The sequence below is a fragment of the Oryx dammah genome, unplaced genomic scaffold (assembly GCF_014754425.2).
Source record: "Oryx dammah isolate SB20612 unplaced genomic scaffold, SCBI_Odam_1.1 HiC_scaffold_5, whole genome shotgun sequence".
Taxonomy (NCBI): Eukaryota; Metazoa; Chordata; class Mammalia; order Artiodactyla; family Bovidae; genus Oryx; species Oryx dammah.
Genome location: NW_024070189.1, coordinates 65,486,793 through 65,557,819, shown reverse-complemented (window position 1 = coordinate 65,557,819; position 71,027 = coordinate 65,486,793). Strand labels below are relative to the sequence as shown.

At 46.3% G+C, this 71,027-nt stretch overlaps 3 protein-coding genes across 4 annotated transcripts; 2 read left to right on the top strand and 1 right to left on the bottom strand.

Annotated features, from left to right (window-relative positions):
* The first annotated feature begins 4,292 nt into the window (after window positions 1–4,292).
* On the top strand, window positions 4,293–4,562 carry LOC120863676 (cytochrome b-c1 complex subunit 10-like). The gene has a single exon (XM_040240127.1). The coding sequence runs from the start codon at window positions 4,312–4,314 to the stop codon at window positions 4,480–4,482; it is 171 nt and encodes a 56-aa protein (XP_040096061.1). The 5' UTR covers window positions 4,293–4,311; the 3' UTR covers window positions 4,483–4,562.
* A 30,996-nt stretch (window positions 4,563–35,558) lies between these two features.
* SOWAHA (sosondowah ankyrin repeat domain family member A) lies at window positions 35,559–38,738 on the top strand. The gene has a single exon (XM_040240126.1). The coding sequence runs from the start codon at window positions 35,559–35,561 to the stop codon at window positions 37,248–37,250; it is 1,692 nt and encodes a 563-aa protein (XP_040096060.1). The 3' UTR covers window positions 37,251–38,738.
* A 6,477-nt stretch (window positions 38,739–45,215) lies between these two features.
* On the bottom strand, window positions 45,216–53,173 carry SHROOM1 (shroom family member 1). 2 transcript variants are annotated; one of them, XM_040240125.1, is made up of 9 exons: window positions 53,138–53,173; window positions 52,529–52,686; window positions 47,952–48,935; window positions 47,805–47,860; window positions 47,368–47,577; window positions 46,588–47,157; window positions 46,358–46,499; window positions 45,978–46,250; window positions 45,216–45,891 (listed from the first exon to the last, which is right to left on the bottom strand). In XM_040240125.1, the coding sequence occupies exons 3-9, from the start codon at window positions 48,891–48,893 to the stop codon at window positions 45,559–45,561; spliced, it is 2,526 nt and encodes an 841-aa protein (XP_040096059.1). In that variant the 5' UTR covers window positions 48,894–48,935; window positions 52,529–52,686; window positions 53,138–53,173; the 3' UTR covers window positions 45,216–45,558. The 2 variants fall into 2 exon arrangements, with proteins under 2 accessions (XP_040096059.1, XP_040096058.1); XM_040240124.1 differs by lacking the exons at window positions 52,529–52,686; window positions 53,138–53,173 and having other exon boundaries at window positions 47,952–50,207.
* Between the last annotated feature and the right edge of the window lie 17,854 nt (window positions 53,174–71,027).

Genomic DNA, 71,027 nt, shown 5'->3' with positions numbered 1-71,027 from the left:
GCTAGATTTGGCTACAGACACCATCCAGGCACCAGAGTCGCTCTTTCCATCACGTCAGGAGGAGCCTTCTTGTCACTGGGGCAAGGAGAGAACCCAGGTCTGTGCCTCCAGGCACCTCTTCTGCCAGGCTCCAAGCAGAAGGCTCAGTCTGAGTTGTTTCCTTTATCTTCTCCTGCAGGTTAATGGTAGGAGAGTGAGGTGAAGGAAACACCTAGAACTTAGGCAGCTTCTCTTTCTGCAGTTGTTTTATTCTCTTCTCCTTCTGTAAGTGACTTTTTTGAATCAAAAGAGAAAGGGCATGTTTCCACAGTTCTCCTCACTGGGATTTTGGGCTTAAAAGGTACTCTGTCATAGGGTAATTATTGAGCTCTTATCACTCCTGGCTTCTCCTCATCCTCATCTTCTTGGGTGCGTTTTGGGTTCTCTTCCTCCGAACAAAGGCAGGAGTCCTGGGACAGTGAGTGGAATTTCTTTCTTTTTAGGAACACCCACAACACCTAACAAGATAGATAAGGGCAAGGCTTCGCATAAATTTAAAGTGTTTATCTTCTAAAGCCCTCTTTGCTTTTCTCTGTTTGGTTCTGTTCTCCATTTCAAAACCAAAGCCAATAGGCACAGTGGGTGGCTTCTCCGGCAGCTTATTAGGGAAAATGTGCCCACTGTAAGGAATTCTGGAATCCCGTTCTCGTGCTTTAAATTTGTAGAGCACTGCTTCTACAGGATTACATTTCTTGGATTTTACATTAGTTTCCCTGGTGGCTCAGGGCGACTTCCCTGGTGGCTCAGATGGTAAAAGCGTCTGCCTACAATGCGGGAGACCCAGGTTTGATCCCTGGGTCAGGAAGATTCCGTGGAGAAGGAAATGGCAACCCACTCCAGTATTCCTGCCTGGAAAATCCCATGGACAGAGGACCCTGGTAGGCTGCAGTCCATGGGGCCCCGAAGAGTCGGACACGACTGAGCGACTTCACTTTTGCTTTTCCACCACCTCTTGCTGCATTTTTATTCTCTTCTCTGATTCTAGCTTCTCGGTACTTTTTAGGATCTTCTGCATATAGGGAAAAGAACTTGAAAAAAATATGTATGCATTTATGCATAACTTAATTAAGCTCCTGTACACTACATTGGAAAGGAACTCTATTCCAATATAAGATCAAAATGAAATTGCACAGAAAGAAAAAGAAAAAAAGGGGCATGAAGAAATGCTGCCTCCTTGTGGCCGTTTTCCATAACAGCAACATTGAAAGCTGTGCTGATGGACACTTAGAAGGCGATGGCACCCCACTCCAGCACTCTTGCCTGGAGAATCCCATGGACAGAGGAGCCTGGTAGGCTGCAGTCCATGGGGTCGCGAAGAGTCAGACCCAACTAAGCGACTTCCCTTTCACTTTTCACTTTCCTGCATTGGAGAAGGAAATGGCAACCCACTCCAGTGTTCTTGCCTGGAGAATCCCAGGGATGGGGGAGCCTGGTGGGCTGCTGTCTATGGGGTCACACAGTCGGACACGACTGAAGCGACTTAGCAGCAGCAGCAGCATGGAGTTGTGAGTAAACAACACCTGCCTTCAAAGAATGTTCTAGCAGTGTTCATCAAAACATAGGGCAGAAGTTCAAGATTCAATTGCAAGATGTTTCACTCATACTCTTTAAAAAAAATCACAGGAAATGCGATAAACTTTGCTAAATATTAGAGAAATCCAAATCAAAACTACAGTGAGGTATCACCTCACACCGGTCAGAATGGCCATTGTCAAGCACTCTAAAAAGAATCAAGGCTGGAGCGGTTGTGGAAAAATGAGAACCCTCCTCCATCAATGCTGGAACGTCAATTGGGAACAGCCACTATGGAGACAGTATGTCTGTGTGCTAAGTCACTTCAGTTACGTTCGACTCTTTTCAACCCTGTGGAGTGTAGCCTGCCAGGCTCCTCTGTCCATGGGATTCTCCAGGCAAGAATGGTGGAGTGGGTTGCCATGCCCTCCTGCAGGGAATCTTGGCCACCCTGGGATCAAACCTGCATCTCATGTTTCCTGCTTTGGCAGGTGAGTTCTTTACCACTAGCGCCACCTGGGAAGCCCATGGAGACAGTGTGGAGGTTCCTTAAACAATGAAAATGAGAATGAAATTACAATATTCCTGTCGACCTAAAAAATATTCACAACCTAAAATTTGAGACTTATGTTTTACTCGGTGGGAATTTTTAGGTCTTCAAGCCCAGGAGACACCATCTCAGCTAACCCTGAAAGAACTGCTCTCAGGAGGTGAGGGAAGGAGCCAGGTTACCCAGAACTTTGTAACAAAGGGTAGGTACTCTGAATAGCAAGAGATTATTGTTAAAGAAAACCAGATATTCTGAGTCAGGGAATTTAGTGTTTTCCTGTGCATTGAAGATGCAAGAGTTAGGCTCACTGAAATCATTTCTTTTATATGCACCTCACCTATCTGGGGCCAGCATCATTTTTTCCCATCCTGAGCTTCCTTTCCTCAGGGCTCACCTTAGGGAGTGTCTGCAGTCTGATGGCTGCCAGAAAGCAGATATTCTTCTCCTTCCTGAGTTCCCTGAGGGCTCACCAGCTCACACTGGAGGGCTGCAATTGCTGATGACTATGATATCGGTTGGCATTTGCCTAAAAGATGATGCTGTGAAAGTGCTGCACTCAGTGTGCCAGCAAATTTGGAAAACTCAGCGGTGGCAACAGGACTGGAAAAGGTCAGTTTTCACTCCAATTCCAATGAAAGGCAATGCCAAAGAATGTTCAAACTACCACACAATTGCACTCATCTCTCACGCTAGCAAAGTAATGCTCAAAATTTTCCAAGCAAGGCTTCAATAGTTGTGAACCGAGAACTTTCAGATGTTCAAACTGTATTTAGAAAAGGCAGAGGAACCAGAGATCAAATTGCCAACATCCATTTGTATCATAGAAAAAAGCAAAAGAGTTCCAGAAAAACATCTACTTCTGCTTCATTGACTACACCAAAGCCTTTGACTGTGGATCACAACAAGCTGTGGAAAATTCTTAAAGGGATGGGAATACCAGACCACCTGGTCTGCCTCTTGAGAAATCTGTATGCAGGTCAAGAAACAATGGTTAGAATAGTTCAGTGGAACCATGGAATAATGGCGTGGTTCCAAATTGGGAAAGGAGTACGTCAAGGCTGTGTATTGTCACCCTGCTTGTTTAACTTTATGCAGAGTACATCATGCGAAATGCCAGGCTGGATGAAGCAGAAGCTGGGAGAAATATCGATAACCTTACATATGCAGATGATATCACCCTTATGGCAGAAAGAGAAGAACTAAAGAGCCTCGTGGTGAAAGTAAAAGAGGAAAGTGAAAAAGCTGGCTTAAAACTCAACATTCAAAAACCTAAGATCACGGCATCTGGTCCCATCACTTCATGGCAAATAGATGGGAAACGATGGAAACATGACAAACGTTATTTTCTTGGGCTCCAAAATCACTGTGGACGGTGACTGCAGCCATGAAATCAAAAGACACTTGCTCCTCGGAAGAAAAGCTATGACCAACCTAGACAACATATTAAAAAGCAGAGACTTTACTTTGCCAACAAAGGTCTGTCTAGTCAAAGCTATGGTTTTTCCAATAGTCATGTATGGATGTGAGAGTTGGACCATAAAGAAAGCTGAACACCGAAGAATTGATGCTTTTAAACTGTGAAGTTGGAGAAGACTCTTGAGAGCCCCTTGGACTGCAAGGAGATCAAACCAGTCCATCCTAAAGGAAATCAGTCCTGAATATTCATTGGAAAGACTGATGCTGAAGCTGAAGCTCCAATACTTTGGCCACCTGATGGGAAGAACTGACTCACTTGAAAAGACCCTAATGCTGGGAAAGATTGAACGCATCTTTCAATCAAGGGGCCAATAGAGGATGAGACGGGTGGATGGCATCACCAACTCAATGGACATGAGTCTGAGCAAACTCTGGGAGCTGGTGATGGACAAGGTGTGCTGCAGTCCATTGGGCTGCACATCGGACACACGTTGAGCGACAGAACTGTTGATGTGCTGAGTCAGACACGACTGAGCGACTGAACTGAACTGTTGACATCCTTGTTTACTGATATAACAGGAAATAGTCCATTTCTCACTCCCTAACACCATATAAACTCTAAATAATTTACAGATCTTAGTATGAGGACGGACACTCTAAAACCCTTGAGGCAAATATAGGCAGAAAACGCTGTTGTAAACCGCAGCAAGTTCATTTTGGATCCACATCTTGGAGTAACAAAAAATAAAACAAAAATAAGCCAAACGGACACCCTGAGCTGGGATGGCACCGTGATGCTGACCAGGTTCTTGGGCCTTCACTATCACTGGCTGGCCAGAAACTGGGTCCCCCCAGCGAGCATGAGGGGCGCCATGGGCACCGTGGGGCTGGTGTGGGCCACTGACTGGCGGCTGATTTTGGACTGGGTGCCCTACGTCAACGGCAAGTTCAAGAAGGATGACTAATTAAATTCACCCCTTCAGGCCCTGTGGTGTCTGCTGGTGCTGCCTCCTGCCGTCTGCATCTGGAATAGCTCAGGCTTTCTGGATGGACTCTAGGAAGTATCTGGCACGAGTTCATTTCTTCTGTTGGTGGAAATAGCTTTGGTGTGTGGACATGAGAGAGTCAATTCCTAGGCAGGTTGATAAGAAGTCCAGGGGTCCCCAAGGAGAGAGGGGTCTGGAATTCTCAAGGAGGAGGAAAGGACAAATGTTTGTTTTTTTTTTCCTGTACATTCCTTAGGATTATATAATAATAATGTATCCTGCTTGAGGACAGATTCTGGAAAAAATCTTCTGGCTAATCCTGTTATCTTAAAATGTAAATTATGGGAGTGGGTCTAGTAAGTTCTTTACAACCTCCAGACACTCTTTCCATTCACTGTAATAACTAATTAAAAGTATATAACTCCATTGCTAGAACTGTACAAAAAAGATCTTCACAACCAAGATAATCATGATGGTATGATCACTCACCTAGAGCCAGACATCCTGGAATGTGAAGTCAAGTGGGCCTTAGAAAGCATCACTACGAACAAAGCTAGTGGAGGTGATGGAATTCCAGTTGAGCTATTTCAAATCCTGAAAGATAATGCTCTGAAAGTGCTGCACTCAATATGCCAGCAAATTTGGAAAACTCAGCAGTGGCCACAGGACTGGGAAAGGTCAGTTTTCATTCCAATCTTGAAGAAAGGCAATGCCAATGAATGCTCAAACTACCGCACAATTTCACTCATCTCACACGCTAGTAAAGTAATGCTCAAAATTCTCCAAGCCAGGCTTCAGCGATACGTGAACCGTGAACTCCCTGACGTTCAAGCTGGTTTTAGAAAAGGCAGAGGAACCAGAGATCAAATTGCCAACATCCGCTGGATCATGGAAAAAGCAAGAGAGTTCCAGAAAAACATCTATTTCTGCTTTATTGACTATGCCAAAGCCATTGACTGTGTGGATCACAATAAACTGTGGAAAATTCTGAAAGAGATGGGAATACCAGGCCACCTGACCTGCCTCTTGAGAAACCTGTATGCAGGTCAGGAAGCAACAGTTAGAACTGGGCATGGAACAACAGACTGGTTCCAAATAGAAAAAGGAGTACGTCAAGGCTGTATATTGTCACCCTGCTTATTTAACTTATATGCAGAGCACATCATGAGAAATGCTGGGCTAGAAGAAGCACAAGCTGGAATCAAGATTGCCGGGAGAAATATCAATAACCTCAGATATGCAGATGACAGCACCCTTATGGCAGAAAATGAAGAAGAACTTAAAAGCCTCTTGATGAAAGTGAAAGAGGAGAGTGAAAAAGTTGGCTTAAAGCTCAACATTCAGAAAACGAAGATCATGGCATCTGGTCCCATCACTTCATGGGAAATAGATGGGGAAACAGTGGAAACAGTGTCAGACTTTATTTTGGGGGGGCTCCAAAATCACTGCAGATGATGACTGCAGCCATGAAATTAAAAGACACTTACTCCTTGGAAGGAAAGTTATGACCAACCTAGACAGCATATTCAAAAGCAGAGACATTACTTTACCAACAAAGTTCCGTCTAGTCAAGGCTATGGTTTTTCCAGTGGTCATGTATGGATGTGTGAGTTGGACTGTGAAGAAAGCTGACTGCCAAAGAATTGATGCTTTTGAACTGTGGTGTTGGAGAAGACTCTTGAGAGTTCTTTGGACTGCAAGGAGATCCAACCGGTCCATTCTAAAGGAGATCAGGCCTGAGTGTTCTTTGGAAGGAATGATGCTAAAGCTGAAACTCCAGTACTTTGGCCACCTCATGCGAAGAGTTGACTCATTGGAAAAGACTCTGATGCTGGGAGAGATTGGGGGCAGGAGGAAAAGGAGACGACAGAGGATGAGATGGCTGGATGGCATCACCGACTAGATGGACATGAGTTTGAGTGAACTCCAGGAGCTGGTGATGGACAGGGAGGCCTGGTGTGCTGCGATTCATGGGGTTGCAAAGAGTCAGACACGATTGAGTGACTGAACTGAATACTAGTGAGGGGGCACTCTTTCTGCCCCCTTGTGATGTCTATCTCAGAAGCTTTCTCTATCTCTTTTATACTTTAATAAAATTTAATTACACAAAAGCTCTGAGCAATCAAGCCTCATCTCTGGCCCTGGATTGAATTCTTCTCTTCTGGAGGCCAAGAATCCCAGTGTCTTTCATGGTTCAGCAGCAACCTTTCAGACACACATGGCATTAAACCTCACTCTGAAACCTGCCCGCCTGCACGTGCTCATGCTGGGGTGCAGTGACCTGGGGATCCCTTCAGTGCCAGAACTGCACAGGTCTGGGGTTCCCAGGGGCTGGCAGACATGGTTTGATCATTTCAGATGTGTGGTGGGTGATACTTGCATGGTGTTTTTATCTCTTGCTCTCTAAACATTACTTCTGACTTGGTGGCTTAGGACAAACATTACCTCACAGTTGCGAGTTTGAGAGTGATCTGTCAGGGGTGCTGGCTGAGGGGCCCTCACGAAGTTGCAACAGAGGCATCAGCTTCATGGTCAGGGTAGGGGTGGGCTGGTGTTGGGGCTTCCGTGAGGCCCCCTCACATGGCTGCTCCCCACGTGGGCCTCTCAGGTGTGACTTGAGCCTCCTTACTACATGGCGCGTGAGGTTGGGGGAGTTGCCTTTTACAAGCCACTCAGAAGTCTCAGGCCATCCCCTCCACATCTCATTCAGGGGAGACTCTGTGTCTTGAAGGGAGGCACCTGAGAACCTATCTGTACAGGCATAGATACTAACATGAGCAGGTGCAGGAGGATGGACTGTGTAACACCTGCCAAGGCCCGGAGGAGGCTAGAAACATCCTCTCTGTGTAAACAGCCATCTCATGACTCTGTCTGCGCTGCCACCACAGAACAGAGGCCCAGCCACCGAGGCTGTAGTGAACCTCTCCTGGTTCTGGAGGCTGCAGCCTGAGCTCACTTCTGAAGGCTTGGTTCAGCCACCTCCTCACCACGTCCTCATGTGGCCTTTCCTTGATCTGAGAGCAGGGGAGCTCTCTGGGGACTCTTCGGACACGCTTCTTCTAGGGGATCAGGTCCCTTTTGACCTTATTTAACCTTGATGGCGTTCTTGGGGGCCCGTCTTCAGATGCAGCCACACTGCGGGGCTGGGGTGTCAATATACACACACATTTCAGGGAGACATACTGACACATACTTTGAGTCCACAGCAGCTTCACACATTTTAACACAAGGAGTGGTGTGTGCTACGTACTTTTGTGCACCAGCCTTTTTCACCTACTGTTTATTTCCTGGAGGCCAGGACTGCTGGGAGCCAGCATGGGAGATCTCACCCATGACAAGGTCATGTGGAAGAGACCTGATAAGCAAGGCTTCAGGCCTCAAGGGACCTCCCCAGACCTGCTCGAGCATCTACCCCCAAACCAGAATCTGTCTCTTACTATTTTATGTCTTTCACCAACTCTTCTGACATTAACAGGGGGCTATCCCCGACCACCTTTCTCTGGAGAAAATCAAACTTAGGGCTCTAGCTAATACGTCTCTTGGGCATGAAAGGAATATTTCAATTCAAACCCCTCTGTTTGCATTCTAGCTTGCTTGGCAGGTTTATCCAGACTCTTGCAGCTATGCTTGTGATTGTTCACAGCCTCCCAACTGTGAGAGGCACAGAAAGCCTAAAACATTCTAAAAATATAGTCTTTCAAAGAGTTAAAAGCTGTTAGAATAGTGCTAGTGTAGGATTTCATTGTTGAGCCAATGCTTGCTGCTAAGTTCCCATATCTCTTATCCACTGTGCACCTGGGAGTGCATTAGTTAACATAGTTGGAATTTAAGAAAAACAAGCAATAACCTTGGAATTAACCATATCAGACCTTTGAGCTAATTGGTTCTTTCTTTGTTGTAAATCACTGCACCTTTGCTCTGTGAGAAATGTAACTCTGTTTAATACTTTCTGAGGGTGACATAGATTAGAAATATAAAGAAAAAACACTTCAAGGGAAAATAAGTTTTCTGGTTGAGCAGCCTTTATCAAAAGAGGGTCATAAAATGTTCACAGGCCTCCAAGGCCAGAAGATAATGTACACAACATTGTTTATGGGAAAGGTATGCAGAAAAAAATCCTGGTTTCGATAAAGACAAAACAGATGTAATGTTTGGGCTGACTGTATGACTTTGCATCTTTCTTTTCCCTCTATGTACAAGTCAAGGTATAAAAGTTTCTTTTGAAAATAAAGTCATGGGCCTTGCTCACTGAAGAAGCTTGGTCTCCCCGTGTCTTTCCTTTTCTTTCTTTCTTTCTCTCTCTTACTCTCTTTTTCAGGCTGATCCCTTGGACCATAGAAGCTCTCTGCATTCACTTTCCTGCCTGGGCTTCTAAGACCTGAACGGGAGGGCGCTCTGTGTCTTCACTCCCTCAGGAGACTGGGAGGGCGCCTGTGGCCTCCGTGAACAGAGCAAGTCCCTTGTCTGGGACTTTATTGGCTTTCTGTGTAAACCAAGGAATATCAGCCTCTTTCTCTCCTCTATATTCTTATCTGCAACATTCTTTCTTTATGTCTCTTTAAATTGTTCATTCGCCAACGCTGTCACACTTCGGATACCCTGGATCCAACCGGGGCATGACCCTGGCACAGGATGCTTCAGGAGGAACCCAGCTTCACCATTAAAAAGTCTACAGATAATAACTGCTAGAGGGGTGTGGAGAAAAGGCAACCCTCCCACACTGACGGGAATGTGAACTGGTTCAGCCATGGAGCAGAATGGTTACGGAGGCTCCTTAAGAAACCAAAAGTGGAACTACCATGGGATCCTGCAGTCACACTCCTGGGCATATATCTGGAAAAGATGAAAACACTCATTTGAAAAGATACATGGATCCCAACATTCATAGCAGCACTATTCACAATAGCCAAGACACGAAAGCAACCTGCTGCTGCTGCTGCTAAGTCGCTTCTTGGGGGCCCGTGTGACCCCATAGACGGCAGCCCACCAGGCTCCCCCATCCCTGGGATTCTCCAGGCAAGAACACTGGAGTGGGTTGCCATTTCCTTCTCCAATTGAAAGCAACCTACATGTCCATCAACAGATGAAGGGGTAATGTGGTATATATACCCAGTGGAATATTACTCAGCCATATAAAGGATGAAATATTGCCATTTGCAGCAACATGGATGGGCCTAGAGATTTTCATACTAAGTAAAATAAAAAAGACAGAGAAATACAAATATCATATGGTATTTCTTATGTGTGGAGTCTTTAAGAGATGATACAAATGAACTTATTGCAGAAATAGGCTCACAGGCATGGAGAACAAACTTTGCGGTTACCAAAAGGGAAAGGGGGGGAGGAATACATTAAGAGTTTGGGATTGACACACACACACAACTATATATGAAATGGATAAACAAGGACCTACTGTATAGCACAGGGAACTATACTCAATACCTTATAATAAGCCATAATGAGAAAGTTTGAAAAAGAAAATAATAAGCCAAAAGGACATAATTAACCTTAGCAGCATTTTCACAGCAAAGGAAACCCTAGATGAAAGAAAAACACACTCAGAATAGGGAAAAAATATATTTCAAAACAAAGATCCCTGTAAAGAATTCATCTCCAAAACATACAAACAGCTCAAGCAGCTCAATATCAAAAATAAAATGAACCAAAACTAGGAAATGAACCAAAGATCTCAATGGACATTTCATGAAGAAGGCATATGCATGATCATTAAGCACTTAAAAAGATGCTCAGCATCACTAATTATTAGAGGAAGGCAAATCAAAAGTCCAATGAGCTATCACCTCACACCTGTCAGAATGGCCATCTCAGAGAATCTCCAACAAACATGTTGCAGAGGATGCGAAGAGAAGAGAACTTCCCCGCACTCTTGGCGGGGATATAAATCGGTACATCCATTAGGCAAAGAGTATGAAAGTCAAAGTGAAAGTCATTCAGTCGTGTCTGACTCTTTTCAACTTCATGGACTATACAGTCCATGGAATTCTCCAGGCCAGAATACTAGAGTGGGTAGCCTTTCCCTTCTCCAGGGGATCTTCCCAACCAACGGATTGAACCCAGGCCTCCCACATTGCAGGCGGATTCTTTACCAGCTGAGCCACAAAGGAAGCCCAAAGAGTATGAAGTTTCTTTAAAAAAAAAAAAAAACCTAAACATAGAAGTACCATAGGATCCAACAGTCCCACACCTGGGTGTACATATGGAGAAAACCAAAATTTGAAGACATCTGCAGCCTTATGATCACAGCTGCACTAGGTACCACAAACAAGACAGGGAAGCAAAGCAAGTGCAGAACACAGATGAGCAGATAAGAGGATGTGGTACCTAGACACAACACAATATTACGCAGTCATTAAAAAGGATCAAATAATGACATTTCCATCCACAAGGAGGAAAGTAGAGGTGGTCATTCTAAGTGGAGCAGGGGAGACGGGGAAAGACAAGAATCATCTGGTATCACTTCTAGGTGCAATCTAAAAATGGAGACAGACGAGTTTCTTTACCAAAGAGAGATGGCCTCACAGACTTACAGTTCTCAAGAAGAAACTTGTGGTTCCCAAGGAGGAAAAGAGGATGGCAGTGAGAAATGAGCTGGTTCAGATTAACACACTCAGCTCAGTCGCTCAGTCGTGTCTGACTCTTTGCGACCCTATGAATCGCAGCACGCCAGGGCTCCCTGACTGTCACCAACTTCCAGAGTTCACACAAACTCACGTCCATCGAGTAGGTGATACCATCCAGCCATCTCATCCTCTGTCATCCCCTTCTCCTCCTGCCCCCAATCCCTCCCAGCATCACAGTCTTTTCCAATGAGTCAGCTCTTCTCATGAGGTGGCCAAAGTACTGGAGTTTCAGCTTTAGCATCATTCCTTCCAAAGAACACCCAGGAATGATTTCCTTTAGAATGGACTGGTTGGATCTCCTTGCAGTGCAAGGGACTCTCAGGAGTCTTCTCCAACACCACAGTTCAAAAGCATCAATTCTTTGGCAGTCAGCTTTCTTCACAGTCCAACTCACACATCCATACATGACCACTGGTAAAACCATAGCCTTGACCAGACGGACCTTTGTTGGCAAAGTAATGTCTCTGCTTTTGAATATGCTGTCTAGGTTGGTCATAACTTTCTTTCCAAGGAGTAAGTGTCTTTTAATTTCAGGGCTGCAATCACCTTCTGCAGTGATTTTGGAGCCCCCCAAAATAAAGTCTGACACTGTTTAATCCCCACAGTAGATTAACACACTGCTGCTGCTGCTACGTCGCTTCAGTCATGTCCGACTCTGTGTGACCCCATAGATGGCAGCCCACCAGGGTCCCCTGCCCCTGGGATTCTCCAGGCAAGAATACTGGAGTGGGTTGCCATTTCCTTCTCCAAGATTAACACACTACTCTTTATAAAATCACCCACAAGAACCCACTGCATAGCACAAGGAACCCTCCTCAACACTCCATAATAATTTATATGGGAAGAGAACCTGAAAAAGAACATGTGTATGTCTAGCTATACACGAGTCAAGCACCTGGAAAGACACCCCCCCTCACTCATTACTGTGGTCAGTTGCTCAGTCATATCCGACTCTTTGCAACCCATGAACCGTAGCCTTCCAGTCTCCTCTATCCTTGGAATTTTCCAGGAAGGATACTGGAGCGGGTTGCCTTTCCTTCTCCAGGGGATCGTCCTGTCTCAGGGATCAAATCTACATCTCTAGCGTCTCTTGCATTGCAGGCAGATTCTTTACTGCTGAGCCACACCAGGGAAGACCCACTCATTATTAAATCAATGCAAATAAAATCTACACTGAGGAATCACCCCCCCTCCCCCGCAACACACACCGGTCAGAACGGCCATCATCAGAAAGATCTCCAAAGAATAAATGCTGCAGAAGACGTAGAGAAAATGGAATCCTCTGTACACTCTGGGGATGCACAAGGGTGCAGCCACATCAGAAAACAGCATGGAGATTCCTGAAAAAAGTATACACAGAGGAGCCATGGGATCCTGCAACCCCACTTCTGGGCTCAGATCTGGAGAACATCAGAATTTGAAATGACACGTGCACCCCTGTTTTCAGGGAAGCATAGAATCCACCGAAATGTCCAGCAACAGGAGCACCAAGACTGAGCAGTCCGTCTATACACGGGACTCCTCCTCAGGCTCTAGGGGTGAAACCAGAATGGGAGGGTGTGGGCCTCTGAGCAGCAGCTGGCTGGAAAAAGGCAGGGGTTCCCTGACATCTGTGGCCCCGTGCCCTGATGGGCTTCATCCCCAGGGGGAATATGGGTGTGGCCCGAGGCCCTTTGATGAAGCCACAGCAGCACTGGGCTCAGAAGTCTCCGGAGGGTGTCTCAAACTCTGACACAGTGTTTTACAAAGGAATAAGAGAATGAAGCTGTGCCTCTGAGGGCCAGTCCTTCCGGCTCTGAGTTGCTTCCAACAGGACCACCATCACCTGCACAGGGTTGGCTGTGACCCACCTGCCCCCCGACCCCGACCCCGGCCTTTCCTCTTCCTTCTGATGATCATTCCAGTGACATTTCCAGCCTGGATCCCTCTCCCAGACCAGATGCATCTGTCTATCCACTGCCTCACCATTTCACCTTGGGGGCTAAGAAGCCCCTCAGAGGACTGTGATCATGCTGCTCCCCACACCCAGGAGGGAGCCCCACCTTCCCCAGCTGCTGAGCCCAGACAGCTGGTGTAATAGAGCAGGAGCCTATAGGGCCTTCCCAGGACAGACTGCATCCTGTATCCTCTGCTGTAGCTCCTCTCTGAAGTACGGAGTTAATGGTATCTGATGCGCACTCCCTGAGTTGTTACACAGATGCTAAAACTCCCACTGAATGGAAGAAGTTAACTACTTGGTGAGCATGAACACATAGTCCTCTGATAAGCGTCTCTGGTGGGTATGGGGTTTGATTCTAAACGCAATTTCGCCCCTCCTGCATCTTGTTGGGGCTTCTCCTTTGCCCTTGGACACGGGGTATCTTTTTTTGGTGGGATCCAACATTCTCCTGTTGATGGTTGTTCAGCAGAGAGTTGCAGTTTTGGAGTTCTCACAGGAGAAGATGAGCGCATGTCCTACCCCACCATCTTGTTCTTGTTTGGCCTACTGTTTGCCAAAGAGACTTGTTCTATTTTTCCAAGATAATAAACTCTTTTTTTTTTTTAATCTTTTGTTTGAAAAAAATCAGTGTTTCTGGTATAGTGAAGGACAGGGAAGGCTGGCATGCTGCAGTCCATGGGGTCCAAAGAGTCAGATGTCACTAAGCTACTAACCACAACAACAAAGGATTATCTGCTTCCTTCCTTCCTTCCTGCCTGCCTGCCTGTCATGTACGTATAGATATCTGTATCTCTGAAAGAGAATCTGCAATGTTTATCTCCTTCCTTCCTCATACTGAAGCTCCAATACTTTGGCCACCTGATGAGAAAAACTGACTCATTGGAAAAGACTCTGATGCTGGGAAAGATTGAAGGCAAGAGGAGAAGCGGATGACAGAGAATGAGATGGTTGGATGGCATCAGTGACCCGATGGACATGAGTTTGAGCAAGCTCTGGGAGTTGGTGATGGACAGGGAAGCCTGGCGTGCTGCAGTCCATGGGGTTGCAAAGAGTCAGACACAACTGAGCAACTGAACTGAACTTCCTCATATACACAGAAAGCTGATGTTCAATACTCTGATAGAAAATCTATGGCAAAAATAAAAAAAGAATTGAGATACTCCATAGATACATAATACCCCTATTAGGCGGCTATATACAGACAGCAACCACTACATTGTATTTTGTCTATGCTGTATGATGTTAAATAAAAGGAAAGAAAATCAATGCCTATTTTATTATCTCTGAAATCTGACTTGGATACTATCCCATGCTGGAAATTGAGCAGGCTTCGGTCCTACTGCTGGGCTGGGGTGGTTAACCCCACCCCACATGATGCCCTTCATTGACTCTTTCTTTTTTTAGTTCTACCAACCCATCTCCCTCCACCCTCATGCTTGCATGCTCAGTCATGTAACCCCGTGGACTGCAGCCCACAAGGTTCCTCCGTCCATGGACTTTTCCAGGCAAGAATACTGGAGTGGGTTGCCATTTCCTTCTCCATTCACTGACCCTTTTTAAACATCCACTGTCTGCTATGTTCTGGTTGTGACGAGAGTCCCATGTGGCATCAAAGCCTGGAGGAATTTGAAGGCAAGAGTCAGCTAGCTACAACCTCTTCTGGTGCTGGGTTTCCCAGCTCAAGCCTTTTACCTGAGAGTGCAGCCTCCTAGCACTTCAGCACACTCAGCAGGGTGCAGTGGACCTGGAAGGGATTAGTCTGGACAGGGTGTTTGTGTGATGCTTTAGGGGGAAAAAGTAGTGAGACTCAAGCCATTAAATGTTTGCTCAGGCACACTCCACTCTATTTCACAGTGGTAGGAAGCATGCTTTCCCTAAGGCTTTGGTTGCCCCAGGAAACAGATTCCTTTTTTTAAGATTTTAAAGTTGCTCAGTCGTGTTATACAGTTCATGGAATTCTCTAGGCCAGAATACTGGAGTGGGTAGCCTTTCCCTTCTCCAGGGGATCTTCCCAACCCAGGGATCGGACCCAGGTCTCCCACATAGCAGGCGGATTCTTTACCAGCTGAGCCATAAGGGAAGCCCCAAGATACTGGAGTGGGTAGCCTATCCCTTTTCCAGCGGATCTTCCGACCCAGGAATCGAACCGGGGTCTCCTGCATTGCAGGTGGATTCTTTACCAACTGAGCTACCAGGGAACAGAGGTGGGCATGAAAAAGTGCTGCCACCTTGTGGACATTCTCTATAACTATAATAGGACCACCAGTACTCACTGCCGCCTCTAATTCACAAGGCCTGGTGGCAACCCACTCCAGTTTTCTTGCCTGGAGAGTCCCAGGGATGGGGGAGCCTGGTGGGCTGCCGTCTGTGGGGTCGCACAGAGTCGGACACGACTGAAGCGACTTAACAGCAACAGCAGTAACAGGGGTTCTGTTAATGACAGGTGCTGCTGCTAAGTCGCGTCAGTCGTGTCCAACTCTATGCGACCCCACAGACGGCAGCCCACCAGGCTCCCCCATCCCCGGGATTCTCCAGGCAAGAACACTGGAGTGGGTTGCCATTTCCTTCTCCAATGCATGAGAGTAAAAAGTGAAAGTGAAGTCGCTCAATCGTGTCTGACTCTTTGTGACCCCATGGACTGCAGCCTACCAGGCTCTTCCGTCCATGGGGTTTTCCAGGCAAGCGTACTGGAGTAGGGTGCCATCACCTTCTCCGTAATGACAGCTACCCTCAGGTAATTAATGTCCTGGGATGGAAATTGCAGAAATATATCCCAAATACAACTGACTTTCAGGAAGCCAATTGCCAAAGATAAATTTCCCTCAAATCCTTTAAGGAAAAAAACCTCATACCTCCACCACAGGACAAGATGCTCAGCATCCCTAATTGCTGTAGGAATGTCAACAAATGACAATGAAATATCAAAACCCACCAGTCACAATAGACATCTTCTAATAGACAAGTTAACAATACAGGCGGGAGAGGGCCTAGAGGCAAAAGAATCTCTTATTCTATCTGTAGCAGCAGCCAGTATAATGGACAGTCTCCAAATGCCTGAAAAACAAACAAACAAACAAACAATCAAGGGGAACAAAGCCTAGGATTTGAATTCCCACACCGGGGCCTATATCCCAAGAAAACCGCTGAGACAAAGGCACATACCCACCAAGGAACACTACTACAGCACCACATCCAATAGCCAAGACACACAACCAGCAGAATCTCCACTGAGATTAATGCTCCAACAAGATGTGGCATATATACGGCGGACCATTTCTCACTCATAAAAAGCAGCCACTGAAATTAGGGAATTATGACACTGGTAGCCACAGGGATGGACCTTGAAGGATCACACACTAAGGGTAGTCAGGCAGGCAGATGAAGACCATAGTATGTGTGGCACCTTCCAGGCAAAGTAAAAATAGACAAATAAGGCAACAAATTTACAATCCAAAAAGAGATTCAGAGAATTCAAAGTCAACAAAGGGTTGGGGGGTGGGGAGTGAAGGGCCCAGAATGAATTAGGATCTCCAGACTAACATAAACATAGAAACCTGTATCTGTAATAGATAACCCACAAGGATTATCCTCTTCCTGTCTTCCTTCCTTCCACATATACACAAAAATCTGTATCACTACCTATACACAGACATCTGTATCTCTAAGAGATAATCTACTGCAATTATTTTGTTCCTTTCTCCGCTGTATATACAGAAAAATGTATCTGAGATAAATGATTCACAAAGACCTGATGCTCAGCACGCTGTTCAACCTTCTATGGCAAAAAAAAAAAAAAGGCTATCCCATGGATAAATAATAGCTGAATTGGGTGGCTGCACACTGAGCACAACACTGCAGATCAGCTATACTCCAACATAACGTTGGCATAATGTTAAGGACAGAAAAGCAGTCCCTATTGCATTATCTCTGGCCTCCCTGACTTGGGCTGCTATCCCATCCCTGGAGTCTGGGCAGGCTTGGGTCCCATGGCTGCACTGGGTTGGTGTCGACATACCAGGCGCACTTAGTTGAGCTCCCTCTTAAACCTGTACTGTCTGGTTACCTCTCTGGGACCAGAGTACCCAATGCACCCAAAGGATGGTGCTGGGGCCTCTGGCCTCAAGGACCTTTGGGAGAAGGTTCCCAGCTCAAGCCTCCTTCCTGCCAGTGAAGAATCTAAGCTACTCCATTTTGTAAGGTTCCGGGAAAAGAGCCTTTGGAAATCCCCTGACCTCACCCACCACCTGCGAACCAATCAGAACCCTTGGCCAGTCGGGGGCGGGGGGGGGGCGGAATTCGAATCAAGCCGGGGAAATGGGAACTAATCAAAACTCAACACCTAACCCTTCACCAGAAGGTGACCAATCAGACCGGGAGACTCCCGGTTTTCGAATTTTTCGCGCGGGAATACCCTATATAAGCAATGTAACCCAGAGCTCAGGGCTCCTCCCTATAGCTGCTGCGTCGGTATCGGTGGGAGCCCCAGCTCGAGCTTGGTAATAAAAACTCTCTTGCTTTTGCATCGGATAACGGCTCCCTGGTGGTCATTGGGAGATTTCGCGACTTGGGCATAACACCAGTGCATCCTTCTAGGCACCTGAGAACCCTCAATTGGGTGCTGTGGCTCCGGTTGGAATGCGCCTGCAAACAAGGTGTGAAACTTTAGGGGGCAGAAATAGTGAGACACAAGCCCAGGCACATTTCTCTCGATTTCGCAGCCAGGAAGCCGACTTTCTCTATGGCTCTGGTTGCCCCAGTAACCAAAGCTGGGTATGAAGAACTGCTGCCGACTTGTGGACATTTCCTGTAACTACAACTTGACCACCACAGCTTACTGCAATTCTGTTTAGTCGCTCAGTCGTCTCTGACTCTTGGCGACCCCATGGACTGCAGCATGCCAGGACATCCTCCACTTTGGTGGCAGTTACTGGGGCACAGTGGGCTGTGGGCCTTTAGAACACACCAAAGAGTAACTCTGGCCAGAGTTCCTCAGTTGTTTCCACAACCACTCGCCTGTTTGCAGAGGGTTTGAGAAGAAATGAGAAAATCGTAGAGGAAGCCTTAGAGTAAGCAGTTAGTACCAGATGTCTGCACATTACCGAAGTAACCAGAATAAACCAAAACCTAGCCAGCCAGAAAGTCACATTAACATGACTTTCCAGTCCCATTAAACCAGTGACCTTTCTCCAAAGTGCCTTATAAACGGAGTTTCCCTTCACAGGGAGAATACGCCTAACTGCAGTCGAAGCCCCCAGACGGAAGCCAAAGCTCCCCAGATTGGACAAGGTCAAAAAAGGCCCCAATGGGACCCTGATGTCAAGCTATTCTGGGGGAAAGGTTATTTGAGCTTTTAATTGACAAAGGAGAGTAGTGTCTATCACAGAGTCAATCAACTTGTTCCCCACTGTCAAAGTTATCTGGGGCTCCTGTAGAGGAAGTTAGAATTGGATGCCTCACATTCAAGGAAGCCTGCGGGCCTGTTCACTATCAGAGTGTTCCTCACCTTTGTACAGCTCTTCTGACTGCCAGATTGTTTTATTGTGAGCAATTGCTCTTCTGATCTTAACATATCTAATATGCAACCCAAAGATCTTTCCTCTGGATACATGAAATATTCCCATTTTTGTCCCATAAAGGAAAAACACAAATTGAGGGGGGGGGGAATGTTCCCAGTGTGCACATTGGAGTGACTTACCTCCAAAATTGAGCCCGCAGGCTCTTAACACGAACAGGCAATCAAAACAAGCAAACTGGCTGAATAGGCTATTGGATTGGGTAGACTTACTCTACAAATGAAATCGAGTCCATCAATGAAGGAAAGTTACAGGGCTCAAAATAGCCTGGAGTTAAAACTCCCCTCCAGGTCCTCCCCACCATTTTATGCAAAACAAAGAACTCTCTCACCAGAAGAAAAAAAAAAAAGACATTAAGGTTGATTACACCCAGCCGGTCCAGCCTTTGGCCTATCTCCAGAATTTCTTGCCCCAGCCTTTTAAGAGAGAACTACTCCGAACAACCTTGGAGAACAGGCCCCCTTAAGACGGTAGCTTTCCATATATATGCCTATATATACTTACTCTTTTCTTGGGTTAGTGCAGCAGTCAGATTAGCAGTCAGATAGCTCACTAATCTGACTGCTGCCCCTTCTCGCCTCATCTGTTCCTGTAAAGAGCCTTCTCTAACTCCCTTACCCTACAGTCTACTCTTGGAAGTTTGTTGGTTCCTGGTCTCAACTGCCAAGCACTGGGGGCAGCCAGTGCCACTAGAGAATCTTAAAGAAAAGACCCTCAGGACAAATGGTCCCAATAGTCCCTGATCAGGGCCAGCTAGCTACCAGCAGCAAGGATCCTGGCTGGTTAAGCCAAAATGTTACTGAGTCCAAGCTCGCTCTGCTTGCCACACAACAGGCCAATAAATCTGAGAGATGAGGGGATGAGGTAAGGAAGAAGCTTTTTTATTCAAAGCCACCTGACCAAAATGATAGCAGGCTAGTGTCTCAAAATAACCGTCTTGTCAAGACCTGGTTGCCAGTTCTTTTATGGATCAGAGATAGGAAGGGGGGAGGTGAGGAAACTAAGTAAAATTATTCAATCCTTGCAAATGTCCCCTAGAATGGGGTAAGCCTTTAAGCAGGGGAATGTGTTAGTTTCACTTCTAACAGTCCTTCACTGGTGGGCTGCTCAGGTTATCTCCCTCAGGCAGGGCATTATGTATGTTTATAATAACAAAAAAGGGTTAAAGTCACAGAAGCAGATGCAGTGTAAATTTCAAATTAACCCTTCTCCATTACAGTCTATCCAGGTTGGTGATAGCCCTTTGAATTATGTCTTTTTCACAATGTATAATTCTCTGGTTGCAGGTCACAAGGCATCTGATCTCTATCCAAAGATAGATTAGTGAGATAAGCTTTAGGAACAAACTTAGGTCTATAATAGCTGAAGTAAACTTTTTAACAATATAACACAACAGCAAGGAACTAACTGGGAAGTGAGCTTTGCCAAACACAAACCTTAATTAACAAGACTGGAATTTAACATTTAGTGAAACAAAAAAAATTTTTTTTTCATTGTGAGGACATTAGTCTCTCAGCCTGAGAAGGCTTTATTCCATGAAATAAAAGTGAGTTTCATCAGGGGGCCAAGAAAAGCCAAGTGTCCCTGACTGTTTGATTTCAACAGTAGTTATGTCAGGCGAGTGTATACTCCTCGGTTCTGTCTCGTCACAACAAAGATTTGGAGTGATGGACATTAAAGCCCTCCGTGTGTCACAGCTCTCAGGTCTTGGACAGACCGTGTTACAGCTCTCAGGTCTCAAATGGACCGTGTTATAGCTCTTAGGCAAATCAGTGTTACAGCTCCGTATTACAGCTCTATTTTATTTAGATAATAGGAAAATCCATCCTCCAGGCGTGAGGGCATGTCGACCCAAAGACACGAAGAGAAGAGCGCCCCAGCACGCGGGAGAGAGCGTGCGGGATAGGGCTCCTCTTTTTGTGTTTTTCCTCCCCCTGGGCCTGCCCTATGCAAATTGGGCTAGCCAGGAGTGCTGTTTGTTCTACCTGAGGTCCTCACTCAGGTCCTCCGACCTTCCTTTGACCTTCTTTTGTTCTATTTTCGCAGGCTTTTCCCTTCCTTATCTTTTAGCCACCGTCATTCTGGACTCCTTTTCCCTATTCTAACTACCTAACAGTTATTATTCGCTTAGCCAAAGTAACTGTTAGAGGAAGTACACTGACGGAAACCACCCACCCTGGCCAGGCACTGTCTAACCATGTAACCATTTGCATGAGCTGTTTTATGACAGGAGGTCTGTAAGGAACATGGAACTAATAAGCCACCACCAACTGGAAGAGATCAGGAAAGGTCTGAAGGTGACACCACGTGTCTAACCAACTCCCAGAATCCTCCCTGACGTCCATCTTGGCTGAGCAATGCGTGTGCCACCAGGAAGGACTCTGAGTCAGAATGATTGGCCAAAGACAACCCAGAAACTAAGCCCATCACCATAAAATCTGAGACTGTGGGCCATGTGGCAGAGCAGTCCTCGTGGGTTCCCTTAGCCTGCTGCTCTCCACCCAGGGGCCCCTTCCCAATAAAGTCTCTTGCTTTGTCAGCACAGGTGTCTCCTTGGACAATTAATTTCTGAATGTTAGACAAGAACCCCATTTGGGCACTGGAAAGGGTCGGTCCCTCTTCCTGCAACATAACCATGGAAGACTTCAAAGGTAGTACAACATCTTAATAAAACTTGTACTATGGACGAAATTCTTTTCGTAGATTCCACTTTCCACAAAACTTTTTACTTTCTGTATCTTTCTCCATTCAGAAACAGTTGCCTGTAAGCCAGACTTACTTCCCCCACCCCTCCCTTCTCCCATTATTGTTACTATTTTTTTTTTTTTTGGCTTTAAATCTAAGGTAATGAGGACTGTATCTCAAAGATATGATTAAGAGTTAACTTCAAGCTTTTTTTTTTTAGGCAAGTTTTTAACATGCTAGAGGGTTTTACTTGCATATGCAAAAATAACTGTTTTTATAATTTCAAAAGAAATTTTCTCTTAGCCAATTTTCTCCAGAGTCTAAAGAATATTGTGGCCACATTGTTGTTGGGACCGCTGGGAGGAGGGCAAGAGGGATTCCATCTTGAAGATTGTCAGCTATTTTAAGGCAGGATGTGAACTGGGCCTGAACCTTGCTGCTGCTGCTAAGTCACTTCAGTCGTGTCCTACTCTGTGCAACCTCAGAGATGGCAGCCCACCAGGCTCCCCCGTCCCTGGGATTCTCCAGGCAAGAACACTGGAGTGGGTTGCCATTTCCTTCTCCAATGCATGAAAGTGAAAAGTGAAAGTGAAGTTGTTCAGTCGTGTCCAACTCTTCGTGACCCCATGGACTGCAGCCTACCATACTCCTCCATCCGTGCGATTTTCCAGGCAAGAGTACTAGAGTAGGGTGCCATTGCCTTCTCCTGAACCTTGCTAACCATCCTTAAAGAAAAACCAGGAAACCCCCTCCCAGATGGCAAATAAAGATTGGAAGTAAAGGTCAGGTAGTCTCAGTTAGATAAACGATAGCGCCTGTACCACCATATTGTAATTGTTAATTCTTCCACACCTGCATGTTGTAAAAATAATTACTAACATAGCCAGTCAGGTAGCAGAGGGCATAGAACCAAGTCCTCCAAAATCATCGGGGTCCTTGTTGCGAACCAATTCCCCTGTCCTCCCAGGTGTGTTTTGTGACTCTGGATTCTTCAACACTGTCTTTTCTCTTTCAGTGTTCTTAATATTGATATTGCCTTTTAGAAGTAGAGGTACTTCATATATAATATGTACACAGATATAAAGAGGCAGACTAGAGTTCTCATTGGTTTGCAGTCACTCAGTCATGTCCAACTCTTTGTGACCCCAGGAACTACAGCACACAGGCTTCCCTGTCCTTCACCATCTCCTGGAGCTTACTCAAACTCATGACCATTAGGTCAGTGATGTCATTCAACCATCTCATCCTCTCTTGTCCCCTTCACTTCTTGCCTTCACTCTTTCCCAGCCTCAGGGTCTTTTTTAATGAGTCTGCTCTTTGCATCAGGTGGCCAAAGTATGAGAGCTTCAGCTTCAGCATCATTCCTTCCAAAGAACACCCAGGGCTGATTTCCTTTAGGATGGACTAGTTGGATCTCCTTGCAGTCCAAGGGACTCTCAAGAGTCTTCTCCAACACCACAGTTCAAAAGCATCAATTCTTCGGTGCTCAGCCTTCTTTATGGTCCAACTCTCACATCCATACATGACTACTGGAAAAACCATAGCCTTGACTAGACAGACTTTTGTTGGCAAAGTAATGTCTCTGCTTTTTTAATATGCTGTCTAGGTTTATCATAGGTTTTCGTCCAAGGAGAATAGTCTTTTAATTTCATAGCTGCAGTCACCACCACCACCTGGAGTGATTTTGGAGCCCAAGAAAATAAAGTCTGTCTCTGCTTCCATTGTTTCTCTATCTATATGTCATGAAGTGATGAGACCAGATGCCATAATCTTCCTTTTTTGAATGTTGAGTTTTAAGCCAGCTTTTTCACTCTCCTTTTTCACTTTCATCAAGGGGTTCTTTTTTATTCCTCTTTGCTTTCTGCCATGAGGGTATTGTCATCTGCATATCTGAGGTTATTGATATTTCTCCCAGCAAATTTAATTCCAGCTTGTGCCTCAACCAGCCCTGCATTTCTCATGATGTACTCTGCGTAAAAGTTAAATAAGTAAGGTGACAATATACACCTATTGTTACCGAGTCAAATCTCACTCTGCTTGCTGCACAATAGGCCAGTGAATCGAGAGACAAACTGTTGAGGCAAGGAAGATACTTTAATCGCGGACTCGAAGACTGAGAAGATGGCAGGCTAGCACCTCAAAATAACCATCTTATTGGGGCCTGGATGCCAGGTTCTTTTATAGGTCAGAGAGAAAGAAGGAACGAGGAGCTAAAGTCAAAAGGCAGAAGAGAGAGGGAGATGCAGTAGGGAAGTACAGTAAAAGAATCGTCAGTCTTGTAAAACATCTCCAAGGGAATGTCCAGCCTTCAGAAGGGATGTATTCACAGGTGGGCAGGGACAAACTCTCTCTCCAAGAGCTGAACAAAGGCACTTTAATTTACGGTCCATAAGAGGGGCAGGATCCTCTAGGCAAGCCATTGAGTATGACTATAATATTAAAAGCAAGTCAAAGAAACAGTTTCCAACATGGAGTCAGAATTGGTTTCTTCTCTGCAGCACCTTGATGCACTCCTTTCCCAGTTTTGAACCAGTCCATTGTTCTAACTGGTTCTAACTGTTGTTTCTTGACCTGCACAAAGGTTTCCCAGGAAGCAGGAAGGGGTCTGGCATTTCACCTTCCCTCCTTCCTTTGAGAGATCTCATGGCTTCATTTAAAAGCTTAGTTATGAATCAGGGATTATCATATAAACTTACTAGTTTATAAGCAGTTAGTATACATTAAGGTTGTGTCAGGCGAGAGTATGCTCCTCAGTTCTGTCTCGTCACAACAAAGATTTGGAGTGACGGACATTAAAGCCCTCCGCGTGTCACAGCTCTCGGGTCTTGGACAGATCGTGTTATAGCTCTCAGGTCTCAAATGGACCGTGTGATAGCTCTTAGACAAATCAGTGTTACATCTCCATGTCACAGCTCTATTTTATTTAGATAATAGCAGGAAAATCCATCCTCGAGGCGTGAGGGCATGTTGACCCAAAGCCGCAAAGAGAAGAATGCCCTAATGCGAGAGACTGCCCTATGCAAATTGGGCTAGCCAGGAGTGCTGTTTGTTCTACCTGAGGTCTTCACTCAGGTCCTCCGATCTTCCTTTGACCTTCCTTTGTTCTATTTTCTCGGGCTTTTCCCTTCCTTGTCTTTTAGCCACCGCCATTCTGGACTCCTGTTTCCTATTCTAACTACCTAACAGTTGCATGTTGAGATGACTGAGGTCAGCTATCTGTAAGCTTGGCTGAGGAACATTTTAGTCTTTTACATTAAAAGTGTCGTTTTTTCCCTTGGTTGCAGGTCCTTGAGTCCTGTATTTATATTCTGGTTTAGACATTTGCAAGACAAAGACACTACTTGCTTTTTCAAAGAACAGTTCTGTTGCCTAAAGTTACTAAAATCAGGGACAAGATTTTTAATCAAACTGATTTAGGAAGTTCTATGTTCTATAACTTCAGAGTTAAATTATTATGCCTTCAATGTTTGTATAAGGTATTCAGCACAGACCTTTCTGAATTTATAAATTGAGCCAAAGCAAAATTTCTATTTTTATATAAGAGGTTCTTGGATCCCCAGAGTCAGGTAGAGCTGAGGAAGTCAGGCCCTTTTTGCCTAACTGTTCCAAAATTATTGCTGGACAGATATCTCAGTGTAAATTTTTCTAGCCTCTTAAATATATAACTTAAAAGTAGGGTAAATAGAACACACTTGTTTGGATTTTACCGTTGGGGAGCCTCAACAGTAAATTTTGTTGGATTTTACCAGTAGGGAGCCTCTCTTGGCTCATTAACTTTAGGTAGTATAATAATGTCAAATTTTGTTTTAATTACATAAATGTCCATTCTATTTATCCCATACCAAATAAACATAAAAAGAATTTTTTTTTTAAATTTGTGGAGAATCTTTTTTCTTTTTTTTTTACTTTAACTCCTTGTAAATAATGGCTAGATTTTCCTTCCAAATTCTTTCTGTTGATATTCTTAATTGTTCTTATTAGCGTCTGTAAGAGACATAGAGGGGAACATCACAATGATACTATCTAAACCAGTTTCTTGGGCTTCCCTGATAGCTCAGTTGGTAAAGAATCCACCTGCAATGCAGGAGACCCCAGTTTGACAGGAGACCCTGGTTCGATTCCTGGGTCAGGAAGATCCCCTGGAGAAGCGATAGGCTACCCACTCCAGTGTTCTTGGGCTTCCTTTGTGGCTCAGCTGGTAAAGAAGATGCCTGCAATGCGGGCAGACCTGGGTTTGATACCTGGGTTGGGAAGATCCCCTGGAGAAGGGAAGGGCTACCCACTCCAGTATTCTGGCCTGGAGAATTCCATGGACTATACATGGGGTCACAAACAGTAGGACACAACTGAGTGACTAGCACTTTCTTTCTTTCACAAACCAGTATCTCTCCTTCTCAAGTTAATTAGACTTTTGCTTTATCAGTCAGTTTGGTTCAGTTGCTCAGTCCTGTCCCACTCTTTGCAACCCCATGAACTGCAGCAAACCAGGCTTCCCTGTCCATAACCAACTCCAGAGCTTGCTCAGACTCATGTCCATCAAGTCAGTCATGTCATCCAACCATCTCATCCTCTGTCGTCCCCTTCTCATCCTGCCTTTAATCTTTCCCAGCATCAGGGTCTTTTCTAGTGAGTCAGACTTTTGAATCAGGTGGCCAAAGTATTACAGCTTCAGCTTCAGCACCACTCCTTCCAATGAATATTCAAGACTGATTTCCTTTAGGATTGACTGGTTTGATCTCCTTTCAGTCTAAAGGATTCTCAAGAGTCTTCTCCAATACCACAATTCAAAAGCATCAATTCTTCTGCACTCAGCTCTTTTTATGGTCCAACTCTCACATCCATACATGACTACTGGAAAAACCATAACTTTGACTGTACAGACCTTTGTCAGTAAAATAATATCTCTGCTTTTTAATATACTGTCTAGGTTTGTCATTGCTTTTTTCCCAAGGAGCAAGCATCTTTTAATTTCATGGTTGCAGTCATCATCTGCAGCAATTTTGGAGACCAAGAAAATAAAGTCTGTCACTGCTTCCATTGTTTCCCCATCTATTTGCCATGAAGTGATGGGACCGGATGCCATAATTTTAGTTTTCTGAATGTTGAGTTTCAAGCCAGCTTTTTTACACTCCTCTTTCACTTTCATCAAGAGGCTCTTTAGTTCCTCTTCACTTTCTGCCATAAGGGTGGTGTCCGCAGGCCAGAAACTCTGTGCCCTATCATGGTCCAGGCATAGGTTAGAAAAGAATTTCCAGACATGAGACAGAATGAGAGGGAAATAAAGTTTATTACAGTGTGAGACGCTGTTAGAATAATGGGCCAGCTCAAGGGAGAACCGGAGTTGAACAGGGGTCCTTAGTTCACTTTTATAGCCAGGGTACAAAGAGTGGGATAGGGGTCTTGCGGGTCACTTGCTGATTGGATGAGGCATGTATACTGGGTGGGGGAGAGTAGGGCAAGTACCTTCTGCCTATAGGGTAGGAGGGGAGACAGGTTATACTGTTCCATTAATAGTTACAACATGAGGGAGAGAAGGATGATAAGGGTCTGGTTTTTCCATTTCTGCATTCCAAGACCCTCCTTGATTTTATCTGCTCTTTTGTCCTTGGGTCACCATATTCCTCCCTCTCTTTATTTTTAGGGTCAATTCTTTGGCCCCTGTTGACACCCTGCTCATGTCTAACTATCTACCTATTTCCCTTTTCAGGCATTTGGGAACCCAGTCTCAAAGGAAAAGGGGCAATGACTGCTCTGACTTCAGGCTTCACAGGGGCGTTGTGGGGCTCTGGGTTCCCTTTGCAGGCTCTCTGTCAGGGTGCATTTACAGAGGGAGATGAGAGTCCATGGAATGACAAGATGACTTGTTTCAGCATTGTCTAGGTGTTGGTCAGGGAATATTCTTGTCATACTACCGCTTTAGATTTGTTGTATTCTAGAAGAAACAAACTTAACAAGAAAGTCAAAGGTACATGGCCCAAAGATTAATAGAAATAGAAAAGCTGCTCAGGGGCTAGCCAGGAGAACCAGGGCCAGACATTGGTTCATGACGTTAGTGTTTCTCTGGGTGCAAGAAGAGGCAAGAATTTGGGCTCATAAAATATTTACCTGAAAACCATCTGACTATCTGAAGGCTGGTTCTTCTGGGTTTTTCCCAGAGCACAGAGTGCCTTATTTCTAATCTCCACCCTGAACTCCTTTCAGGGGGTGTTGAAGGTCAACAGCTTGCAGTGGTCATTATTTAATCTTTGTAGAGGCAGCTGGCCAGTGCCAACTTCCAGTCAGCAGGGTCCCTTCATAGCCCCATATCTGACCATGCTTTGGGGCATTTTGTGGCCATTTGTGTCCCACGGTGTTGGGAAGGTTCATTCCCAGGTCTACCGAAGATTCCATTGACAGTCCACTCAATATGCTGTTACTAGACCAGGCCTTGGCAAGCGACAAAAGTCTCTGGACCATTCCTGTCTTACTAGACTCTTGGTCCAGGGAAATATTCCCTCTTGTTGCTTCTTCCCATATCTAGAGTTGCATTATTACAATCATTGATCTCATATGGAACTGCATATCAGCATTTTATCACAGGCTCAGTCACACATTTAGTAACATAAGAAACAATCTTCTGCAACAAGTGACATAGAAAATAATATAGCTAGCAGTTATTAGTAAGGTCACAAGCAAGAATTTAAGTCAATTACAAAACAAGTTTGGTTACAAAATGGGAAACGTGGTGGGAGGGATAAATCAGGAGCTAGGCTGAACATGCACACACTACTATATTTAAAATAGATAACCAACAAGGACCTACCATACCACACAAGGAACTCTACTCAATATTTTGTAATAACCTATATGAGAAAAGAATCTGAAAAAGAATGAATATATGTATAACTGAATCACTTTGTTGTATACCTGAAACTAACAGAACACTGTAAATCAACCATACTCTGATTAAATTTAAGATTAAAAAAAAGAATTTAAGTCAAGAACTTTTGTTAGCTATAACCCAGTATACCCCAGGTCATCTGACTTAGTTAAATGATTATAGCCAGTTGTTAATCTCCTGGTTGTACATCATGGAGCATCTAATCTTTATCTGAAGGTTGGTTACTGAGATAAGCTTTAGAAACAAACTTAGAGTGTCTTTTAAAATAACTTAATCTTTTAGCTATATAACATAACAACAAGGAACTATCTCAGAAGTGAGTCTTAGTAAACACTAGACCTTAATTAACAAAACTAGAAACTTAGTTTAAAAATTAACAAAACTTAATATTCAGTGAAACATGATTTTTTCATTATGAGGGCATTAACCTTGTAGCCAGGGAAGGCTTTAACCCATCAAATAAAAATGAGGTTTGTCAGGGAGCCAGGAGAATCCAAGTAGCCATCTTGGATTTCCCATAGTCCTGACTCTCTGATTTACAGCTATTGCTCACCCATTTTTAATTCCCTGATTTAGGAGTAGACTGTTGCCATGTTTTAAGAACATCAGAATATCAAAAGTCTAACCGTGAGGGCTTATTTTTTATAGAAGCAGAATGAGCTTTGTCCACATGTACTATAATCTTAAATAATGTTTATTTGCTTTACCGAAGTAACAAAAGATTTTAAAAACAAATATAAATCACTTAAAGGCAAAGAAATTCATAATCTGTTATCAAAAGCTTCACTCTAAGAAAACTTGTTCTCTTAACAGAGAGAGTAGACTAAATTCCAGTCTGTTACCAGTTTACCAGATAACAAACAAACAAAATTTGGTTATTGGTTACTCTTAGAAAAGCCTTTTCCATAAATCTTGAAGGTAGTAGTATTCTTGGAAAGGCATCAGAGTGAAACCATAGAAGGCATGTTTAAAATCTGATTAAATTGCAATCGACAAAGTAACCTGGTCATTGCTGTGACTTGTAACACTTTAACATAATAACTAGAATTATAACTGACAACATTATACAGACATATCAGATTTTCATGAATTCCACATAATTTTAGGATATCTATATTAGTAACATCAATCATAACAGTATAACCTGAGATTTATCACCCCTTCAACAGTACTTCCCATGTAATTTAACATGTCCACTGAACCTAGGTAGTTTAATACCTCTTTGGGATGTCTCAGGGGCCCTCTGAAGCATCCCGAAGTTAGCTAGAAGTCAAGTTATTTAGGAAGTTTTGTTGATAAATATCAAAAGGGTTTGTAACACTCAGTCAGATAGAATCATATAGATCACTGTGAAATATATTCACTTAGCCAAAGTAACAAAGAAGATTTCAAAGGTAAACATAGAACAGATCACTTCAGAGGTAAAGAAACTTAAAATCCATTATCAAAGGCATTTCAATATCTCAAGAAAACTTGTATTTATGCACAAAACTCTTCCCTTGGGGTCCACTTTCTAAAAAACCTTACCACTTTTTATACCTATTACTTTATTCTCCCATCCTGAAACAGCCACCTGTAAGCCAGACCTACTTCTTTTTCCCTTCATAAAATGTAATTTTATTCCTCATACATTCTTTACTGAAAACACACTTCCTACTTTCCTTTAGCAACCAAGAACTGAACTTTATATTAGTATTCTATGGATTGGTAAACATAAACACCAGTGATAATTTCCAAAAAAAAATTTGCATTCTTATAGAGAATATCTAAGGATGGCACCAAACACTATTCATTAATAGTCCAAAATCTTTAAGGGTGTTTGATATGACCAGTGCATTCTCTTGGTAGAACTCTATTAGCCTTTGCCCTGCTTCATTCTGTACTCCAAGACCAAATTTGCCTGTTACTCCAGGTATTTCTTGACTTCCTACTTTTGCATTCCAGTTCCCTATAATGAAAAGGACATCTTTTTTTGGTGTTAATCCTAGAAGGTCTTGTAGGTCTTCATAGAACCATTCAATTTCAGCTTCTTCAGCATTACTGGTTGGGGCATAGACTTGGATTACCTTGATATTGAATGGTTTGCCTTGGAAACGAACAGAGATCATTCTGTCATTTTTAAGACTGCATCCAAGTACTGCATTTTGGATTCTTTTGTTGACTATGATGACTACTCCATTTCTTCTAAGGGATTCTTGCCCACAGTAGTAGATATAATGGTCATCAAGAAAATTAGAGATACCAAGGGAACATTTCATGCAAAGATGGGCTCGATAAAGGACAGAAATGGTATGGACCTAACAGAAGCAGAAGATATTAAGAAGAGGTGGCAAGAATACATGGAAGAACTATTAAAAAAAGGTCTTCATGACCCATATAATCACGATGGTATGATCACTCACCTAGAGCCAGACATCCTTGAATGCAAAGTCAAGTGGGCCTTAGGAAGCATAACTATAAACAAAGCTAGTGGAGGTGACAAAATTCCAGTTGAGCTATTTCAAATCCTGAAAGATGATGCTGTGAAAGTGCTGCACTCAATATGCCAGCAAATTTAGAAAACTCAGCAGTGGCCACAGGACTGGAAAAGGTCAGTTTTCTTTCCAATCCCAATGAAAGACAATGCCAAAGAATGCTCAAACTACTGCACAATTGCACTCACCTCACATGAGTGCAAAGTAATGCTCAGAATTCTCCAAGTCAGGCTTCAACAGTATGTGAACTGTGAACTTCCAGATGTTCAAGCTGGATTTAGAAAAGGCAGAGGAACCAAAGATCAAATTGCCAACATCCATTGTATCATAGAAAAAGCAAGAGAGTTACAGAGAAACATCTACTTCTGCTTCAATGACTATGCCAAAGCCTTTGACTGTGTGGATCACAACAAACTGGAAAATTCTGAAAGAGATGGGAATACCAGACCACCTGACCTGCCTCTTGAGAAATCTGTATGTAGGTCAGGAAGCAACAGTTAGAACTGGACATGGAACAACAGACTGGTTCCAAATGAAAGGAGTACATCAAGGCTGTATATTGTCACCCTGCTTATTTAACTTATATGCAGAGTACATTATGAGAAACGCTGGGCTGAATGAAGAATAAGCTGAAATCAAAACTAAGGGGAGAAATATCAATAACCTCAGATATGCAGATGACACCACCCTTATGGCAGAAAGTGAAGAACTAAAGAACCTCTTGATGAAAGTGAAAGAGGAGAGTAAAAAAGTTGGCTTAAAGCTCAACATTCAGAAAACAAAGATCATGGCATCCGGTCCCATCACTTCACCGCAAATAGATGGGGAAACGGTGAAAACAGTGACAGACTTTATTTTTGGGGCTCCAAAATCACTGCAGATGGTGGTTGCAGCCATGAAATTAAAAGACACTTGCTCCTTTGAAGAAAAGTTATGAGCAACCTAGACAGCATATTACAAAGCAGAGACATTACTTCGCCAACAAAGGTCCATCTAGTCAAAGCTATGGTTTTACCAGTAGTCATGTATGGATGTGAGAGTTGAACTATAAAGAAAGCTGAGCACTGAAGAATTGATGCTTTTGAACTGTGGTATTGGAGAAGACTCTTGAGAGTCCCTTGGACTGCAAGGAGATCAAACCAGTCTATCCTAAAGGAAATCAGTCCTGAATATTCATTGGAAGGACTGATGCCGAAGCTGAAACTCCAATACTTTGGCCACCTGATGTGAAGAACTGACTCATTTGAAAAGACCCTAATGCTGGGAAAGACTGAAGGTGGGAGGAGAAAGATGACAGAGGTTGGATGGCATCACCAACTCAATGTACATGAGTTTGAGTAAATTCCAGAAGTCGGTGATGGACACCAGGGAGGCCTGGTGTGCTGTAGTCCATGGGGTCACAAAGAGTTGGACATGACTTAGCGACTGAACTGAACTGCATTAATGTTCCAAAATCTTACTTTATTTGGAAATGACATAGCTATTCAATAAACTTCTATCACTTAGTTTAGCACAACTCTAGAATTTCAGGTTACGAAAATCTAGACAGACTGTTTTAGACAGACATTTCTAAAGTATAATTATTCTTAATAGTTTATCTAAAAAAAATCTCATTTATGTATTTTTTGAAGTTTCTTCACTCGAAGTACTTTCCTTGCTGACAAACTTGTAACATATATAACAATATTACAATATTTAATTTATAATAAACCTAGACACAATGAAAATATTATGCTTAATGTTAACAACTCAGACCTGTCTATATCAGATTAGCAAACAAACATTAATACTAGATATTTAATATTATTTCCCAGTTCATGTGAATCTGAAATTCATTTAGGTTAATTTCTCTTGTATTAAGAATTGTCTGATTTGTAAGCACTTACTTTTCTTTAGGCCAATTAGAACTCATTTACAACTTCAGCAATATTAAAAAAAAAAGTCAAAAGACACACACAGAGACATACATAAATTCAGACAGACAGACAGAAATCTCATAATTTTCCACTTGAGATTTAAAATGTTTCTTTGACCCCCCTTCCTTTTTTTTGCTTGAAGTTCTAATTTGCCCAAGGCTGAGGTCTCAGGCAAAGTGGGCTGTGTATTTCAAGAACATGGGAAGGGTTAACTTCAAGCTTTTCCCTTCAGTTGAGTTCAGTTCAGTCGCTCAGTCATGTCCGACTCTTTGCGACCCCATGAATCGCAGCATGCCAGGCCTCCCTGTCCATCACCATCTCCCAGAGTTCACTCAGACTCACGTCCATCGAGTCCGTGATGCCATCCAGCCATCTCATCCTCGGTCGTCCCCTTCTCCTCCTGCCCCCAATGCCTCCCAGCATCACAGTCTTTTCCAATGAGTCATCTCTTCTCATGAGGTGGCCAAAGTACTGGAGTTTCAGCTTTAGCATCAGTCCTTCCAAAGAACATCCAGGACTGATCTCCTTTGGAATGGACTGGTTGGATCTCCTTGTAGTCCAAGGGACTCTCAAGAGTCTTCTCCAACACCACAGTTCAAAAGCATCAATTCTTCAGCACTCAGCTTTCTTTATAGTCCAACTCTCACATCCATACATGACCACTGGAAAAACCATAGCCTTGACCAGACGGACCTTAGTTGGCAAAGTAATGTCTCTGCTTTTGAATATGCTGTCTAGGTTGGTCATAACTTTTCTTCCAAGGAGTAAGCGTCTTTTAATTTCATGGCTGCAGTCACCATCTGCAGTGATTTTGGAGCTCAAATGAGGAAATGGAGCCCAAATCTCATCCAAAGAGGATGAGGTAGTTGGATGGCATCAGTGACTCAATGAACAAGCTCTGGGAGATGGTGAAGGAGGGAAGCCTGGCATGCTGCAGTCCATGGGGTTGCAAACAGTGGTATATGACTGAGCGAATGAACAACATACTACTACTAATAATTTGAATACTTACTGTGGGCCAAGCCTGTTCTAAGTGCTTTATGTTTACTTTCTCACAGAATCCTCACAACAATTTGATAAGTGTAATTACTGTCCATTTCTCCCTTCACAGATAAGAAAATTGAGGCACAGAGAGGTCAAGCAAGTACTCAAGGTAGAGACAGGACTCAAGTGTGGAATTTGGATTCGAGAGTCTTGCTCTCTTTAACTACCAGAGTGTCTTTATGTATTTGTAGTACTGTGTTTGTAAATTAAAAAACTGATCACACCTCTGCCCTGTTTCTTCTGCTGAAAGTTTCTTCTACTTACCTACATAAATCTCTAATCCCTTAAAGGGCCTTCATAGTGAGTCCTACCCTGAATAAAGGGTTCAAACTTGCAACCCTGCCCCTTTGCTGCTGCTGCTGCTAAGTCACTTTAGTCGTGTCCGACTCTGTGCAACCCCATAGACGGCAGCCCACCAGGCTCCCCTGTCCCTGGGATTCTCCAGGCAAGAACACTGGAGTGGGTTGCCATTTCCTTCTCCAATGCATGAAAGTGAAAAGTGAAAGTGAAGTCGCTGAGTCCTGTCAGACTCTTAGCGACCCCATGGACTGCAGCCCACCAGGCTCCTCTATCCATGGGATTTTCCAGCCAAGAGTGCTGGAGTGGGGTGCCATTGCCTTCTCCAAACCTGCCCCTCTATTTTACTCTAAATACTCATAGTATTTTATTTTACTTTAAATACCCATAGTATTTCTCTAATATATTATACAATTTGCCAATTCACCATATCACTTCTCTTTGTTGCTCCCCACTATCCCCTAACAGGGAAGCCTGGCATGCTTCAGTCCAAAGGGTCACAAAGAGCCCCACACGACTTAGCGACTGAACAACAAAAACCTTCCCCCATTCTACCACAAGAGCTCCGCTAAATCAGGGGTTTTTATCTGTCTGTCTAAACCATGTATCACAATCTGAAAAGGTACTGGCACAAACTAGGTGCGCAGCAAATATTTGTGGAGGAAGTGAATTTTTAAAAACATAGCATGATTCCAATTTTACTTTCTTATTTTAAAGCATAAACATGTATACACATGTGTAGGGGGAGGGAGAAGAAAAAGTCAAAAATGTTAATGGTGATTTTAAGTGATATTTTTCCTTCTTTATGTTTTCCTGTGGTTTTATTCCCCAAACTCGATGTGAAAATGTACTATCGCATCATAAGAAAACTGCTTTTTAAAACGTCTCTTCTAAATCTCGGGTGGCATACATTGCCACGCACAGCGAATTGTGTCTACTGCAAGTTGCACGAAGCCATTTTTCTGTAATCAACAATTCAAAAGGCATTGGTGGTCTTTAAATAAATTACTGGTTTAAGCAATTGCCCGGTATTTTGTGGTGGTTAAACATTTCTTAAAGGAATAAGAAACCTTGCTTCGGCGGGCGACCGCGTTATCCCTGGGGAACACACCCACCTAGCAACCGGGAGCGGAGCTGAAGCCTGGCACTGTGCCTTTAATTCCCGGGTTGGGAGGGGCGGTGGAGAATTTCCGCTCCCGTACTCCCACCGCGGCCCTGGCGGCAGCTGTCACCTGTAAGGCGAGCACCGCGCATGGGGGATGGAGTCCGGCGCCCATTGGACAGACTGTAAAGGCAGACACCTACCCCGAAGACTGGGGACCCCGCGGGGCGGCGGCGGGGGTCGCGCGCCGCGGCCCCCGGCTCCTTTCTCCAGGAGACTGCCGGGCCCTGCTGCGCTGGCATGACCGAGGTCCAGCTTCGGGGACACGCCCGCCACGCCTCGGTGAACAAGATCAGGTGAGACTGGCCGAGGCGGACCTGACTCCCGGAACCCCGGCTCCCTCCTCCGGCGGCGCCGCGACGTCCACCTTGCCCAGCAACCGGGAACCGCAGAGTTGGTGGGAGCGGGCGGCCTGGCTCCCCCCTTGCGGGGCGGTAAGTGACCATGGCGCTGGCCGCGGCCGCGGCTGCTGCGGCCGCCGGAGTGAGCCAGGCGGCGGTGCTGGGCTTCCTGCAGGAGAACGGCGGGAAGGTGCGCAACTCGGAGCTGCTGAGCCGCTTCAAACCGCTGCTGGAGGCCGGCGACCCACGCGGCCGCGCCGCCCGCAGGGACCGCTTCAAGCAGTTCGTCAACAACGTGGCCGTGGTGAAGGAGCTCGACGGCGTCAAATTCGTGGTGCTGAGGAAGAAGTCGCGGTCCCGCGACGGACCCGAGCCCCCGCCCTGCTGCTTCCAGAGCGCCCTGGAGGCACCAGCCCCGCCGTCGAAGGTCACTTCTGTCTCACAGGAGGAAACCGCGGCCTCGGGGGCTCCGTCCTCGTCCTCGGCACCGAGGGCGGCGGAACCGGCTGAGGACCCGGCCCCGCCATCAGAGCAGCAGGACACCGCCGGGGCTCCGGCCTCAGAGACCACTCAGGGGCTGTTGTTAGACCCGGCCTGGCAGTCAGGGGTGCCCTCGGACCCCCAGATTCCAGCCTTCGAGCTGGCCCAGCCCCCTGAGGGTCTCTCTGAAGACGTGGCCCCACCTTCCACGGCGCCGTCGGAGGCACCCTCGGCCCACGTAGAACCGCCAGACCCGGAAGCTGCGCCTCGGGGGCCACCATCACCCACTCCGCGCCCTCCGCCACAGAAGCCCTGCATGCTGCCTGTGCGCTGCGTCCCCGGCCCCTCGGCGCTGCGGATCCGGGCTGAGGAGCAGGGCCTGCGCAGGCAGCTGTCGGAGGAGCCCAGCCCGCGGAGCTCCCCGATGCTGCTGCGGCGGCTCTCGGTTGAGGAGTCCGGCCTGGGCCTCGGTCTGGGCTCTGGCCGCTCCCCTCACCTGAGGCGCCTGTCGCGCGCCGGCCCGCGCCTGCTGAGCCCCGACACCGAGGAGGCTCCGGCTGCCCCGCCGCCGTCCGCCGTGCCCCTGGAGCCGGCCGAACACGAGTGGCTAGTGCGGACGGCTGGGGGCCGCTGGACCCACCAGCTGCACGGGCTGCTGCTGCGCGACCTCGGCCTGGCAGCCAAACGCGACTTCATGTCTGGTTTCACGGCCCTGCACTGGGCCGCTAAGAGCGGCGATCTCGAGATGGTGCAGCAGCTGGTGGAGGTCGCGCGGCGTGGGGGCGCACGGGTCGACGTCAACGCGCGCTCGCACGGCGGCTATACGCCGCTGCACTTGGCGGCGCTGCACGGCCACGAGGATGCGGCCGTGCTCTTGGTAGTCCGCCTGGGCGCGCAGGTGCACGTGCGCGACCACAGCGGACGGCGCGCTTACCAGTACCTGCAGTCGGGCGCCTCGTATGCTCTGCGTCGCCTACTTGGCGACCCTGGCCTGCGAGGTTCGACTGAACCCGACGGGACTGCTGGTGGTAGTGGCAGTTTTGCGGCCCGGCGCCCCGTGCAGGTGGCGGCCACCATCCTTAGTTCCACCACCAGCGCGTTTCTGGGCGTCCTGGCTGATGACCTGATGCTCCAGGATCTGGCTCGAGGCATGAGGAAGTCAAGCTCCTTAAGCAAATTCTTGGGAGCCTCGCCCATGGCTCCTCGTAAAAAGACAAAGATCCGCGGCAGTCTGCCAGCCTTTTCAGAAATCTCTCGTCGACCCACTCCGGGGCCCTTGGCTGGTCTAGTGCCCAGCCTACCCCCAGCAACCTGACGGTTCCCAAGGTTACGACTTGGTGGCTCTAATCGCCCCTCCCTCTCACAGTCAAAGCCTGCCCAAGACCATGGTCCAACACTTTTGGCTCCATCGTGTCTCCAGCTTTGTTCACTGCAGCCTGTTTTACCCAAGTGGGCCTTTGCCTCCAACTTCTTAATCTTTCTCCAGAGATGGGATTCAAGATCTCAGCGAGAGCCTCCTATGAAGGCTGGAAAATCAGGCTTGAACCTTGGAGGAGATTTGCAATTTAGGACCAAAGGTTCAGGGGCAGCAGCTGGTCTGGCCCCTGAATGATTTAACCCAATGCCTCTGCATCTATATACTTCCAAAGCAGAATTACAGCTTTGTGTGATGATAGATTGTCAGCTTTAAGATATGCAGTGCATTTGTAATTTGATGCTTTTATTCTGTTTTTAAGTTGAAATGAGGTAAAACAACTTTCATAAAATAACCTCTTGAAATTATATTTTTCCAAAATGCTCAGACATGTTCAATCTTTTGCTAAATATTTTGCAATTCTTTTAAAAAAAAATCAAGATCTAAAGAAATTTAGTCCCAACCAACAAAACCCTTGAATGGTTATCTACCTCATTTTAAGCAATCAAGATGCCAATCTTGAACACAGAAAGTGACCATTGTGAATGTAATTAATTTCAGTTATACTGTGAATGCTAAATATTAGAAAACAAGTGCATCTTGGGAGTAAAAGTGATTTAACAATGAGAGAAAAGAGACATTTTTGGCAAATACTTTTAATTTGTGGTTGTCTTTATGGTGAAATGTATCTTTGTCACTGGTTGCTGCCTACTTTGATATGGCATGAATATTTAACTTTTTAAAATTTGATTTGTGAATTGCACCATTGTGCCATGTTTCTGAATCTATGGCTTTCAAATCTGGCTGAGGCTTTCACTGCAGTAGGTGAATATTCAAAGAAAAAAAAATGTCATAGTCTAACACCAGAAAAATAACTGGTTAAATAGTAACAGATACAATTAAGGAGCAACTATTTTATAAGAAAGTTCTATACAAGCAAAACTTATGTGGTAGCCATTTTCAAAAGCCATCTGAAAGCAAACACCTTATTTCAAAATAGCAAATGCAAAATCTCCTTGCTAAGCGACCTTAGAGAGGGGTAGCTTAATTCACCTGTATCTTTGCTCCTATTTGTAACTGAGAAGGTTTTAAGTATTGCCAGGATTTCTCAGGTTCAACCCAGCATAATTATAATGGCTCTTTCCCCATTTTAAAGATATGGAGTCTATTTGCTCAACCAATCTTTTTAAAAAATATCATATGGTAATAATGCTCTGCTTTTGCAAATTGGGTTTGCATGTGATTAGTTATACCAAATAGTTTTTGTGACCAGGGTAGTGGGGCTGCCCTCCCATATATGTATCAGTGAGGCCTCTGAAAATTATTTAAGGCAATCCTTCCTGGAATGTTTTGATTTAACCAATGAAATAAACATTTTCCCATTTTGTTCCTGCTGTGTAATGCTGTACTTAAACATTCTATAGCACTTGCTACTGTATTTGCCTTTCTTTTCATTACTTTTATCCCCATCCTTTTGCTTCTTTCAAGCATTCTACTATTGAAAGAATTTGGATTTCTCTGCAAAGTAAAGGAATCAACCAAACATGGATATGATAGCCAAAAACTATAGATAAATGTAGGCCCTGATCTGGCCTCTCCCATTTTCCTTGCCTGGAACTCTAGCTAATCTGCATAAATTATTTCAAAATGCACATCAAATCATCTGCCTCTGTGAAAAAATAAATGACGAGAGGCAATAATTAAAGCAATCTGAGTAGCTGAACGTCTAAGAATAAAATATTAGAAATTTTTCATAATGAAAGAGAAACTTGACTGAGGGTAACAAAGGTCACACACACAGGTATGACTGGCTTTGAGAAAGACAAAATGTAAACCAGCATAGTAGCGATAACAATAACTAATGTTTATGGCACATTTAAATCAGAGGAAGATTCTTAAACAGTGGAAGAATCTTTGTGTTTCACAAGGGTGTGCTGCAAACCTTCCAAGTGAAGTAAAAACATTTGGCAAGAGTTTAGGGTCAATAAAGCCTAACATGCAGGTGTAAGAAACCACTGCTTTTCCCTTGCAGGCTAAGACTGTCTGAAACTGTAAGGGAAGTTAGTAGGAAATTATGGTTTGATATGCATATGGGAAGTTTTCAAGAAGAATATCTGGTTAACAGGAGGCATACCTGTGGAAGGGTATTTCCAACAAAAGACCCCCAAAAAATAGTTGTTCATCGATTAAGGCAATTTATCTGGTTAAAAGTATCACAGGGAACAGAGTCACTCCTCTTAATGGGGAAAGAGTTCATTGCTGATGTAGATGTGTATGACTCATATCCACAGCAAGCTTTTTAATACAATTGTACATTTCCTCTCAGGAGGATGGAGGCTATTCTTGAGTATGTATTACATACCTAATGGAGACCAGGCTATGTTGTTGTTGTTCGGTTACTCAGTTGTGTCTGACTCTTTGTGACCCCATGGACTGCAGCAAGGCAGGCTTCCCTGTTCTTCACAATCTCCCAGAGTTTACTCAAACTCACGTACATTGAGTTGGTGATGCCATCCAACCATCTTATCCTCTGTTGTCCCCTTCTCCTCCTGCCTTCAATCTTTTCCAGCATCAGGGTCTTTTTGAGTGAGTCAGCTCACCCCATCAGGTGGCCAAAGTATTGGAGTTTCAGCTTCAGCATCAATCCTTCCAGTGAATATTCAGGGTTGATTTCCTTTAGGAATGACTGGCTTGATCTCCTTGTGATAAAAGGGACTGTCAAGAATCTTCTCCATCACTACAGTTCAAAGGAATCAATTCTTTGGCACTCAACCTTTTTATGGTCCAGCTGTCACATCCATACATGACTACTGGACAAACCATAGCTTTGACTAGTCAGATTTTGTAGGCAAAGTAATGGCTCTGCTTTTTAATATGCTGTCATATTTAACGGCATTTTAATATGCTGTCTAGGTTTGTCATAGTTTTTCTTCCAAGAAGCAAGCATCTTTTAATTTCATGGCTGCAGTCACCGTCCACAGTGATTTTGGAGCCCAAGAAAATAAAGTCTGTCATGTTTTCATTGTTTCCCCATCTATTTGGCATGAAGCGATGGGACCAGATGCCATGATCTTAGTGTTTTGAATGTTGAGTTTTAAGATGGCTTTTTCACTCTCCTTTTTCATCTTCATCAAGAAGCTTTTTGGTTCCTCCTCACTTTCTGCCATAAGGGTGGTGTCATCTGCATATCTGAGGTTATTGATATTTCTCCCCGCAATCTTGATTCCAATTTGTGCTTCATCCAGCCCGGCATTTTGCCTTATGCACTCTGCATATAAGTTAAATAAACAGGGTGACACTATACAGCCTTGATGTACTCCTTTCCCAATTTTGACCAGGCTATGCTGCTGCTGCTGCTAAGTCACTTCAGTCGTGTCTGACTCTGTGCAACCCCATAGACGGCAGCCCACCAGGTTCCCCTGTCCCCAGGATTCTCCAGGCAAGAACACTGGAGTGGGTTGCCATTTCCTTCTCCAATGCATGAAAGTGAAAAGTGAAAGTGAAGTCGCTCAGTCGTGTCCAACTCTTCCAGACCCCATGGACTGCAGCCCACCAGGCTCCTCCATCCGTGGGATTTTCCAGGCAAGAGTACTGGAGTGGAGTGCCATTGCCTTCCCCAGACCAGGCTATGGGGAATGCATATATAACCTGTGTTTACTAAGTGCTAAGCATGGTTCTAAACACTTTGTATGTATTCACCACCACCTTACAATGTATGTACTGTTAGTATCTTGATTTTTAAAGTGAGGAAGCCTAGAGAAACTGTTAGTAACCTGTATGGCCTCAAGTTAGTAACTGTCATGGTCAGGATGGCATCCTGGTGCTCTTTTACAGTAAAGCATCCTGTTAAAGAAAAGCAAGGTGGTCTCATTTCAGCTCTTTATTCATTTAGTGACCTTAAGCAAGTCACCCAATTCTCCAAGCTCCATCTCTCTCTCTGTGGAATTGGCAGTACCTATCCTACAGGCTGTGGGGAGGGAGGAGCACATGGAATGAGTAGGTAGAGTTGTCTGTGAACTGCAACACCATCCTGAAATATTACTAGGAGTGCGAAGTCAGTCCCAAAGGGATATCTGGATGCATTCCAAAACCAAATAGCTCTGATTTGTAGTGTTACTCTACCTGATCACCATTCTTTTACCATGTTAGTACCTGTATATATAAACTACATTGACACTACTAGGAAAAATATATTCCCACAAAAGGGAAACTATCCTATATTCTGTAAGTGATATCACATTATTTCAAATATCATAATGCCTTTTATTTATTTATTTTTGGCTGCACAGGGTTTTCGTTGCTGTGTCGACTTTCTCTAGTTGGGCGAGCGGGCTTCTCATTGTGATGGCTTCTCTTGTTGCAGAGCACAGGCTCCAGGCTCATGCTGGCTCAGTAGTTGTGGCACACAGGCTTAGCCGCCCAGTGGCATGTGGAATCTTTTCTGGTCAGGGATCTAACCTTTGTCTCCTGCATTGGCAGGTGGATTCTTTTTTTTTTAAAATTTATTAATTTATTTTTGGCTTGCTGGGTCTTCATTGCTGTAAGTGGGCTTTCTCTAGTTGGGATGAGCGGAGACTACTCTCTAGTTGCAGTGCTCGAGCTTCTCATTGCAATGGCTTCTCTTGTTACGAAGCACAGGCTCTGGGCTCATGTGGGCTCCGTAGTTGTGGCACAGGGGCTTAATTGCTCTGAGGTGTGTGGAATCTTCCCTCACAGGGATTGAACCAATGTCCCCTTCGTTGGCAGGCAAGATTCTTAACTACTGGACCATCAGGGAAGTCTTCACAATGCCTTTCTTACCGCACATACCTCTAGAATCCCCAGCCTCACCTTCCAGTCCTAAACAAGCAGTCATTCAGCCTTTTGGATTGAAAGCACCCCTCTGCACACATGGCTTTAAGGCTGGGCCTACTCAGGACCTATATTCTTCCCCTTTTCTTTGCCTTATCCTGGAAGAAATTATCTGACCTTTTAAAATGGTTTAATAAGTAGACTGTCACTCTCCAGGTAGCTTGTTACCTTGAACCTCTATGGCTGGCTTCACAGAACTGCCCCACCTCTGGACTTGAACCTGTGGAGCAGAGATGGCCTCAGATATTACTGCAGGGAAGTGGAAAGAAGGACCAGATAGTGAGAGAGGTGCGGAGGGAGTGATTGAGAGAGAGATCCTGGACCTCTCCTCCAGAAGGGCGAAGAAAGTTCTCCTAGTGAGAACTTAGTGCTGACTCCAATTTCAAAGACAGCAGGTAAACATCCATGGTGATTTTTTACACTGCAGCTAGGCGGTGAAAGTAACGTTATGGGTTCCTTGGGAGGATTGATTTACAGCATTTGCCTGCGTCCCGCCCCCCACATTCCCCCTTTATCTCTTCTCTCTGCGGTGGTCCTCAACCGCATTTGACCTAAATGTCGTCTGAAAGCTTCTGAATTACTCGTGACTGAACAGCGAGTTAGAATCCCTGAGGATTTCTGAGGTTCACTCCAGGCGCTTGCCGAGGTAGGTGGTGTGCGGAGCAGACTGTTCCAGCCAGATTGAGCGCCGGCTTACGGCACCGCGGAACATTGCTTCCCTACTCAGTTTCCAATTTACAGTCAGAAGGTAAAAAGTACACTAATTAAATCCATATTAGGAGGAACCGCGGGGGCGGGATGAGGCAAGTGGGAGAGGAGGCCTCCTGCTGCCTGTTGCCCAGCAACAAGGGCACTCCGCTAAGCTGTGGGGCTCGGCGCCTCAGGCCGCCAGGCTGGGGGTGGTGGGACCAGCAGGCTGGGGCGCAGAAGCTTGGGGAGGTGCGGACAGAAACCCCAGCAGAGACCCAAGGAACCCTCTTTTTCCACCGTGGGAAACTAAGTAAGGCTCTTTTGGGTATTGATCCTCAAGATCAACCCCCCGACCCCCACCCCCAGCTTTCCCCTCCCCACTCCTCATTAACCAACAAATGTCGAAGGAGGTGGCAAAGGAAAGCGAGCCAACCTTCCCACAGCCAGCTGGCTAGAATTTCTTTCCAACAGAAGCAAAGGCTTAGCCCCCTCCTTCAGGCCCAACAGGGATACTGCTCAGGACAAGGCAGCCGTCCCTGGGGGAGCCCGGAAGGCCTGGTAGCTGGAGAGGTGGTGAAGGATTATAAAAAGAACAGCGCCATCTGCTGGCAGCGTCCAGGAGCGTGGAATTCACCCGGCTTCTCGTATTCGCTGCCTCCCTCACTCCCAAGTCTTAGCCTGTGGTGCCAATATCCAACACCTATGCTGAGATCGTTCTTGTCCTCTGAAGGAACAGCGGGGTGTGGAAGAAAGATAAACTGGGGCAGGAAGGAGAAGGAAACAAATGGAAGGACCTGCTCAGTTGGCGCCCCACTTTGGTGGGCGCTTTCGATCTGGTAGAGACAAGTACAGCAGCCTCCTATTTCCCCATGGCCAAAACCAGCCAAGAACCAAAGTGCAGTTTAACCGGACAAGGGCAGACACTGCTTCCCATGCCCATTCAGGGCTGGGAGTGTTTTGTCTGAAATACACAATTTCCACTGGCCTAAATGGACGAGGTTAAATGTATTTCTAAGAATATCACAATGCGCGCTGAGTCGCGTCCACTCTGCGACCCCATGGACTGTAGCCGCCAAGCTCTTCTGTCCGTAGGATTTTTCAGGTAAGATTTCTGGAGTGGGAAGAATATCACAATAGGAGAAAGCAATGAGCACTGTACAGGGCAAAAGGGAGAAATAAGTAGATCCCTCCAGAAGGCATCTGGCTGCAAGGTGCCCCACAGGGCAGAGGACCTTGGAGCGGAGGGCCCGCCCACAGCGTTCAAAGGGGAGTAGAGCAGAATGTTAGAACCCGCAAACGCCTCAGCAGGAGCCCCATATGTTTTTTATAAAAAGCACAATGTGAGCATTGTTCTGTGCTCAATAGCGCGACTGTTATAACTAATGCTTTTAGTATGAATACGACCATTTAAAATTCCCAACCAGTTGCACTTAGTGACAATATGCATCCGAAAAGGAGCTCAGAAGCAGAGATTTCTCACTTAGAGGTCAGTTGGCTTTAGATACCATTATTATTAAGGTACCCAGCTTACAAAAATACACTCAGTATTTGCATGAACAATGCTCTGGTCCCCAGCCTTTGCAGCTCCAAATACTAAGGCAGATTTTCACATGTATATTGGAGAACATTGATTCTATGTACACAGAGGGTGTGTGTGTCATTTGTTTCATTTCACTCTAGCCCTTAACCCCCAACTCTCAGCTCCAGCCCAACCCCAAATGGGCATCTCCAGGACATAAGCCACCCAGCATAATAGGTCTCCAGATGCCCCATGACTCATCCCCATTCAGCTCCCATCCTCCCAACTGCCCTCTTCAAGCCTGGTTGACCCCATAGGGTCTTACAAAGGAGAGGTGGACAAATTCAGTTTTGATAACACAACTAGACGAGGAAGACGGCTCTTTTTGGGCCTCAGAATGAATTTCCCCAAATGTCCAAGTGTATTTGACACTCATCAGGGTTTTTAGGCAAAGCATCTGAATCCATTTTCCATTTGGGGAAGCTCCCTGTGCCTTGAATCTTGAAGGGAGGCAGCCCTACCCACTTCCACTATACCACTGAGGTTAGGGGCTTGGGTAAAAACCAGCAAAAGGGACCTAACCTCAGCCAATCAGGTTTTGTGGTAAAAATGCAGTCACCAGAAGAGGTAGGGACTACTGGTGACAGCATCTGCCTGGCCCCTTTTGTTTTCAAGCCTGTTTCTTCAGTCTTTCTAGGAATTCCCAGACCTGACTGATGTCCTCTGACAAATAGCTAATCTGCTCTAGTCAGGGAGGTGTCTGAAATTTGCAAACAAGACCCTGCCTCCAAGCCAGACTCCGGGTATTACTTCTCATCAATTTTTTTATTGAGAGGGAAAAGAAATGGCCATTTTGAATCTTAAATTGAAGTGCTTCTCTGACTTGTCTCATCTCCCTCCAACCAACCCTTACCGGAACTCTTTCTCAATCACAGGAGAGAATACTGCAGATTTTAAATTTCTCAGTTAACCACCAGATAATCCACAAGACTTGGGAAAGGCCACATGAGAACACTTGGAAGAAGTACCCCTGCAAAGCAGGGCCTGGGTCTTCCCCACCCCAAGGGAAAAGCACCGAATAAACCAGCGTCATCCGGAATCATGTGGGTGAGAGGCAAGGGCAATGCTCCCCACCCTCACCGCCTGTAACTAGATGAGGGGAGTGGGGAAGGGCGGTTTATCCGGAGGATGGGTCCCTGAGGGGAAGGCCGGCCTGGGAGGCGAGGGATGACGGCCAAGGTCGTTCCTGACTGCGTCCAGTTGGTCCTGAATAAGGCGGACCCGCTCGTCCAAGCTGCGCTGCTGGGCCAGGACGGCGGCCTTGCCGGCCAGCAGGGTGCGGTAGGCGCTCAGCTCCTCGGCGGGCAGTGCGCGCGCCAGCAGCTCGCGTAGGGCTCGCTCCCGCCGCGCCACGTGCTGCTTCAGCTCCTTAGCATCTTTCTCCTGCCGCTGCAGGAGCCCCAGTCGCTGCAGCAGAGAGGCCTGGAGATGCAGGGCGAGGGCGCTGTGAGCCAGGCCCGATGCAGGCCCCTCCCCGCCTCCCCGCCCTCCTCAGCCCGAACCAGTACCTGCTCTTCAGGGTCGCTGTCTGCACCCGCCCGGGCCAGGGCGCGGTGCACGCGGGCCAGGCGACTGCCCAGCAACAGCAGGAGGCCAAGCACGCGCTCTAGGTCGGCCATGAACCGGCTGAACCGCTCCAGCTCGTGGGGTGCACAGGCCTGGCCGACAGCGGCCTCCAGAGCAGCTCCGCGCCTGGCCCAAGCCTCGGCCGCTCCCTGCAGCTGCTTCTGCTCGGCCTGAAGGTCCCTTAGCATCTTTTGGAGGAGGTCCGCCAGCTCTGCCTGCCGGGAGTGCATAGGCACTTAAGTCTGGAGCCAGGCCCCTGACTCCTCAGACCAGACTCTGGGTTCTAGCCCCATCAGCCACCAATGGCCCCTTCCACACTCACTTTCTTGGCTTGGATGCTGTTATTTGGCTTTAGTGCACCCTGGTCACATGGTTGGTCAGGCACAACGTGGGTGGTAAGGTTTTCAGGCCTTGTCTCCTCCTGAGAAGTTGGCAGGTGCTGGGTGGAGTTAAGTAGATAGGACCTGGGGACAAAACCAGAACTCCTTGGGTTGTCCTGCCCCAGAGATCAGGGGCTTAAAGTCCTCTGAGTTCCTGATGCCCCTCACTCACCCTGGCTCAGAATTACCAGCAGCCTCCTCTCCAGCCTCCCTACAGGCTGGTCTCATTGCAGCCCAGACCTCAGCTAAAGGAATCAGTCCATCTAGCAGGCCCAGGGATGGCTCTGGGCTGGGATAGGAAGTGAAAGTGTCACTCTGAGAGGGATCCAATCTGGCCAGCTCCTGAACCAGCTCCTCGAGGTGTGGACTGGCCCATGTTGACCGAGGACCAGGCTCCCCAGGGCCCCAAGCCAGGACACTGTGGTCAGGGGGCCCTGGGGTATCATTGTCTGGAGGTCCCAGGCTATCACCTGGGAAAGGTTTCAGGTCAGTCTCTGCAGCTGTGGGGGGAACAGTGGTCAGCAGTCCATTGGGGTCAAATGTAAGGATGTCACCATTTGCAGCCTCAGCGGGGCTATAGCATGTAGGCCTGGAAACATTCACAGAGCTGTTTAACTCCTGCCAATACTCATCCACCCCTGCAGTTTCCGGGTTCTCATGGAGGGGCTGCTCTGGGGGGATTATAGCTTGGTCAGTCCTTTGACTCAAGCCAGCTCCGTACTCCTGGTCAGAGACATGGACACTGAAAATGGAAGAGACACTAAGTCAGAAAAAGCTCTGGCCAAGGGGCCCCCCTCTCCTCTCCCCCTGCAACCACTCCCCCCTCCCAACCCACCCCGCCCCGCACCCCCCCAGCCTTCCGTCAAGAGTGAGTTCCCTGCCTCTCCAGCATTTTATAGATGGGTGTAGGAAAGGTGTATCTCACTCTGCTTGAAAGTCTGAGGGAACTCACCAGGTTGGGAGCCCCAGGGGAGTCTGGGAGTCTGCAGGTGATCTTGCTCTGACCAGGGGGGCTTCTTCCAGGAAAACTTCATCATCAGGAAGGGATGGGAGCCGAACAGACACAACACAGTTCTCTGAGCCCCTCTGCTCACAGTCAGAGGGACCGCTGTGGGGTCCCTCTGCAGGACACACTTCTGCAGCTTCCTTCTGATTCAGGAACCTGGAGGCAAGGACCCCACACTGACCACAGTGACCAGGAAGGAAGATTCTGGTTCTGCACCAGAGACACAGTGGGGTGTTGGGAGTGGGATTAGGGGGTGTGGTTTGCACTCTGCCTTGAGACATAAGGCTCAAACAGAGGGTGGTTGGAAGCCTTCTTTCTTGAGCAAGAGCCATGAAAACTGCCTCCCCCAACTTTCAGTTCCCATAGTGGTCCATGTCTCTCACCTGTTAAGTTTGTTCTGCAACCGTGGTCTAGGGGTTTCTGCTCCTTGGGGAACAGCCTGGAAAGGCAAGCAGTTGGGTGAAATGTTGCTCACGTTTTCAGTCCTCTAGGTTCCCCCACCCCAGGGTGGCAGCCCCTATCTTCCATACCTGGGCAATGGGCGTGACACCTTCTGGACTTCCCCAGGGGGCCAAGACTTCCCCGGAAGCGCTCCGACTCCGACTGGCGGCGGGCCTGTAGGCATTGCCAAACTTCAAGGACCGGGGTTTTGGGTCCTCTATGCTTGGGGGCTGGGTCGCAGGCAGCGATCTGATCTGGTGACCTTCAAACTCAGCCAGCGTCCTCTGCTGCCATTCCCGAGGCTCCGGCCCAATGAAGCCAGAGCTGGAGCAAGCCTCTCCGGAGCATTGCCTCGCCAACCCAGCGCCCCTACCCAGGCGATCCAGTTTCCCTGGCTCTGAGAAGCACCACTTCCGCTGCTGGGTGGGAGCCCCTGAGCGCGCCGGCTCTACTTCCCCGCCGGGGTGGCTGAGCGAGGCGGAGCGCGGGTGCTCGGCAGAGGGCCGCGCGGGGGCCGCGGGCCGCAGGCGGGAGGGCAGGCTCATGCGGAGCTCCTTGCGCTGGAAGGACGTCTCCCGGAGCACTCGCCGCTGCGCGCCCTGCAGCCGCTGGCGGTAGGCGGCCCGCGAAGCGGGCGGGCTGGGCGGCTCGGCTGCCCGCGCCGCGGCCTCAGCCTCGGCCGCCAGCGCGTACAGCAGCGGGGTGGTCTGGCGGCTGAGCGGTCCCGGCGTCCCCTTTTCGGGGGCACGAGGCCCACTGCGTGCGGCGGCCGCGGGCCGGGGCTGCGGGGAAGTGCGAAGCCTGGCGGCGGGGGCCGGGCCGCCCCACACCACGCGCACGTAGTCCCAGTCCAGGTAGGGAAGTTGCTGGGTCCCCGGCGAAGGCGACGGCTCAGGAGGCTCAGGACCGCCTGAGGTGGCGGAGAGAGAGCTGTAGGCCGAGTCGGTGGGCGCGGACAACCGCCGCGAGTCCAGGCTACGAGTGGACGAGGCCGGGGAGGTGCGGCCACCTCCCGGACCCAGGGCCTCCATGGCTGCTCGGACGAGGGCGGAGGCTGGCCAGCTCTGTGAGGCCTGGAAAAGCATAGGCGGCGTGGGAGGTGAGGCGCTCCGGGTATGGGTTAGGACAGCCTGCTGGCCCCTCCAACACCGACATGCTTACACATCGCCTCCCTGGCCACGGGACCCATGGCCCTAACATCCGGCACCTCCCTCGTCTGCGATGGCAAAGGCAGGAAGACCAGGGGAGCGCCTCTGGAGGCTGAGGGCCTTAGCTCAGGGGAAGGAAGTGGCGCCTAGTCCATTCCCTACCGGGGCTCTTCTGGCCCAGCCTCTACCCTGGCACCTCCTGGAGCGCTGAGAACGTACCCATGCTCCTTCCCTCCCCAACCCTGTCCCACCCTGGCCGCTTCCTGGCTGCTTTGTTAACTTCTCCGGGTGATCTTTTCCTCATAAACAACGTCAACAACGATCTGAGATCAGAGGGGAGCCAAGAAAGGAGGGGAGGAAAGACCCAGGTCAGGTGGCAGGGGCAGCTTCACAGCCTTCCTCTGGGCCAGTTATGTTCCAGGTGCTCTGAATAAATATTTATCTTGAACCTCACAACTGTTGCCTGCGTTTTACAGATGAGGACAGTGAGGTTCTGAACCAGGGAATGATTTGCCCAAAGGCACACAGCTAGTAAGAGGCAGAGCCCTGCCTGGAATCTGGGCTTGCCTCCAAGCTTACTGAAGCCAGAATCAATTTCCTAGAAGCAAACTCTGCTGAAAGCCAGTTTACCCCAGTCCCCCCCAACAAAGCTCAGACTCCTCTGTGGGAAACAATCCGCCCCCCTACCCCCTTCAAATTACTGTCAGATCCCAGGATAATATGTTCCCTGCTTGGGAGACTCTGCCTTTTGTCTAGGAGTGACAGGCTCACCTCGTCTTTGTGCCACTCTTGCTCCTCCTATAGGGCTCAGCTTAGAGGTTTCCTGGCCCTTTGGGATCCCTCGTGTCCTAGCTTCCCCCTCACAGCACTCAACATCCTGCATGGTGATTGTTGGTTTGCCTGTGATTCCTTCTCCCCATTCCCACCCATGAACTTCCTGAGGACAGGCCCTGCACTGACTCATCTCTGTACCCTCAATGTCTGGCATGTAGTTGATGTGAAGTATTTGTTGAACTACAAGGAAAGGAGCAGAATTGCAGGAACTAGATGGGGGGTGGGTGGCTTTGGTGGAGAAGGTTGAGGGCTTCTTTGCTTCCACCTACTCTTCTCTCCCCATTAGTCTTTTTGAAGAAGGGGACAGAATGGGTGAGACAGTTGCCACTCATGGACACTGACCAGGTTACCCAGGTTACTGCTACTTGCTAAGTCACTTCAACCGTGTCCGACTCTGTGCGACCCCATAGATGGCAGCCCACCAGGCTCCCCTGCCCTTGGGATTCTCCAGGCAAGAACACTGGAGTGGGTTGCCATTTCCTTCTCCAATGCATGAAAGTGAAAAGTGAAAGTGAAGTCGCTCAGTCCGACTCTTAGCAACCCCATGGACTGCAGCCTACCAGGATCCTCCATCCATGGGATTTTCCAGGCAAGAGTACTGGAGTGGGGTGCCATTGCCTTCAGGTTACTAAGAACCAAAAAAGCAGGCAAGCATAGCTTGGAACAGGAATGGCCAAAAATCAATACCTTCCCAGTGCTAGGAGGGGGGTCAAGGGGAGGAGCTGGGGGAGTGTACCTGGATCAGGGGTGAAAGTAGCTTTGAGTCTTGGGAACTAAGGGTTCAGTGTGGGCTATAGGGACTTTTGTGTGTGTGTGTGGATAGTGGGGAGAAAGCAGGTTTGCCTTCCCTGAGCTGCTTGGTTGGGACTACAGAGGAGGGTGGCCCATAGCTGGGTGGAAACTGAAAAAAGAGACTTTGGTGAGCCTCCTAGACACATTTTGGAGCTCAGGATCATCCTCTACCCCATTCCCTGAGAGCCCAGATTCTACAGATTGCTGGCTAGGGCAGGTAGAGAGGTTAGTAGTGGGAGCACAGGGTGTTTCCTTAAAGGGAGAAGCAGTACTTCCAACATTCCCAGGAGGGGCTCTCACTGATCTGGTACTAGAACATCTTGACATCACCCACCTGGAGGCATCACTGTACCTACTAAAGCCAGCCCTGAAGGCTGGTCCTCACACTCAGCCTTGGGGACCACTTTTGCAAAGTAGTTTATACTCTCTGTATTTCACAAAGAAAAGAAGCTACTCTGAGTAGCAGCCCCTGGGAAGACTGACCTCCTCTAGGGAACCCCTCCAGCCACCCAGACACTGGCCCCCTCTCCTGCTATCCTTCTGAGCCCAACTTGGGAGCACTGTTTATCCTGGCTCATGCCACTCAGGCCTACCCATGTTGACTTTCAATGCATCTATAGGCATGGGTAACTGTTCAAATACAAAGATGTCTCCTTAAAAAAGGCCTTGAAAATTTTTATTTGTGAGTTACTGAATGACAAAGGGTTCTGAGCTCACCCAATAAAAACAGCTCAAATGGATAATAAAAATGTCTGTATATTTTCTTATTGACCTTAACTTGTGTTGAGAATGCTTTTTCAGTGGTAACCTGAGCACCCGATACCCATGCAAGATAGGGTAGGAAAGTCCAGCTCCTTTAGTGTGTTTTGGGGCCTCAGCCCAAAGAGCAGAGAGTTTTTGTCTGGCTGCAGGGAACCTCTTGCAGTCCAGCCTCTGTGGCTGGGAGTGGCCACACCCCAGAAGCCCTAGCATCAGCACTAATGTCTGCTGTGGGGTGGGCTGCGCTGCAGAGCCAATGCCTGCACTGAATATAAGTCAGAACTAAAGCTTTCTCAAGCCCCATCAGTCCAGGGGGAGCAGCATGGAATCCCTGCTGGAAAACCGCTAGATTAATTAGGGTCATATGGTATTGGCATCGTTTGCAATAAACATCACCTGAATCAAAGAGCAAGAGAGGAAAAGGAGACAAGGATGACTTCAATGTTCAGAGCCAGGAGCTGAGGAGGTGGAGGTACTGGTGTCAGGAATGAGGAAGCTGAGATGCGGATTGGCCAAGGGTTCCAGGCTGGGTCTGGGGCCTGTGGACTTTGCAGTGTTTGTGGCAAGTCTGGTGAACAGTTGGGTAGGTTGAGATGTGGGTCTGGACCTCAGCAGAGAGGTTGGACCAGGCAAGCAGACAGACCCAGGTTTTTAGTTAGAGGTTCTTTGGGAACAGATGAAGACTGCTTCCAGTGACTAAAGTCACACAAAGGCAACAGAAACAGATCCAGGTAAAGTGACCAGAAAGACAGACAACCTCAAATGATCAATAAGGATCAGGAATTAAATCATATCTGGGATGGTCTTCCTCAGTGGTAGGCTCACTGTAGGGTGTTGCCTCCATGTCACCCAGACTGAGTTTCTGGGCCCCGGGCCTGTCTTGAATCCCAGCTCTCCAGACACAGTCTGGAAGAGCAGGCATAAGGGGAAGTTCCACGGCTCTCCCAGCCCCCTATGGCTCCCCACGCTCCAAGCCTGTCCTCCCCACAACGCACCCTGCGAAGCATCTGCTCTCCGCTGCCGCCGCCCACCCGTAGAGTCTTCATAGGCTCTAGCTCCGAGCCGCGGGCAGGAAACGAGGGATGCTGAGGCACATGGGGAAAGGAGGCCGCGGTCGAGGTCGGACCACATACCTGAGGCTTCAAACTGAGTTGAGGTGCGTCAGGGAGACAAGAAGCACAGGCCTGGTGGCCACAGGGGGCGACAAAGTCACGCGGTGCAGCAGGAGAGGGACGCCTCCCGGACACTGGCAGAGTGGATGGCCCCCGGCCGGAGCATTTCTCGGCCTTTCCTGTTGGATTCACCGTAGGGGAAGGAGGGCTCAAAACGCGCGCAGGGGACCACGCGGTCCTGGACGCGGGAGAGGGGGGCGGTAGGGGTGGGGGCTGGGTCCCTAGCGGCTCCGCTGCCGAAGGGCATGAGCCGGGGGTCGGGGAGTGGCTAGGGGGTGCGGTGAGACCCCACTGCGTGTTCGCCAGCCCCCAGCGTGCTCCCCCAGCAGCTCCCGCCGCTACCGGTTCTGCGCCCACCACCCCTCTGCCGGAGGCGGGGACAGGGGCGCAGGAGCCCGACCCGACTCGCGCAGACCAGACGTGGTGTGGAGCCCAACACCTCCAGACCCAACGACGCGCGGGCTGCTCCGCAGCGGCTCAGCCACTCCCATCCGCACCTAGCCGCGGGGCTCGCCCTACCGCCCCGGGGATCAGCGATTCCACCGCCTGGCCCCCGGCCTCGCCGCGTACCTGAGCTCCAACCCGAGACGCGCTCCTGGACTGCGGCCGCGCGGTGACATCAGAGCCCCGGGCTCTGGCTCCCGACCCCACCTCCAGGCTCCCGCCGCCGCGGGGGAGGCGCCAAATCCGACTCCCGGGGGCGGGAGCGCGGAGCGGCCGCGCTGCCCAGGCAGCCGACCGCCCCTTCCTAATGTCCGCTTGTAGGCTTAGACCCGGGTCGGGGTTGGACGCTCGTTACCCCGCCGGGCACTGGCCTCTTGCTCCGGCTGGAGAAGCGAGAAAGTAGGGGTAGGGCTCCCAGGACGCTCGCTCGCCCGCCTCCACCTGGTGTGTTCTCACGGCCTCTACAGGCCGAGAACGCTCGGCCGGAGTCCCACGGATTCAAACCACCCCATCAGTGGGGAAGCCCAGGCCAGGTCCAAAGAGCTCCAGAAGGCCACCTCATTCCAGTTTGGCTAAGTAAACAGACCCGCCACTGTCCCTGTCCAGCTCTGAGTACAGTGCGGATGCTAATACATCCTCCCTTGACCAACTCTCCCTCCAGAACTTCCATTTCCAGAACTCTGCAGCTCTCTGATTCCCACTATGGGCTCTTTTTCTCCCCTCTTTGCCCCTTTTCATTTCTGTCATATCTCGCATAGTCTGGGCCCTCCGGCCTGCCACCTGAAAAGGGGGAAGGGAAGCTGGGCGCTGCTGACTTGTGTATTCACTCTGGGTCTTCTTAGTGGTGCTCAGCATTTTAAGGTGCTGGACTATGCATGTCCCCTGTGGCCTGGATAGGGTTTACTCCAGCCATAGAATCTGGCTCTTTTCACCTTCGGGGATCTCAAGGCTCCAAAGAATGATCTGAATTCATCAGCCATTGTACACTGGTCACTGCTCTGTCCTCAGCCTTCCCTAACCCCAACTTTTCAAACCTGTATCCTATGAATACTGGCTCTCAAGAAATGCTCCATCCCTGGAAGGGGCTGGGGGCCTTTTTGCTGAACCCAGTCAGTGCTTGGTCTTTCTGTTATTGTTGTGGCTTCCCTCACTGTACCACAGAATCAGCATGCCTGGGGGGCAAAGACCATATCCCCATATCTTGGCATTCTTGACTGACAAGGTTTGTTGGTGATAATAACCAGAAGCCGGAACTCAGACTAGGGGTCAAGGCTACCACTTTCTAGGGGGAAAAAGAGCCTGGGGGACTTGGTCTGCTTGGGTCTTCTAGGGGATGGAGGCAGCAGGCACCTGAGCCTGGCTTCTGATTGGGACATTCCTGGAACTGATTTTTCTTCAAATGCTATCCTGATCCAGGACAGAGGAGCCTGGAGGGCTACAGTCTATATATTTTAAAATACATATATATGTAAGTGAGTAAGTGAAGTCGCTCAGTCGTGTCCGACTCTTTGCGAACCCGTGGACTGTAGCCCACCAGGCTCCTCCACCCATGGGATTCTCCAGGCAAGAATACTGGAGTGGGTTGCCATTTCCTTCTCCAGGGGATTTTCCCAACCCAGGGATCGAACCCAGGTCTCCTGCATTCCAGGCAGAGGCTTTACCGTCTGAGCCACCAGGGATCATATATTTATTTATTTTTATTTATTTGGCTGCACCAAGTCTTAGTTGTGACCTTTGATCTTCATTGTGACATGCAGGATCTTTTTATTAATAGTTGCAGCATATGAGCTCTAGTTCCCTAAGCAGGGATTGAACCCAGGCCCTCTGGATTGAGAGCATGGAGGCTTAACCACTGGGCCATCAGGGAAGTTCCTTAATTTATATATATTTTTAAAAAAGTATATTTCTTGACAACTATGAAGTGGACACAGCATCCACAGTCATTCTTGATAATCCTCTTCTCCCCCTTATTTCTTTTGCATAGACTGTAGAAACTCTCTGCCTAAATTCCCTCAAAGAAATCCCATCCACTCACTTCTTTGCTTGCCTCCTCTTCTCTTCTGCGAAAGAGAAAGCAGCCCCTGACATCTGGAAGTTGGCCTGGGACGATATATCAGCTAGACCTTGGTGTTATAGGAGTTGATCTGACAGTCACAGACAAGGCCATGGAGTTCTCCTGTTGCACATAAACAATTTCATAGGATATCAACATCAGACAAGACCCTCTGTAACCATGATGGGTCAAGATAAAAACAAGACCATTCTGTAATCATATCTGAACATAGACAAACCATGAATATAGTCCAAGTCAAAAAAATGACCAAACGTCTTTCTGTCCTGGATAATATGTGTGACTGCTGCTTCCTTGCCAACTGTGGCTTTAGCTTTGCTTTAGTCATTCCTCTTTCTAATAAGATTTTAAGGTACCCCATCATAGAATTACTCTTGCTTCCTGAAGCATCAAACACCGAGAAACGTCCTACTTCTTTAACTCTCTCCAAAATCACTAAATCCTTTAAGTCCTTTCTAATGCTCTCTTACCAAGATGCTTCATGGTTCCCCTCACTGTAACAACTGATACACTCCATTTTTTCAACTAGAGGTGTGTCCCTCATGATCTTTGACTGGAGGGCATCTCTTTAATGCAAAAACCCAAAAAGTCTTAGAGGGGAAGAAGGGGAAGAAACTGCAACCAACTTGGAGTCTCCCTTAGTGGCAGTGGTTAGGGAGCAGGGGCCATGGAGAAGATGGACATATGCACATATTCATCATGTTTTTCTACTACATAGAAAGACATGCTTGTGCCCCTCAGTATCTCAGTACTTTTCCAGGCCTGGGAGAGTACATCTGACACCGTGTGAGTTAGCCAAGAACCACCCAACCTAGCCCTTCCTCAGTTACCCAAGCAAAATAATTGTAAATGGGTAAGCCACTAAGTTTAGGGATACTCTGTTAAATGGTAATAGATAACTATAACAGGATATATAAAATTTCAAATTTGGTTAATCTTCTCAAATTTCTTACAAAGAGGTTGTACCAATTTGTATCCCCGTTAATGAGTGCCCATTTTCCCACATCCTCATTAACATAGTACATTATCAGAATTTTGATCTCTGAAACCTGAAAGGTGAAAATGCTTTAATTTTTTATATACAAAATTGCACATCATTTTGTACATTTTAAGGCCATTCGTATTCACTTCTGTGATCTGTCAATTTTCCTTGCCCATGTTTCTATTGGATTATTGGTCTTTTTCTCACTGACTTATAAGATCTCTTTATATATCAAGGTAATTTACTTTTTTTTTTTAATGTGTGGCAAATATTTTCCCAAGTTTGTGTCTTCTGACTTTGTTTGTGGTGGGAGTGAATTTATAACCCATGGTTAAGGTTAAAAAAAAAAAGTTTCATTCTTGTAGATAGCAACTACAGAGCTATTTTAATAATTCAGAGACCATCATATATTGGTTCAAATTCACTAAAGACCAGAAATCCTTCAATGAATTATGTTGTCTATTTCTGGAAATCCAACAAAGCATGAATCACTGTTTTTACACAAGTGTCTACTTAAATTGTAAGTGTTCCCTTAGAGCAAGTTTGTTTGCTTTTTAATTATGCACTGAATTCACCACACTTGTCCAAAGATAGGGCTTTATAGGAAGTCAGCCACAAGAAAAATTCAGGGAGAATGGATTCCCCCCCCTCCGCCCCCATATGAGGGTGTCTGGCAGGAAGGCCTTTGGGCGAGGCTGGGTAGGGACTGGTTGTCCCAGCGATTGAATCAAAGTTTCCTTTCAGATCAGCAGTTCCTGGGAAAGAATGCTGGTCTGTCACATTCCTACTGAGTACACGTATATCACCTTTTCCCTACAGATGCTGTGTGACTCCTCAGCCTCTGTTTGCTTTGGCCATAATAACGCAGCTTTTGTTAACTCCTCTAGCTTGGTTTACAAACCCCAGACCTGGGCCATTCCATCCTCCTCATCTGCACTCATCGTTACCCACACATCCCTGGCCAAGAGAGAAAAGGAGGTAGCTGGATACAGGCCTCTCTCCTCTTCTACCAACTCCAATGGACCCAAGACAGATAAGTGGTGGTCACATGAGCTTTTCCACTTTGCTTTGCTGGCCTCCCAGGATCTAGATGAAAAAATGTCTCTTACATATCATTTTGGTCCCCAAGAATAGAAATTAACTCAAGACTCTGAACCAGACCCCCAATAGCATCCCTAGGGAGGGCAAAAGCAGGCTCAGGTCCAGAAGTGGCCCTGTGTTCAGGTCCTAATAAAGGGGTGAAATGGTCTACAAAGGCCCCTCTCCTAAAAGTACCTTCTAATTGAGCTAAATCCGCCAAGTCTCTGGCGTCATCAGGAGTCATCTGATAAGCATTTTCAATGAGAGGATGTTCCAACCCTAGAGCTTTGGGCCTCAGGCTTTACATGGAAGCCTGGGTACAGGATTGGGCCACAGCGTGCCATGTGCACGTAGAGTGGATTCTAGCCGTCAGCTCTGGAAGTAGATAATGCATGTCCTTAACATTCATCAGGAAACTCTTGCTGATCTTAACTGATGTGTCTGGTCAGGTACTCACATGGAGGAGACTTTGTTCTAAAACCTGAGGGTGTGTATATCTGACATCCTTCATGGTGCATGAGTTTTTGGGACCCTTCCAGGAGTGAATGTGACAGCACGCACACACACACACACACACACACACACACACACACACACACACAGACAGTTTAGTTGGCAGATTTTTGTACTCCAAGGGAAGGATCAAGAGAAGTTTAAAAAAAGAGGACAACAAAATCCTCCAACATAGCTCCAATAAGTGGAACATTCTCTGAAGCCCTGCCTGGTTTGTGTAGAGATGCCAAGTGTCTACACTTATATTTAACTATTTCAGGGTGGGTGACAGCCTAGAAATCAGTTCTGCAGACACCCCAGCCACAAGGTCTTCCCACAAGCTCATGCTGCCTTCTAGTCTGCTGCTGTGCTACAACAAACAAAAATAAAATACCACAATTAAAAAAAAATAAATAAGGAAGACAGAGAGCTATCCTCCAATTCACTGTATCCTGGGTATACAAAAACCAGCAGTGAGAGAGCAAGCGTGAGTCCACAGCCTGGCAGACCTAAGTGAATGCCAGTCTGACTGACCCTGGAGATATCCCAACCTTCCTGAACAATTCATTTGCTCATCTATAAAATGGATACAACTACATGTTTGCCAGGTAAAGATTAAATGAGATTTCATCAAATCTACTCAGCACGGGCTCACAGGAGGCCATCAGCAAGTGGCGTTAGTTATCATTATTATTCCTCACTTCAGTTTCTCCTGTAGGGAAGACAATCCTGACTAAATCCCCACCTCAATATGATCTCTGAGGACTGGTTTATACACCAGAGGTCTCCCATGAGTGTTGCTCCCCTCGTAAGCTTTGCTTACTACTCCCTCAAACAGGGCTGTGGTGGACATCTGAACACTTCTTCCTGCTGCTGCTACTGCTGCTGCTAAGTCGCTTCAGTTGTGGTCAACCCTGTGCGACCCCATAGACAGCAGCCCACCAGGCTCCCCTGTCCCTGGGATTCTCCAGGCAAGAACACTGGAGTGGGTTGCCATTTCCTTCTCCAATGCATGAAAGTGAAAAGTGAAAGTGAAGTCGCTCAGTCGTGTCCGACTCTTAGCGACCCCATGGACTGCAGCCTACCAGGCTCCTCTGTCCATGGGATTTTCTAGGCAAGAGTACTGGAGTGGGATGCCATGCTTCCTTCCTAGGGGAACTCATATTGTGTAGGTCTTAGGGAGAGAGAGCCCCTTCTCCCATTTTGAAAGACAGCTTGCCACAGTGCAAACCTTGAGACCTGGGCTTGACCAGTGTGATGCTCTTGCCAGGGACTGGGACTCTCATGTGGGTGACATGGAGATGTAGGGACAGGTGAGAAAGCACTAGGAGTTGGACGGTGTGATGTGGTGGTGGCCCTAACCTGTCTCCTGCTCTTGCTGCCCAGCCTCCTTTGGCTCCTGTCTGTTTTCATTGCCTGGTCCTCCTGCCTTTTAGTCAGTTCTGTGGGCCACAAGTCCTCCTTCGATGCATTCCTTTTTGGAGTTGTAGGAGCTGGCTGCTGCTGCCTGAATCTAATAAATTTCAGAAATAGAGCCAAGACACCTTTTAATACTGGGATGCCAATGTTAGGCTGGAGGAAAATCTGGCCAGATTTGGGTGTTCAGAGTTATTCTACCCCTGGAAGAAGCAACCACTAGGCAAGAAGCGAGAAAGCTCTCCCACAGCTGCCCTGGGGCTAAGGGGATGTGGTCCCTGCCCTTTGATGTGGCTGGAGATCCTCTAACAAGGCTTAAACATGCTCAAAACTAGCAACTCAGGAAACAGGATAAAGCAGCACAGGAGAAATACAAGGCAGGCAAGTTCCTGGTTCAAAGTCATAAACATTTGCTATGAAAATGAAAACAAGATTTCCCTTGATAAACATAAAATCAAAGACAAGAAAGTTTGGAGATTGGTTCCTTTTTCCTATTCTTGCACTAAAGAGGGTGGCCCAGATTCTACCTGTTTTTTTGTTTTTGTTTTTTTTTCAATTTTTAGCATGGACCAAAAGACTAAGCAAATGTCAGGCCAAGGTGGGCCTGCCTGGAGACCTAGAAGCATAGGCTTCCATCCCATAGCTGCCCCCGTCCCCACAGAGGGTTGGGCACATGCTGAAGTTTCTTTTTTTCTTCCCTCTCCTACTAGTAAATGTCCTTAGGAAGGACCCATCGTGATGCTGAGTTATACAACCCCTGAGCCAAGAACCGCCTCCTCGGGGAAACATCCTTGCTATCTCTAGGGAGAGTTCATTGTTCCCTGCTGCACCTAACATTACATTGTAGAATATACACACATTCTCATTTACTTGTGTGTCTGTCCCATAAGACAGATTGTGAACTCTTGAAGGAAAGGAAATACCAGGCTGAGCCTGGAAGTACTAGGCTCAGAACTATCATTAGTGATTGTTGAATGAATGCAAGTGAGAGACCCAGGTGAACAGCTGGGTCATTCTTCCATTTTCTGAATTCACAGCTGGTAGCAACATCCTCAGAATGACCTTGGTCCCCAGGACTCAGCAATTAGCCTGTGTGTACACACTTTAAAATTTACCTACAATTCTTGTTTCACTTTCTCCTGTTGGTAGTTTCAACAAAAAGATGTCATTTAACATACTGTAAGAAGCTATGTTCTTTTCAGAGTACACTGCTTCTGTCACTCACTTGGGCACAGCAGATAGAGGTCTGGAAGCTGCTGCTATGGATGGAACCAAGGATTTCTGAGTTCATTGGGGGTTTCCAATCCTCTGCAATGGTTCTTAGAAGTAGATGAATATCTTTTTTAGTGATGGCAATAGGTCCTAGTTCACATGCAGTCTGTGAACAATGGTTCTTTTTGAAAAATGCAGCAAGTACCTGAAAAGGCACTTTGCTTTAAAAATAAAGCCAAACTGCAACCTTCTTGTCTTCTTGGAACAGTGAGTGCTTTATCTAAATTAGATTTACTTTAGCATGCTTAACAGCTTACAATTCAACAATAAAAAGACAAAGAATCCAATTATTTTAGTGGGCAAAGGATTCAAAAAGACATATCTCCCATGAAGATATACAAATAGCCAATAAGCACATGAACAGATGCTCAACATCAAATGCAAATCAAAACTACAAGGTACCACTTTACATCCACGGGAATGGCTATAATAAAAAAGACAGACATTAAGTATTGGCAAGGATGTAGATAAGTCAGAATCTTCCTACACTGCTGTTGGGAATGTAAAGTGGTACAGCTGCTTTGGAAACAATTTGTTAGTTCATCAAACAGTTAAACATAGTTACCATATGAGCCAGAAATTCCACTCTTAGTATATCAGTTCAGTTCAGTTGCTCAGTCGTGTCCGACTCTTTGTGACCCCATGAACCGCAGCACACCAGGCCTCCCTGTACATCACCAACTCCCGGAGTCCACCCAAAACCATGTCCATTGTGTCAGTGATGCCATCCAACCATCTCATCCTCTGTTGTCCCCTTCTCCTACAGCCCTCAATCTTTCCAATCATCAGAGTCTTTTCAAATGAGCCAGCTCTCCACATCAGGTGGCCAAAGTATTGCAGTTTCAGCTTCAAAATCAGTCCCTCCAATGAACACCCAGGACTGATCTCCTTTAGGATTGACTGGTTGGATCACCTTGCAGTCCAAGGGACTCTCAAGAGTCTTCTCCAACACCACAGTTCAAAAGCATCAGTTCTTCAGTGCTCAGCTTTCTTCACAGTCCAACTCTCACATCCATACATGACCACTGGAAAAATAATAGCCTTGACTAGACGGACTTTTGCCAAGAGAATTTAAAACATGTTGCATGCAAAAACACATATCTGAACATGTAGCTGTTTATAGCAGCATTATTCACAATAGCCAGTAGCTAGAAACAATCCAAATGGTCATCAATAGAGCAATGGATAAACAAAATGCTGTATATCTATAACATGGCATAGTATTTAGCCATAAAAAGAAATTAAGTACTGATGCTTGTTACAACAATCATTAACCTTGAAAACATTCTGCTAAGAAGAAACCATACAAAAGACCACACGTTGTATGATTCTACTTAAATGAAATGTCTAGAAGAGGCAAATCCATAGAGGCAGAAAATAGATTGGTGACTGCTAGAGGCTGGAAGGTGTGGGCATGGGGAGTATTATTTGGTATGAACTTCTGTTTATATGGACATGTTCTGGAATTAGAGATCAGTGATAGTTGCGCCACCTTGTGAGTATACTAAAAATCACTAAAGCGTATGATGTGAAGTGGTGAATTTTATGGTATGTGAACTTTTCTCTCTGTATGTGTATGTATTACAGATGCACACATATATTCATAGAGTTAACAATAGTTGCTGACATTGGTCCATTCTTGCCCAAGATCTTCATACATAAGCAACAAATGGTCTCTAAGGGCTATAATCACTCTGATATTTTAAGTGTGTGTCTAAACCCAAGAAGAAAACTCATGTTTCTTGCACTAATTTACCCACTGTCTCAGAGCACCACCTGCCCACAGACCTAAAAGCATGCATACCAGGAGGTCTCAGGTTTATCTGTGGGCCACAAATCTCAATATTCACATGCATGGAGGTCACATGACTTTTAAGTTACTATTGAGGGGACTTCCCTGGTGGTCCAGTGGTTAAGAATCTGCCTTGCAATGCAGGGGATGCCAGTTTGATGCCTGGGTAGGAAACTAAGATTCCACATGCCACAGAGCAACTGAGTCTATGTGCCACAACTTGAGACTCTGTGCCACAATGAAAGATCCCTCATACTGCAACTAAGAACTGATGCAGTTAAGTAAATGAGTAAACAATAATAAAATATTAAAAAATTAAACTATTGAGGATGAATTAAAGTCTGCCGCTGCTGTTGCTGCTAAGTCAGTTCAGTCGTGTCTGACTCTGTGTGACCCCATAGACGGAAGCCCACCAGGCTCGCCCGTCCCTGGGATTCTCCGGGCAAGAACACTGGAGTGGGTTGCCATTTCCTTCTCCAATGCATGAAAGTGTCTACTAATTATTAAAATAAGTCTTTAGCAGTAATACAAAAGGAGTCTGATCAAGAGTATATAGCCTAGTGCTACCTGTTAACAAATGTTGTCTGACTTGAATTATAATCAGAATGCTTATTGTCAGGACTTATTAAGTGAAGGCATACTCCATTCCTGACACTGTATGTGTATCTGTATGGTAGTTGTCAGTCTCACACGTGCAGTTTTATCAGAGAAACAGAACTTTGGCAGAAATAGGTCCAAGCTCTTTATGGTGGACAGAGTTCTATCAGTTCCTCTCATTTGGATGGGGCAGATAATTAGACTGCCCCTGAGAACTATACTCCAAAGGCAGCTACAGAAAATTAATGCAAGCTTCACGTATGTGAAGAGAGAGGCAATGTGTGCCTCTCTCCTCAAACTGTCATCACTGTTCTCACCAGTGAGAGCTGTGACTTCATTTTTACCAAGAGTGATTCTACAAGGCTTGGGCAGTTCCATAGTGGGAAAGAAGCACATTCGAGTGTCATTATTCAGAAGAGCTGGCAGGAGGGAGCTGTATCAGATTAAGTGATAAATATATTATTGCCCTTCAGTATTGAGGGGACTGATTTCAGGATCCCCTGTGGATATAAAAATCTACATTGCTCAAGTCCCTTATATCAAACAGAGTAGTATAATCAGCCCTCCCTACCTGTAGTTTGCATACCCTGAGGTTGGTTGAATCCAGGTACAGAACCCAGTCCATTCAGTTCAGTTCAGTTCAGTCACTCAGTCATGTCCGACTCGTTGCGATCCCATGAATTGCAGCACGCCAGGCCTCCCTGTCCATCACCAACCCCCGGAGTCTACTCAGACTCACGTCCATCGAGTCAGTGATGCCATCCAGCCATCTCATCCTCTGTCGTCCCCTTCTCCTCCTGCCCCCAATCCCTCCCAGCATCAGAGTCTTTGCCAATGAGTCAACTCTTTGCATGAGGTGGCCAAAGTACTGGAGTTTCAGCTTTAGCATCATTCCGTCCAAAGAAATCCCAGGGCTGATCTCCTTCAGAATGGACTGGTTGGATCTCCTTGCAGTCCAAGGGACTCTCAAGAGTCTTCTCAAATACCACATTCAAATGCATCAATTCTTCAGCGCTCAGCCTTCTTCACAGTCCAGCTCTCACATCCATACATGACCACTGGAAAAACCATAGCCTTGACTACATGGACCTTAGTCGGCAAAGTAATGTCTCTGCTTTTTAATATGCTATCTAGGTTGGTCATAACTTTTCTTCCAAGGAGTAAGCGTCTTTTAATTTCATGGCTGCAATCACCATCTGCAGTGATTTTGGAGCCCCCCAAAATAAAGTCTGACCCTGTTTCCACTGTTTCCCCATCTAATACCCATGAAGTGATGGGACCGGATGCCATGATCTTCGTTTTCTGAATGTTGAGCTTTAAGCCAACTTTTTCACTCTGCTCTTTCACTTTCATCAAGAGGCTTTTTAGTTCCTCTTCACTTTCTGCCATAAGGATGGTGTCATCTGCATACCTGAGGTTATTGATATTTCTCCCAGCAATCTTGATTCCAGCTTGTGTTTCTTCCAGTTCAGCGTTTCTCATGATGTACTCTGCATATAAGTTAAATAAGCAGGGTGACAATATACAGCCTTGATGTACTCCTTTTCCTATTTGGAACCAGTCTGTTGTTCCATGTCCAGTTCTAACTATTGCTTCCTGACCTGCATACAGATTTCTCAAGAGGCAGGTCAGGTGGTCTGGTATTCCCATCTCTTGAAGAATCTTCCACAGTTTATTGTGATCCACACAGTCAAAGGCTTTGGCATAGTCAATAAAGCAGAAATAGATGTTTTTCTGGAACTCTCTTGCTTTTTCCATGATCCAGTGGATGCTGGCAATTTGATCTCTGGTTCCTCTGCCTTTTCTAAAACCAGCTTGAACATCTGGAAGTTCACGGTTCACGTATTGCTGAAGCCTGGCTTGGAGAATTTTGAGCATTACTTTACTAGCGTGTGAGATGAGTACAATTGTGCAGTAGTTTGAGCACTCTTTGGCATTGCCTTTCTTTGGAATTGGAATGAAAACTGACCTTTTCCAGTGCTGTGGCCACTGCTGAGTTTTCCAAATTTGCTGGCATATTGAGTGAAGCACTTTCACAGCATCATCTTTCAGGATTTGAAAGAGCTCAACTGGAATTCCATCACCTACACTAGCTTTGTTCGTAGTGATGCTTTCTAAGGCCCACTAGACTTCACATTCCAGGATGTCTGGCTCTAGATGAGTGATCACACCATCGTGATTATCCGGGTCATGAAGATCTTTTTTGTACAGTTCTTCCGTGTATTCTTGCCACCTCTTCTTAATATCTTCTGCTTCTGTTAGGTCCAGACAATTTCTGTCCTTTATTGAGCCCATCATTGCATGAAATGTTCCCTTGGTATCTCTAATTTTCTTGAAGAGATCTCTAGACTTTCCCATTCTGTTCTTTTCCTCTGTTTCTTTGCATTCATTGCTGAAGAAGGCTTTCTTATCTCTCCTTGCTATTCTTTGGAACTCTGCATTCAGATGCTTATATCTTTCCTTTTTTCCTTTGGTTTTCTCTTCTCTTCTTTTCACAGCTATTTGTAAGGCCTCCGCCAGACAGCCATTTTGCCTTTTGGCATTTCTTTTCCATGGGGATGGTCTTGATCCCTGTCTCCTGTACAATGTCATGAACCTCATTCCATAGTTCATTAGGCAGTCTATCTATCAGATCTAGGCCCTTAAATCTATTTCTCACTTCTACTGTATAATCATAAAGGATTTGATTTAGGTCATACCTGAATGGTCTAGTGGTTTTCCCTACTTTCTTCAATTTGAGTCTGAATTTGGTAATAAGGAGTTCATGATCTGAGCCACAGTCAGCTCCTGGTCTTTTTTTTGTTGACTGTATAGAGCTTCTCCATCTTTGGCTGCAAAGAATATAATCAGTCTAATTTCGGTCTTGACCATCTGGTGATGTCCATGTGGAGAGTCTTCTCTTGTGTTGTTGGAAGAGGGTGTTTGCTATGACCAGTGCATTTTCTTGGCAAAACTCTATTAGTCTTTGCCCTGCTTCATTCCGCATTTGCTTCCAAGGCCAAATTTGCCTGTTACTCCAGGTGTTTCTTGACTTCCTACTTTTGCATTCCAGTCCCCTATAATGAAAAGGACATCTTTTTTGGGTGTTAGTTCTAAAAGATCTTGTAGGTCTTCACAGAACTGTTCAACTTCATCTTCTTCAGCATTACTGGTTGGGGCATAGACTTGGATTACCGTGATATTGAATGGTTTGCCTTGGAAACAAACAGAGATCATACTGTCGTTTTTGAGATTGCATCCAAGTACTGCATTTCGGACTCTTTTGTTGACCATGATGGCTGCTCCATTTCTTCTGAGAAATTTCTGCCTGCAGTAGTAGATATAATGGTCATCTGAGTTAAATTCCCCCATTCCAGTCCATTTTAGTTCGCTGATTCCTAGAATGTCAACGTTCACTCTTGCCATCTCTTGTTTGACCACTTCCAATTTGCCTTGATTCATGGACCTGACATTCCAGGTTCCTATGTAATATTGCTCTTTACAGCATCAGACCCTGCTTCTATCACCAGTCACATCCACAGCTGGGTATTGTTTTTGCTTTGGCTCCATCGCTTCATTCTTTCTGGAGTTATTTCTCCAGTGATCTGCAGTAGCATATTGGGCACCTACTGACCTGGGGAGTTCCTCTTTCAGTATCCTATCATTTTGCCTTTTCATACTGTTCATGGGGTTCTCAAGGCACTGAGGGCCAATTGTATAATAGGTGCACTTTATAAGTGTCAGGAACTCTACCTTGGCAAGGCGGCAATATCAAGGTGGAGGTTGGAGTGAAATCACATGAAGAAGAGACTGTGGTGCTAAAGTTATTTTCAGATCACAAAGGGAATTTGCAATAGACTTTCTTACTCACTTTCTCTAAGCAGAAGCTTGTACAAGGACTTTACATGCTGCTTAAAGATCTACCCTTTTGATTTAAAGAACTGAGGACACAAACTTGTTGACAGTTTCTCCCACTGACATTCAATTCAGTTCAGTCACTCAGTCGTGTCCGACTCTTTGCGACCCCATGAACTGCAGCACACCAGGCCTCCCTGTCCATCACCAACTCCTGGAGTTTACCCAAACTCATGTTCATCGAGTTGGTGATGCCATCTAACCATCTCATCCTCTGTCATCCCCTTCTCCTCCTGCCTTCAATCTTTCCCAACATCAGGGTCTTTTCAAATGAGTCAGCTTTCCACATCATGTGGCCAAAATATTGGAGTTTTAGATTTAATATCACTCCTTCCAATGAACACATGGAGCTGATCTCCTTTAGGAGGGACTGGTTGGATCTCCTTGCAGTCCAAGGGACTCTCAAGAGTCTTCTCCAACACCACAGTTCAAAAGCATCAATTCTTCTGCACTCAGCCTTCTTTATAGTCTAACATCCATACATGACTACTGGAAAAACCATAGCCTTGACTAGATGGACCTTTGTTGACAAAGTAATGTCTTTGCTTTTTAATATGCTGTCTAGGTTGGTCATAACTTTCCTTCCAAAGAGTAAGCGTCTTTTAATTTCATGGCTGCAATCACCATCTGCAGTGATTTCGGAGCCCCCAAAAATAAAGTCTGACACTTTTTTCACTGTTTCTCCATCTATTTGCCATGAAGTGATGGGCCCAGATGCCATGATCTTCATTTTCTGAATGTTGAGCTTTAAGCCAACTTTTTCACTCTCCTCTTTCACTTTCATCAAGAGGCTCTTGAGTTCTTCTTCACTTTCTGCCATAAGGGTGGTGTCATCTGCATATCTGAGGTGATTGATATTTCTCCCAGCAATCTTGATTCCAGCTTGTGCTTCTTCCAGCCCAGCGTTTCTCATGATGTACTCTGCATATAAGTTAAATAAGCAGGGTGACAATATACTGCCTTGATGTACTCCTTTTCCTATTTGGAACCAGTCTGTTGTTCCATGTCCAGTTCTAACTATTGCTTCCTGACCTGCAAACAGGTTTCTCAAGAGGCAGGTCAGGTGGCCTGGTATTCCCATCTCTTTCAGAATTTTTCCAGTTTATTGTGATCCACATAGTCAAAGGCTTTGGCATAGTCAATAAAGCAGAGTTCCAGTTTTTCTGGAATTCTCTTGCTTTTTCTATGATCCAGGGAATGTTGGCAATTTGATCTCTGGTTCCTCTGCCTTTTTTTTTTTTTAATTAGAAGTGATTATTAAATATACCCATAGGGGAAAGATCAGGTGAAGAGAGCACAGCAGATGTGTGAACAAAGTTTTGGGCTGAAAATTATCTAGAAGAGTGAACAGAGCTAATTAAAAAGGAAATCTAAACCTGTGGGTAGTGGGGATGTCAATGAGAAGCTAGGTGAGACACTGAACAGAATCCTGGGAACCTCAGGAGATGATGCCACATGCCATGGAAGGCAGTAGTACCAGTGCCCAAATCTGTAGATGAAACAGTTGGACCCAGTGTATACTCCCCATTCCAAGCAGAGAGAGGACCACTCCTTATCCAACTCAGCAGGAGACTAGGAGTTGACTTAATGTAAATGAAAGTTGCTCAGTTGTGTCTGCCTCTTTGCGAACCCATGGACTATGCAGTCCACGGAATTCTCTAGGTCAGAATATTGGAGTGGGTAGCCTTTCCCTTCTCTAGGGGATCTTCCCAACCCAGGGATCAAAACCAGGTCTCCTGCATCGCAGGCGTACTCTTTACCGTCTGAGCCACAAAGGAAAGCCAAAGAATACTGGAGTGAGTAGACTATCCCTTCTCCAGGGGATCTTCCTGACCCAGGAATCGAACTGGGGTCTCCTGCATTTCAGGTGGACTCTTTACCAACTGAGTTATGAGGGAAGCCCTGACTTTATGTAAGAGTTGAATCAAAACAGTTCCAGACAGAAGAGTTAAAACAAAGAGGCGTTGTGGAGGTTGGGGGAAGAGATGCAGTCAGCATTGTAATAAAAAGGGATTAGGTGAAAACTGACAGTCCTTTGCATTGCTAGGCTCTAAGACTACCAGCAGCTAAGGCTACATCTTTGACCCATCTTCCTCCTACCACAAGGATGGATAAATTTTTTGCACAAAATCTTAAAGAAACAGAGGAGCCTCAAACTAAAGAGCCCATAAATTAACATAGCTCACCCTCCCATGCAGCACTTCCAACAGCTTTCTAGAGCCTTATATTTACAAATGGACAAAAGACATTTGAGAAAAGCCTCCAATGTGAAAGGCAGAACCCAAACAGACAGAAACAAAACTCAAGAAATAATGCAAGAAGAAAACAAACAGAACAATGAAAAAATTATAATCAAGAGGCAGCTCACATGGATGGGAATATGAAGCCAAGGAATAGGATAAGTTTTACCTCCTCATTTCACCATAAGAACCTAAATTTTTTCTCTTAGTAGAAGACTGCCATCTTACAAACTTAGAGAGATAGGCCAAGTAACAAATGGAGATCACAAAAGTAAATTCCAAGTTTCTTCATGTCTTTGCATGCCCATCTCCACTGCCATATTCCAAGTCAGCATCATCTCTTACCTGGACCATGACAATAGCCCCCTAAAACTCAAAGTTCTCCCTGCTTCAGACTCATCTCTGTCAAACAACTCTACATAGAATACTGATGATCTTTAAAAAACAATGAATCCCTTTCAGGCCCCCAATTAAACACTCTCAAGGGCTTCCTATTGAATCAGACATATAAGTCCAATCCCCTTGCACTGGTCAACAAGGTCTTGTATCTTGTCTGTCTGCTTCTTCAGTTTCATCTCCTCCCACTCCACTTGCCTTCTACCCATTCTTTCTCCTTTCCCACTTGCCAATCACACCTAGTTCTTTCTGTTCTTGGAACATAAGTTTCTTCTCGCATACATTTGTTCTGCTTAGAAGTTCCCGTATATATCTACTTGCATTGTTTAATTGTTTATTGTCTGTCTCTCCCATATAATAGATACTCTATGAGATCAAGCGCGACGATTATCTTGTTTACCACTCATATCAGCATCTGGAAGAGTCCCTTACATGTAGGGTGTGCCCAGTAAATATTTATTGAATAAATAAAATTGTAGTTTAAAAGTCTCCAAGTTTCTCAGACTTGTGGACACAAGTGTGGGGGAAGAAGGTGGGACAAATTGAGAGAGTAGCATTGACATATGTACACTACCATGTGCAAAATATAGCTAGTGGGAAGCAGCCATATAGCACAGGGAATTCAGCTCAGTGCTCTATGATGACCTAGATGGGTGGGATGGGGTGGAAGGGAGGCTCAAGAGGGAGGGAATATATGCTTACTTATAGCTGATTTCCTGGTGGCTCAGATGGTAAAAAATCTGCCTGCAATGCAGGAAACTTGGGTTCGATCCCTGGTCTGGGAAGATACCCTGGAGAAGCGAACAGCCACCCACTCCAGTATCCTGGCCTGGAGAATTCCATGGACTGTACAGTCCGTGGGATCCACAGAGTCATACACGACTGAGTGACTTTCACTTTCTGGGAAGATCTTTCATGCCGCAGAGCAACTAAGCCCGAGTGAACTGTGCTATAGTGCCTGGGAGCCAAAACTGCGGAGCCCATAAGCTGCAACTAGTGAAGCCCAGTGCCCTAGAGCTCATGCTCCACAACAGGAGAAGCCCCCACAGTGAGAACATGCACCCCACAACGAGGGAGCAGCCTTTGCTCACTGAAAGTAGAGAAAAGCCTGCACAGCAATGAAGATCCAGTATAAGCAAAGATAAAAAAAAATATTTAAAAAAACTCCCTAGATAGTGGGTATAGAAGAATATACCTCACAGGATAATAAAGGCCATATATGACAAACCCGCAGCTATTGATAACATTCTCAACAATGCAAATTAAAACTACATTGAGGTATCATCTCACATCTGTCAGAATGGCTAGCATCCAAAAGAACACAAATGAGAAATGAGAAGAGAGAACTCTCATACACCGTTGGTGGGAATGTAAACTGGTGCATCTACTGTGGAAAAGAGTATGAAGGTTTATAAAAACACTAAACATATAACTACCATGCTAGTCAGTTCAGTCACGTCCAACTGTTTGTGACCCTATGGACAGTAGCCTGCCAGGCTCCTCTGTCCATGGTATTCTCCAGGCTAGAATACTGGAGTGGGTTACTATGCCCTCCTCCAGGAGATCTTCCAGCCCAGGGATCAAACTGACATCTCCTGTGGCTCCTGCGTTGTAGGTAGATTCTTTACCGCTGAGCAACCGGGGAAGCCCCAGACTACCATATGACCCAGTTATTCTGCTCCTGGTATATATCTACCAGAAACAAAAGTACTAATTTGAAACAATAAATGTGCCCCATGTTCATAGCAGCATTATTTATAGTTGCCAAGATATGGAAAGAAACT

What these genes read in the sequence shown, in the direction of transcription:
- LOC120863676 (XM_040240127.1), top strand. Translation starts at nt 4,312, where the DNA reads ATGCTGACCAGGTTCTTGGGCCTTCACTATCACTGGCTGGCCAGAAAC.
- SOWAHA (XM_040240126.1), top strand. Translation starts at nt 35,559, where the DNA reads ATGGCGCTGGCCGCGGCCGCGGCTGCTGCGGCCGCCGGAGTGAGCCAG.
- SHROOM1 (XM_040240124.1), bottom strand. Translation starts at nt 48,947, where the DNA reads ATGCTTTTCCAGGCCTCACAGAGCTGGCCAGCCTCCGCCCTCGTCCGA. An exon ending in GCTGGTAATTCTGAGCCAGG is followed by an intron (nt 46,500 to 46,587) that starts GTGAGTGAGGGG and finishes TTTTGTCCCCAG; the next exon opens with GTCCTATCTACTTAACTCCA. An exon ending in ACAGCGACCCTGAAGAGCAG is followed by an intron (nt 45,892 to 45,977) that starts GTACTGGTTCGG and finishes CTGCATCTCCAG; the next exon opens with GCCTCTCTGCTGCAGCGACT.